The sequence below is a fragment of the Pistacia vera genome, unplaced genomic scaffold (genome assembly GCF_008641045.1).
Source record: "Pistacia vera cultivar Batoury unplaced genomic scaffold, PisVer_v2 Contig496, whole genome shotgun sequence".
Lineage (NCBI taxonomy): Eukaryota > Viridiplantae > Streptophyta > Magnoliopsida > Sapindales > Anacardiaceae > Pistacia > Pistacia vera.
This window is the reverse complement of record NW_022196330.1, coordinates 16792-87365: the sequence shown is the minus strand read 5'-3', so window position 1 is coordinate 87365 and position 70574 is coordinate 16792. Positions and strand designations below refer to the sequence as shown.

The 70574-nt window shown below is 34.2% G+C and overlaps 7 protein-coding genes and 1 pseudogene across 9 annotated transcripts; 3 read left to right on the top strand and 5 right to left on the bottom strand.

The window, feature by feature from the left end:
• Window positions 1–1605: 1605 nt before the first annotated feature.
• On the bottom strand, window positions 1606–5005 carry LOC116105290 (cysteine-rich receptor-like protein kinase 10). The gene is made up of 7 exons (XM_031391735.1): window positions 4118–5005; window positions 3878–4018; window positions 3625–3737; window positions 3334–3544; window positions 2948–3185; window positions 2669–2819; window positions 1606–2586 (listed from the first exon to the last, which is right to left on the bottom strand). The coding sequence occupies exons 1-7, from the start codon at window positions 4914–4916 to the stop codon at window positions 2287–2289; spliced, it is 1953 nt and encodes a 650-aa protein (XP_031247595.1). The 5' UTR covers window positions 4917–5005; the 3' UTR covers window positions 1606–2286.
• A 16777-nt stretch (window positions 5006–21782) lies between these two features.
• Window positions 21783–34377, bottom strand: LOC116105272 (probable LRR receptor-like serine/threonine-protein kinase At1g56140). The gene is given in 26 exon segments (XM_031391719.1): window positions 21783–22331; window positions 22524–22674; window positions 22773–23051; window positions 23082–23311; window positions 23611–23729; window positions 24260–24418; window positions 24517–24691; window positions 24865–25202; window positions 27162–27226; window positions 27373–27417; window positions 27568–27633; window positions 27978–28043; window positions 28129–28200; window positions 28321–28390; window positions 28475–28554; window positions 28649–28720; window positions 28856–28927; window positions 29090–29161; window positions 29435–29506; window positions 29632–29703; window positions 29787–29858; window positions 30021–30092; window positions 30230–30366; window positions 30369–30400; window positions 30497–30607; window positions 34173–34377. Coding segments are annotated over 26 exon segments (3264 nt in total). The 3' UTR covers window positions 21783–21971.
• Window positions 34378–36427: 2050 nt separating this feature from the next.
• Window positions 36428–37099, top strand: LOC116105231 (annotated as a pseudogene).
• A 456-nt stretch (window positions 37100–37555) lies between these two features.
• On the top strand, window positions 37556–41096 carry LOC116105246 (acyl carrier protein 2, mitochondrial-like). The gene is made up of 2 exons (XM_031391683.1): window positions 37556–37872; window positions 40690–41096. The coding sequence occupies exons 1-2, from the start codon at window positions 37654–37656 to the stop codon at window positions 40864–40866; spliced, it is 396 nt and encodes a 131-aa protein (XP_031247543.1). The 5' UTR covers window positions 37556–37653; the 3' UTR covers window positions 40867–41096.
• Window positions 41097–43740: 2644 nt separating this feature from the next.
• Window positions 43741–46475, bottom strand: LOC116105233 (pentatricopeptide repeat-containing protein At1g62680, mitochondrial-like). The gene is made up of 3 exons (XM_031391665.1): window positions 46104–46475; window positions 45067–45555; window positions 43741–43890 (listed from the first exon to the last, which is right to left on the bottom strand). Exons 1-3 carry the CDS (start codon window positions 46473–46475, stop codon window positions 43741–43743), a joined length of 1011 nt encoding a protein of 336 aa, XP_031247525.1.
• A 3737-nt stretch (window positions 46476–50212) lies between these two features.
• Window positions 50213–57711, bottom strand: LOC116105288 (non-lysosomal glucosylceramidase). 2 transcript variants are annotated; one of them, XM_031391731.1, is made up of 20 exons: window positions 57621–57711; window positions 56165–56242; window positions 55931–56035; window positions 55613–55669; window positions 55422–55492; window positions 54825–54924; window positions 54412–54482; window positions 54139–54242; window positions 53945–54048; window positions 53808–53861; window positions 53615–53670; window positions 53473–53511; window positions 53212–53356; window positions 52927–53108; window positions 52786–52853; window positions 52523–52595; window positions 52388–52449; window positions 51383–52310; window positions 50900–51190; window positions 50213–50667 (listed from the first exon to the last, which is right to left on the bottom strand). In XM_031391731.1, exons 2-20 carry the CDS (start codon window positions 56210–56212, stop codon window positions 50391–50393), a joined length of 2835 nt encoding a protein of 944 aa, XP_031247591.1. In that variant the 5' UTR covers window positions 56213–56242; window positions 57621–57711; the 3' UTR covers window positions 50213–50390. The 2 variants fall into 2 exon arrangements, with proteins under 2 accessions (XP_031247591.1, XP_031247592.1); XM_031391732.1 differs by lacking the exons at window positions 55613–55669; window positions 55931–56035; window positions 56165–56242; window positions 57621–57711 and having other exon boundaries at window positions 54420–54482; window positions 55422–55442.
• A 3904-nt stretch (window positions 57712–61615) lies between these two features.
• Window positions 61616–65442, top strand: LOC116105264 (hemolysin A). Of its 2 annotated transcripts, none has more exons than XM_031391712.1 (9): window positions 61616–61773; window positions 61871–61952; window positions 62052–62131; window positions 62708–62810; window positions 62923–63079; window positions 63584–63712; window positions 63989–64075; window positions 64580–64624; window positions 65327–65442. In XM_031391712.1, exons 1-9 carry the CDS (start codon window positions 61671–61673, stop codon window positions 65411–65413), a joined length of 873 nt encoding a protein of 290 aa, XP_031247572.1. In that variant the 5' UTR covers window positions 61616–61670; the 3' UTR covers window positions 65414–65442. The 2 variants fall into 2 exon arrangements, with proteins under 2 accessions (XP_031247572.1, XP_031247571.1); XM_031391711.1 differs by lacking the exon at window positions 65327–65442 and adding an exon at window positions 64839–65286.
• On the bottom strand, window positions 65363–68771 carry LOC116105265 (ubiquitin-like-conjugating enzyme ATG10). The gene is made up of 7 exons (XM_031391713.1): window positions 68587–68771; window positions 68256–68423; window positions 68120–68170; window positions 67945–68028; window positions 67734–67833; window positions 66713–66810; window positions 65363–65649 (listed from the first exon to the last, which is right to left on the bottom strand). Exons 2-7 carry the CDS (start codon window positions 68406–68408, stop codon window positions 65443–65445), a joined length of 693 nt encoding a protein of 230 aa, XP_031247573.1. The 5' UTR covers window positions 68409–68423; window positions 68587–68771; the 3' UTR covers window positions 65363–65442.
• Between the last annotated feature and the right edge of the window lie 1803 nt (window positions 68772–70574).

Genomic DNA, 70574 nt, shown 5'->3' with positions numbered 1-70574 from the left:
TAGGGAATGAGAAATTACCGGAAGTCTAGTCGGGGACCGTGACTACGGCGAATAAGTGAAACTCTCAAGTAAAGAGTCTCGGGTATGAAGGGGTAATGTTGATGTCCCCTGTGAGAGGGCTGGCCTCTGCTTATATAGTGATTGTCTGGTCTCCCAATCCTGGTAGAAGTAGGAGTCCTAGTGTGACTCTGATGTCAACCTTAGAAGAATCAGGGCCATAACCAGCTGTCTTATCAGCGTCCGGATAGGAAGTTAACTTTGATTAGGAGGATAACTCCGAACAGGAAATTGATCAGGAATGGGAGGTGAGTTCGTGGGTTCTATACTCGCCCATAGACTTGAGAAATGGGCTGGGATTAGGAGACTCGTGCCCACGTGGTTCGGCCCGGCTACACATTATACCGAATGGGCTTAACGCGGTAGGGTCATCAGGATTGGGCTTCGCTGCTTCTTTAGTGTCACGCCTATATTCCTATTTGGGCCAAGGATGATTTTTGGCCCTAACACATCTAATCAGTTCTTCACGAGAATAAGAATTTGACAGAGTTGAATCCAAGAATTGCAATGGTATTCCATCTCTCCAATGTTTCCAAGCCTGCAATAATAATCAAGTACGTAAAGATATCGACTCTTAACAGAGTGAAATAGTAATACAGTATATTTATTTTGCTTACACAGCTCAAGAGATTCTCAGCACCATCTGTTTTTATAGAAAATAAAAAAAGGTTCTTTTTTTTCCTGGTCAAAACTGAAAAATAGTTGTAAGCTATAAAACAACGTGCTAAATGCTTGACATATAAAATTAACATAAATTTCTCTTTTCCTTCTCATGCTTGCAGATAATGATCAAAACGTTTGAATTTTTCACGTAATAAATCCATATGTTTATTTATAATTTAAATCCATAATTTTTCATCACTGTGTCAAATAGTCTCGCCATTATCATAATTAGTTGGTGAGATTGTCCTTTTCTAAATTATATATGTAAGATAATAAAGATCATCTAATAAAATAAGAGTAAACGACTTTTTCCCACCCAATGGTTGTTTTAATGGCACATTCTCACCCAAAAAGTTTCAAAACACCATTTTTTTTATCCAAAATTTATATTTTATTAATACCTAAAATACATTTAACTCTCTCAATTGACATTCTACGAGTTATCATAAACCAAGGTAAGAGGGGGTTTTGTAGAGTGGAGGCCTGTGGATCGAATGGTGGTGATCGATTGAATATTCACCATTTGAATCATCTAAGACAAGGAAACCCTACCTTTGCAATGGCCGAAAATCGGTAAAAAATCAGATGTTGGAGTGAGAGGAGTATTGTATATAAGAGATCGAATGGTCAAATGGTCATGGTGGAGAGAATTTTTGTGGCCGGAATCGGCTTTGGGTTATAACGAATTTTTAACTTTGGATGAGAGAGTAGTATTTTGAAACTTTTTGGGTAGAAATGTGCAATTAAGGCAAACCTTGAGTGGGGAAAAGTCGTTTATTCAAAAAAATAATGTTATATATTCTTGTACATGTGCTAAATTTTTTATTTCATTCCACCGTCAATTACATTTTATCATTCATCCCGCCAACTATTATTTTAAATCACTCTTTTACCATCGCATATACATTATAACCTCAAAAAAGTGAGACAAATTTTACCATCTCCTAAATGTATTTCTCACTTATCAGAGCTCTTCCTCCAACTTTTGTAGTTTGCAATTCTGCAATGGAGTGGTGAAGACATCGATTACAATCAAAACTGGAAAGGTCCTGCGTGCACTGGACTAGAGAGTACAGTGATTACGAGGCTGTGAAATTTCCCCTTTGATGCCATCAACTTGTCGGGAGAATTTGCAGCCTGCGTTGCACTTTCGTTCATCGTACTCTTCGCCGGCTTGTCAAACCGGACTGCTTCTGTAGCGTTCCTTGTATTAAACATCGAAACGTTGTAATCATCGTTCACGGTACAAAAGAAAGGCTGAAGTGAACAAAAGATTGCTGCCGCTATTGGAGAGGAAAAGTTTGACGTTGGACTGATAGATATCGGTCGAGGTGGGCAAAACACGACAACGTTCAAACTGATAAGAAATCATAGAAGATAGACAAACGGAAAGAATTCAAGGAAAGGCATTTTGATTCTTTTGTAACAGGGAACTATGGAAATCTTCTGCACTTTTATCATGCATCTTAGATCTTTTCTTTTTTATTGTTTGTTAGCGTACATGCGAGTTAACCATATTATACAAAATCTTGATTCTTGAAGCACAAGCTCAGCAGTCATCCCCCATTATCGAGGATATAATTCAGTAATGGATTCTTCATACACAGAGCAGGGCTTGTTTGGTGGCATGGTCACCTCCCTTCTAGTGCCGAGGTAAAACGCCGGCTGCTGAGGTGATGGAAGAGTAACAGAGTAACTATTAAGCATGAGATCGATTGTTGCCATTGTTGGTCTCTCAGTTGGATCTTCCTGGACACATAACAACCCCACATGGACGCATCTGATCACTTCGTCTCTTGAATAAGAATTTGACAGAGTAGAATCCAACAATTGCAAAGGTGTTCCATCTCTCCAGTGTTTCCAAGCCTGCAATAATGAATCAAGTATGTAAAGATACTGACTCTCAACAAAGGGAAAAAGTAAATAGAATATCTTTCTTTTTGCTTACGTAGCTCATGAGATTCTCAGCACCATCTGTTTGATAGAATTTGTTGCTCTTCTTGCCAGTAATGATCTCTAAAACTAGAACTCCGAAGCTATACACATCGGATTTCACTGAACACTGCCCATGTATAGCATATTCTGGTGAAATGTAACCACTGTAAAGTAGACACAATGCAACTTTGTATTCTCAAATTTTAATTAGAAATGTGTAAATACTTATCAACAGTCAGGATGCCGTATAAATCCAGAATATGCAGAGCAAGTTGCGGGAGTGAAAACTTACTATGTCCCAACCACTTTGTTTGTATGTACTTGGGATGAATCAACTCCAACTATTTTCGCCAAGCCGAAATCGGAAATTTTGGAGTTCATATTCTCGTCTAACAATACATTGCTAGCTTTGAGATCACGATGAATAATTTTAAGCTGAGAATCCTCGTGAAGATAATACAACCCTCGAACAATGCCTCTAATTATCTTGTAGCGTGTTGACCAATCCAATTGTCCTTGCTTTTTAGGATCTGCATATATCAAAATAAAGTTTACAAATTGATTTCTAAGGACCAGATTCAAATGTGTACTGAATGATCAACTCCATAGGCATGCATCTAGGGAGGACAAATAAAATAAAATAAAAATACACCAAGTCTAATGTGATATCATTCAGACCATATAAAAAATAGTCAAGACTTTTGTTGGGAACAAATTCATATATAAGAATCTTTTCTTCTCCCTCCAAGCAAAATCCCATCAGCCTAACCAAATTTCTGTGTTGGAGCTTGGCTACCAATACGATTTCATTCTTGAATTCTGCAGAACCTTGGCAGGATCTTCTCGAAAGCCTCTTTACGGCTATGGCTCGTCCATTAGGAAGTATGCCCTGAGAATGTTCATTAATCAATCACTAGATCATGAATTCCTATGAAACTTCTGAGAAAATGCAACACAATATTGTTATACCTTATAAACCTCACCAAATCCACCTTCACCCAGCTTATTATCAGTTGAAAAATTGTTTGTGGCTACTTTAATTGCCCCAAAATCAAATTGCAAGGCCTTTGTAATGTCATTCCCTGATGCACAGAGTGTAAACTATAAGTAATACTATACATTCCACGAATTTAATTAAAAAAGTTGGTGTATAAACTTGAAAAGATTGCAAAAATGGGACATGAAAGATTAATAATATTGTAACTATTTAAAGTAATTTTACCAAAATCATCTTCCTGTATATCACTATTCTTCTTTATTGCTCTCCTACTTATGAGACGATATATCGCAATGGAAAGCACCACAGCGACAGCAATTGAAGCAATGATGGCAATGATTATTGAAGTTGAGATTCGGCTTCTTCCTGCAAGAAACAGGAAAATGTTTCATTAGATATACGAGAAGTTCATTGAGTATTTTGGTAACAGTTTTAATTTCTAATTCAAAGTGCGTCCTAGTTTACCTTCAGGTCTTGTCACAGAAGCATGAGGCGGAGGAGATTGAGGCACTGCTGGAGACGCAGTCACGTTTTGAGTATAAAACGGGTAAAGTTCATACCGGCTATAACAACTCGGATACAGCATTCTTCCTCCTTGCTGCGTCGTCCGCAACTGTGAAATAGATTGTTGAAGACATGTCTTACAGTCAAAACTTGAAAGGTCCTGTGTGCACTGTGCAAGACAGTACAGTGATTGGGAGGATGTGAAATTTCCCCTTTTCGTCATGAACCTTTTCGGAGAATTTGCAGCCCGAGTTACCGTCTCGTTCATCATTCTCTTCACCAGCTCACTAAACCGGACTGCTTCTGAAACGCTGTCTACATTAGTCATCATAACACCCCCGTCATCATCCACTGTAGAGAAGAAAGGCCCATTTGAATAACGTAAAAGGCACTCTTCATAGCCTATTATTGCTCCTTTCTGAACAGGGCAATGTCTAGTTACATCCAAAGTGGCAAAATTGATACAATCTTGGCAGGTTGTGGAATTGAGATCACCCCGGCAAAGAAAGAGGCCGTAGACCTTGTTGGGGTCGTCGCCTGCGGTGGCCTTGAAGAAACCGTTACGATTGACATGGGAAGAAAGCGAAGTGAACAAAAGATTCCGGTTGGTTTGATAAGTGTTGTTCCTAGTGAAAGTAGAAGTGTTTGGGCAAATGTGATAAAGGTAAAATGGATCGGTTGCATTTATCAAATTGATCAGAGAGCACAGAAGACAGACAAACTGAAAAAAAACAAAGAATTTACTGCAAGGCATGTTCATTCTTTTGTAGCAGAGAACTCTGGAATTTTTCTAGAAATCAATTATCATGAAGCTAGTATATAGTTATAACGTATTTTATGAGATTTATAATGAGAACATAAATGGAGAAGATGACTAATTAGGAAAGACTCATTTGTTATAGAAGTCAATAAAAGTGGAAAAGTGGCCCGACCCAGCCCGACCCACGGTGGGCCAGGCCAAACCCAGCCCGCCAACAAGTTTGGGTCAGGTTAGGCCCGTCACTTTTTTAAAAGGGCATAGCAGGTCCCATTAACCCTAGCCTGGCGGGTTTTTGTGCAAGCCAGGCCACCAAAAAAATTATTTTTTAATATTTTTGTCTTTTCTGTAATTTGCTTTAGTTAACTTTTCAAATATCAATTCAATTCAATTGTTATTTTTTAGTTAACATTTCAAATACTAATTCAATTTTAATACAATTAAATTGTAATATAAGAAAAATTAGATTTATTCATTTATCAAAAAATAAAATAAGAAATAAGAAATTACAATAATTATTGTCTCATTAAAAACCTTACCAATTTGGTGGCACAACCTGGTCCAAATGATCCAACATTTGGTTCATCATTTGGAGAGCATTATCAAACTTTTTTAGGTAACCGATCAAAGCAGGATCTGCCTGGGAAGTCGAGGGAATGCTTTTCTTTGTAACAGTTTGGGAAGGAGTTACTACTTTGGGTGGAACAGTCTCCTAATTGTAGGGAATTTCCTCGTTATTGGTGCTAAAGCGCTCGACTTCAAAACCACGAGCCATGAGTTTTGTGGTTAGCCTTTGAAGGTGAAACTGACTGATCAGTTGAGAATACCGGATAGAGAGCTGATGTGAATCTATGCCCCCCTTCTAGTAGGGCTGGAAAAAAAAAACCAAAAATCGAACAGAATCGAAAAACCAGACCAAAACCGAACCGAAAAATCGGTTTTTCAAATTAATCAGTTCGATTTCGGTTTTTAAAAATAATTAAACCGAATTTTCAGTTCGGTTAACGGTTTAAGGATAATATTAAACCGGTTAACCGAAACCGGTTTTTAAAAATCCCATATTTTTTCCCCCTTTTTCCTGGTATTGGCTACGCAGACCTATAGTCTGCTACTCTGCTCCTCTACGCATTTTCTTGGGTTTGGTTCTCAACGCAAATACTTTTTTTTCTTTCACTTTTTTCTCTTTTTCTTCTTCTTTCTCCTTTCACTGATTTCTCTTTCTTTTTTCAGTTTTTCTACACATTTTCGTCTTCTTCTCTTCCTCTCCTTCACCAACTTTTTTATCTTTCACTATTTTCTCTTTCTTCGTCTTCTTTCTCTTTCTTTTTTCAGTTTTTCTTCATATTTTTGTCTTCTTCTCTTCCTCTCCTTCACCAATTTCTCTTTCTTTTTCGTCTTCTTCTCTTCGTCTCCTTCTCCACTTTTCTGTTTCTTTTTCGTCTTCTTCTCCTTTCACTTTTATGTTTTTTTTTTTCTTTTTCGTCTTCTCCATTTCTTCTCTTTCACTGCTTTTCTGATTAGATTTGGATAATAAGCGAGAAGAGAACACCACTTCAGCCTTCTTCTTCTTCATCATTTGGTAAAGCATAATTTTAATTCAAGTAAAAAAAAAAAAAAATTGGAAAAAAAATGGGCCGAAAAAAGCAGCCCATAATTCATAATTGGGCTAAAAAATGCAGCCCAATATATAACCGGTCAGCCGAACCGAATTTTTAGTTCGGTTAATAACTGGTTTTTAACCGAAACTGGTTAGGTTTCGGTTCAATTATTTTTTTGAATTGAAAACTGATTCGGTTCAAGTTTTCGGTTAACCGGTTTTTTCCACCCCTACCTTCTAGCGTCAAACTGTTGATACGTGATTTTGACATCAATGATCTCGCATGTGCAAAGTGCATAGAAGGTCTTAAAAGTTACACGTGATTAATTATGAGAATTGATTAGAAGATGCTATTATCACAATAACATGCAAAGACTTAAAGTAAATACGGCGATGAGAATTTTATAGTGGTTCGAATGCTTAAAGCGAATCCTACATCAATTGTTTTATTTTATTTGAGTGTTAATGATGATTAACCAAGTTTACAATAGGTCATGAATTGCGAACTGAATTACAAGTGCTTGGTATTCTGAGAGAATATTAAGCCAGTCTATTTCTCGTGGGATGTCTTTGCTATTTTATTTATTGAATTCAGAATGTCTGATCCCAATTTTGTGAGGGAGAGCTGCCTATTTATACATGTTAAGTTCAAGGTGATGATTACAAGTCTGCAAGTGGGTAGGTGCCATGCAAATCCTTCCTTGCGTCCCATTAGTTGATAACTTAGGAAATATTATTAAATTAAATGGAGCTTAGAAAGGTGTGTGAACCAAATTCATTCATAGACAAAACTTAAGCTAGCTAGGTTGTTGACAACTATATGCTTTTTGTCTTGGGTCGACGTGGTAGACTCTGGACGACGCAAAGCCTTCTTGAACTTTGATTGGTGCTCACTGACATAAGCTTACGTCAGCCTTGATTTTTTAGGCATAACAACTAGGGGTGTTCAAAAGCGGTTGACCGAACCGGTTAACCACTTTCTTGAACCAAACTGGTTTTTTGGTTTAGGAAAATTCCTAAACTAAAATCGAACCGGTTTAGAGAAAACTGATTTTGAACCAGTTCCTTAAATTGGATTAAACTTTTTTTTTTAATTTTTCCTAAATTAAATTGTAAACCTCAACAATACATAACCAAATAAAAATTAAACATTCATAAATATCCACTGACCACAACTAACAATATTGTTGATACAGAAATATGCACCAAACAAAGAATTCTGATTGACCTTGCCGGAATCGGAATGGATTTGCGCATGATTTAATGAAAATAAGCAATGAACAAAAAGGAAAGAGTCATAAATAAGAACACAAGACAATTTTTAAAGTGGTTCGGCAAGTTAGAACTTGAGCCTATGTCCATTGTTTCTCTTATTGAATGAGAATTACAAATGATGAATCTTTTCCTAGAACAATTGCCTAGCCCCCGAAAACAAGTTCTGATGGGTTTATATAGCACTCATTTACATGATAGAGTTGAGGTAAGATTCAAATACGTAGGATTAGAAAGTTGCACGATCTTCAGTTATCTTAGTTGGAATCTAAGTCAATCTGAATATCTTTCTTTCAAATTGAGTCAATCTAAATATATTCTCTCCTAATAAGGAATTATCCTCTTTGGATTTCTCGCACAACAATAGCCCCCCAGTTTTTGGAGTGCGTAATCGTGCTTCAAAAACTCATGTTTTTTATCTAGATGGTTGTCACACTATAAGCTACAGTCTCGAACTGAAGAGCTTGAATCATGCCTAGCACAATCTAAGAGATCTGAGAGATCTTGAACACGTGATCTCAAGCGAATGAGCGAGCTTATGAGCTCAATCAGAGAGCATAAAGAGCTCGATTTGAGAGCGCAAGGAGTTCGATTGGAAGGCTCGGAGAGCTTGATCTGAAAGCATAGCTTGATCAGAAAGCACGGAGAGCTTCATCTGAGAGCATAGCTTGATCAGAAAGCATAGAGAGCTTTATCTGAGAGCATAGCTTGATCAGAAAGCATATAGAGCTTCATCTGAGAGCATAGCTTGATCAGAAAGCATGAAGAGCTTCATCTGAGAGCATAGCTCAATCAGAAAACATGAAGAGCTTGATCTAAGAGCATTGGGTTATCGATCTGAGCATTCAAAATCACAATTTGTATGCTCAGCAACACGATCTGGCCACTCGAAAGCACGATCTGAATGATCTTGAAAGCGTGATCTCAATGATCTTGAACGAGTGATCTCAATGATCTTAAATGCGTGATCTCAACGATCTTCAACGCATGACCTCAATGACTTTGAACACGTGATCTCAACGATTTTGAATTCATGATCTGGGCGCTAGATAGCTTGAGAGCTTGATAGCTTGGGAGCTTGAGAGCTAGAAAGCTAGCTTGAGAGTTCGATAGCTTGGGAACTAGAGAGCTTGAGAGCTAGAGAGCTAGCTTGAGAGCTCGATAGCTTGGGAGCTCAAGACCTAGAGAGCTAGAGAGCTAGCAAGCTCTTTCTAATATGAGAGATCTAAGTGTGCGATCTAAGCGATCTAGCCATGCGATCTAAGAACTCTGATTTGAAACAGACTTTAGTATTTTGATGATAACTTGAGCTATAGACCTTGGATTTGGATGATTCCTAGACTGTCAGAAAGCTAACTCGAAGGGCTACAATTCTTGTGTTTATCACTTAGCCAGATTTAGAATTTATCCTACTTAGATTTTCACATTTGATAGCATGATTCTAGAAAAAGAAGTTGGGATTTGTTGAAGAAGTTTAGACTTGCTAGAAAAATATAGAGAGCTGATGTGAATCAGACCCTCCTTCTAGTGTCAAAATGTTGATACAGAAATCTGCATCAAGTAGATAATTCTGATTGACCCTGCTAGAACTGGAATGGATGTGCACGTGATTTAATGAAAATCAGCAATAAACAAAAAAGAAAGAGTCATAAATAGAAACACAAGATAATTTTTAAAGTGGTTCGGCAAGTTAGAACTTGAGCCTATGTCCACTGTTTTTGTTATTGAATGAGAATTACAAATTATGAATATTTTCCTAGAACAATTGCCTAGCCCCTGAAAACAAGTGTTGACGGGTTTATATAGCACCCATTTACATAACAGAGTTGAGGTAAAATTCAAATATGTAGGATTAGGAAGTTGCACAATCTTTGGCTACCTTAGTTTGAATCTAAGTCAATATGAATATTTTTCTTCCAAATCGAGCCAATTTAAATATCTTCTCTCCTAATAAGGAATTATTCTCTCCGAATTTTCTGCACAACAAATACATTTAAAATTGATACAAATAAATTTAATTTTTATTTTATTTTAATGTATAATATCTATTAAGATTATTTTTTTATTTTAATTTAATATAATATGTATATATATTAGTAAAACCGGTTTCAATTAATCGGTTTGTATTTTCACCCAAACTAGAAATCAAACCTAAAATCCAGTTTTTTTGAATTCTTTGAACCATAACCGAACCAGTTTTTACTGGTTCGGTTCAGTTTTTGTATTTTTTTAACATCTTTTGTTGAATACAACAATTGCAATGGTGTTCCATCTGTTGGAATATGAACACTTTTTGGTAATTTATGAAGAAAAGGCAATCAAGAAGGAAAGGCAAGTAAGAAGAAAAGGCAAACAAGAAGAAAAGGAATTTAAGTTTTGGGCAAATTTCTAGTTTAGGAATTTGTAATTGAAGAATATTTGTTTTCCTTTTACTTTGAGTTTTACTAGGAAAGAAGAATTAGTTTAGGACTTTATTTAAGTTAAAATAAGAGAATGATTTAAATTATAAGAGTTCTATTAGGAATAGGAATATGAATCCTAGTAGAATAAGAATGTCTTATTTTACCTATAAAAAAGGGAGTTAGAACCAATTCAAGGTAATGAGAGAGGAATAAGAGAAAGAAAGAATGTGAGGATACAAGGGGTTTTGAGGTAAGGGTACTACAGGTATCGAGTAAATACCAAAGGGTATTAAACACCATAGGAACAGGATGTCCGCCTAATAAAGGTAATAGGTTGATGGTGTGATAAAACACTTGTATCGTATTCATATTATTATAGTGAAAACCCTCTCATCCGTGGATGTAGGCGAGTTATGCCGAACCACGTAAAATATCGTGTGCCTATTTTATGTTGTTATTATTGTTCCTTATTTTTATGTTTTACTCCTCCGAATTTCAACGTAGTATCAGAGCAGATTCAGATTCTTAACATGGTATCAGAGCAGATTCAGATTCTTAACATGGTATCAGAGCTTATTTTCTTAAGGGACCTACGGGAGAAGGGGCCTAAGGAAGATGAAGCAAAAATTGCAGGGTGATGGTCTGCAAGAATGTTAGCGACAGGATTGACGAGAGAAAGCCATCGAGACTCCAACCAAAGGTGGAGATGAAACTTGGGGCCTATCAGAACCAAACTATCTTCGACCCGAATCATGCCAAGCGCCTCAAGGGAGAGGTAGGCAGGATGACCATGACGACAAAGGTGTCATCGAATTTGGGTGGGAGAGAGTGTCACACCGAGCGCCCGAAGTAGAAGAAGGTAGGCAGGGTGGTCAACTCAAAAATTCTCACATCGGGCAGGAATGAGGTTCTTGAGAAGATGAACCTGAGGAAGAAAAGGAGAGACTCTAACACGGGTTAGAGAAAAGAAGCTAGCACTAAGGGTGGTAGGCTGAAGAAGAAGAAGCCAACACTAAGGGTGGAAGGCTAAAGTTGTAGAAGAAAGGAGGAGTAAAAGAATGAAGAACAAGCTGAGAAGATGAATTACCAAAAAGGTTCAAGGAGGAGTGTTGGAATATGAACACTTTTTAGTAATTGATGAAGAAAAGACAATCAAGAAGGAAAGGCAAGTAAGAAGAAAAGGCAAACAAGAAGAAAAGGAATTTAAGTTTTGGGCAAATTTTTAGTTTAGGAATTTGTAATTGAAGAATATTTGTTTTCCTTTTACTTTGAGTTTTACTAGGAAAGAAGAATTGGTTTAGGACTTTATTTAAGTTAAAATAGGAGAATGATTTAAATTATAAGAGTTCTATTAGGAATAGGAATATGAATCCTAGTAGAATAAGAATGTCTTATTTTACCTATAAATAAGGGAGTTAGAACCAATTCAAGATAATGAGAGAGGAATAAGAGAAAGAGAGAATGTGAGGATACAAGGGGTTTTGAGGTAAGGGTACTACAGGTATCGAATAAATACCAAAGGGTATTAAACACCATAGGAACAGGATGTCCGCCTAAGTAAAGGTACTAGGTTAATGGTGTGATAAAACACTTGTATCGTATTCATATTATTATAGTGAAAACCCTCTCATCCGTGGATGTAGGCGAGTTATGCCGAACCACGTAAAATATCGTATGCCTTTTTTATATTGTTATTACTGTTCTTTATTTTTATATTTTACTCCTCCGATTTTTAACATGGTATTAGAGCAATTGGTTGTATTGCTGTCTGATTCTTAACACCTGTCTCTACAATGTTTCCAAGCCTGCAATAATAATCAAGTACGTAAAGATATGGACAGTTAGCATAGTGAAAAAGTAAATACAAAGTACTTACTTTGCTTACATAGCTCATGAAATTCTCAGCACCATCTGTTTTATAGATTCTTTTTTTTTTTTCCTGGTCAAAACTAAAAAATAATTGTAAGCTATAAAACAACGTGCCAAATGTTTGACATATAAAATTAACATAAATTTCTCGTTTTACTTCTCATGCTTGCAGATAATGATCAAAACGTTTGAATTTTTCACGTAAAGAATCCATATGTTTATCTATAATTTAATTCCATAATTTTTCATCACTGTGTCAAATAGTCTCGCCATTATTATAATTAGTTGGTGAGATTGTCCTTTTCTAAATTATATATATAAGATGATAAAGATCACCTAATAAAATAAGAGTAAACGACATTTTCCCACCCAAGGTTTGTCTTAAGATCCTTTTCCACCCAAAAAGTTTTACAATACCACTTTTTCACCCAAAATTTATATTCTGTTAATACTTAAAATACACTTTACTCTTTGAGTTAGCATTCGACGAGTTATCAGGAGACAGGATAAGAGGGGTTTTGTAGAGTAGAGGCCCGTGGATCGAATGGTGGTAATCGATTGAATATTCATAATCAGAATCATCTAAGAAAATGAAACTTTAACTTTGCGGTGGTCGACAATTGATGAAAAATCAGGTACCGAAGTGAGAGAGATTTTGTATGTAAAGGACTGAAGGTTCAAATGATCATGATGGAGAGAATTTTGGTGGTCAAAATCGGCTTTAGGTTGTAATAAAATATTAACTTTGAGTTAGAAAATTGTATTTTGAAACTTTTTAAATGGAGAAATGTGAGGAAGGCAATCCTTGGGTGGGGAACGGTCGTTTACTCAATAAAATAATGTTATATATTGTTGTACACGTGCTAAATTTTTTATTTCATTCGACCGTCAATTACATTTTATCATTCATCAAGCCACCTATTATTTTAAATCACTCTTTTACCGTCGCATATATTTGCCATCCCCTAAACATATTTCTCACTTATCAAATGCTAGAGCTTTATAGCAACTACACATGATTATAATTTCGAATTCAAACAAACCACACAGTGCGTTCTACTTTACCTTTAGGCCTTGTCACAGAAACAAGAGGTGGAGAAAAGTGAGGCACAAGTGTCGGTGCCATTGCCGCACTCATGTTTTCATTATGAAACGGGTTCAGTTCATACCGACCATAACAGCTTGGATTCAGAGCTCTTCCTCCGACTTTTGTAGTTTGCAATTCTGCAATAGAGTGGTGAAGACATCTATTACACTCAAAACTTGAAAGGTCCTGCGTGCACTGGACTGGACAGTAGAGTGATTAGGAGGCTGTGAAATTTTCCCTTTTTGTCATGAACTTTTCGGGAGAATTTGCAGTCTGAGTTGCACTTTCGTTCCTCGTACTCTTCATCAGCTTGTCAAACCGGACTGCTTCTGTAGCGTTCCTTTTATTAAACATCGAAACGTTGTAATCATCGTTCACGGTAGAAAAGAAAGGCTTATTTGAGTAACGTAATACGCACTCATCGTACCATATTACGGTTTTTTTCTGAATAGGACAACGTTTAGTTACATCCGAAGTGGCAAATTTGACGCAATCTTGGCAGTTTCTGTATTTGACATCACCACGGCAAAGAAAGAGGTCGTAGACCTTGTTAGGGTCGTCGCCGGCAGTGTCGGTTGACGTTGGAAACAAGTGAGATGAACAAAAGATTGCTGCTGGTGTTGGAGAGGAAAAGTTTGACGTTGGAATGATAGGTGTGTTGTTGGAGGTGGGCAAAACACAACAATGTTCTTATCATTTTGCTCTTATGATGTGAACATGAGTGGTGAAGAAGCAATCGTCTGACTATTCATTGCTTCATATCCTAATCACTCCCTCAACCAAAAGAACGCACTCCCCACTCCTTAAAGTTTGGAGAAAATGAAACAAGTCCTTAAAAGATAACTCTTGTAAATACTATATTATGAATATAGCAAAAATACATCAAATATATATCCAGATTGATAATATATAAATTATAAAACACAAACCATACAAAACATTTTATAATTTGATATGATTCGAAGTAAAATCTACCTTGAGAAAGATTAATTTTAAGATGTGAAAATAGAAATTATATTTTCAAAGTACAAAATGCAAATTAACAACAAAATTTATCGACTCAGTACTGCAGGTAAAATTTTTTACTTCCCACTTTCTTCTTAATTCTAGTATATCACCTTCACCTTTCATTTTGAAAAGATATATATGTATATAAGTTAACCATATTATACAAAATCTTGATTCTTGAAGCACTGACAAACAGAACAATAGTGGAGCACTTTTTTTCACATATTCATCTCTTTGAGGCAAAGAAAAATATATAGATATAGAAACACTAATTTAGGAAAATAGAGAACCTAATTGATCTAATTACCATAATTACAGAGAAACACTAATTACAATATCAATTAGGAAATTCTACCAATCTTTGCTATAATTAACATAATCATATGATACACTAAAATCTCCTATAATTAAGCACAAGTCATGCTAACAAGCACAAGCTTAGCAGTCATCCCCCATTATCGAGGATATAATTCAGTAATGGATTCTTCATACAACGAGCATGCCGTTGTCTTGTTTGTAGTTTGATCAAAGCCAAGCTATGGTGGCATGCTCACCTCCCTTCCAATGCCGAGGTAAAACGCTGGCTGTTGAGGTGATGGAAGAGTAACAGAGTAACTATTAAGCATGAGATCTATTGTTGCCATTGTTGGTCTCTCTGTTGGATCTTCCTGGACACATAACAACCCCACATGGACGCATCTGATCACTTCATCTCTTGAATAAGAATTTGACAGAGTTGAATCCAACAATTGCAAGGGTGTTCGGTGTTCCATCTCTCCAATGTTTCCAAGCCTGCAATAATGAATCAAGTGTGTAAAGATATCGACACTTAACAAAGGGAAAAAGTAAATACAATATCTTTCTTTTGCTTACATAGCTCATGAGATTCTCAGGACCATCTGTTTGATAGAAATTGTTGTTCTTCTTGCCAGTAATAATCTCTAAAACTTAACCAAGGCACTATCAGCAACTCAATTCAATGCACTGAAGAATAAGCTGAATGTAGTAGCAGCTAGTGAAAAATGCACTGAACAAGCAACAGACCAATCTGAATGTAGCAGTAGCTAGTAATAAAAATTGATTGATGCTTGTTGTTTGATGTTTTCTGATTCCTATACTTGAAGCTGGATATGATATCAAGTTGTACTCGACTAAAGCTAGATCTAGAGTTGTTTACTATACTTGGAACTGAAGTTGGTGTTGAGTTGTATAGAAGATTGTTATTTGAAAAGTAAGAACTGCAACTGGTGTCGAGTTATATAGAAGATTGTAGGTATTCTATCTAGGCATTCATGCTCATACATTCACCAACAAATTGCTCTGGTGACTTTATCCTTGACAACACAACAATCAGAATTAAATTCTACTACAACATTATTATTTTTTGTAAACTTGGAAATGCTAAGAAGGTTTTACTTTATTCTAGGAATACAAAGAACATTTTTTTAGGTGTAGACATTTAGTTTAGGAATGCATGATCTAGTGATTGATTAATGAACATTCCCAGGGCATACTTCCTAATGGACGAGCAATAGCCATAAAGAGGCTTTCGAGAAGATCCTGCCAAGGTTCTATAGAATTCAAGAATGAAATCGTATTGGTAGCCAAGCTCCAACACATAAATTTTGTTAGGCTGTTGGGATTTTGCTTGGAGGGAGAGGAAAAGATTCTTATACATGAATTTGTTCCGAACAAAAGTCTTGACTATTTTTTGCATGGTCTGAACTGTCTCTATGAATCCAAAGAATCCTGAGTTCAATATTCTTTATTCACATATTAGATTGGACTGGTAAATTTTTTATTTTATTTTATTTGTCCTCCATAGATGCATGCCCATGGAGTTGATCATTCAGTATACATTTGAATCTGGTCCTTAGAAATCAATTTGCAAACTTTATTTTGATATATGCAAATCCTGAAAAGCAAGGACAATTGGATTGGTCAAGACGCTACAAGATAATTGGAGATATTGCTTAAGGGCTGTGTTATCTTCATGAGGATTCTCAGCTTAAAATTATTTATCATGATCTCAAAGCTAGCAATGTATTGTTAGACGAGAATATGAACTCCAAAGTTTCCTACTTTGGCAGGGCGAAAATAGTTGGAGTTGATTCATGCCAAGTACATATTAACAAAGTGGTTGGGACATAGTAAGTTTTCACTCCCACTACTTACTCTACATATTCTGGATTTATACTGCATCCTAATTGTTGATAATTATTTACACATTTCTAATTAAAATTTGACAACACGAAGTTGGATTGTGTCTACTTTATAGTGGTTACACATTTCACTAGAATATGCTCTACATACGCAGTGTTTAGTGAAATCCAATGTGTATTTGCTAGGTAATAATGTAAAACCTGTATGAGTGATATGCAAAAACTCACCACTGTCTACTTGAAGCTGACTTGATCTATCATAGTCCTGGCTTGTATGCACCTGAGTTAAATCAGATGTCACACGGTCAGTGGCTCCGGAGTCCATGTACCAGATAGGGTCATGTGATATGGAGGAGGAAGCTGTCAGGAATGTCCTATTAGGTCCTTTGTTTGCACTTGATGAATGTGATGAAGCTGCTAGAGATAAGTTGTTTACACATGGACTAGAACTATGCGTCTGACACGGAAATGGGACCGCTTTGCAGCAAAGTGAACTTGATTAATGTCACCAGAATGCTGAGGAAATTGTTGAGATGGTGGTGCTGATGAAAAACCAGAATTGTGAGATTGATTTGGGTAACTAAGGCTCTTATAATTTTGGGGTGCAGGATGTAGTAAATGAACAGATTCAACAGCGAAAAAACACAATAAAATCATAATATTTAAAGCCGAAACTGTCATTCCTCTAAAAAACAAAGATCCAGGCAACAATTATAACGTTTTGCATGTTAAAAACGTAACCAATGTAAAGTAACAAATCTATATAAAATCAAAAAACCAAATCCATACAAGGATTCAAAATAAATTACCAACGTTTGGAGGCTCCTTCAATATCTCTGATTTGATCTTGCTCTTGATTCAAAGTAGAATCACACTCACATCGTCCACACGAAGATCATCCATAGAACTATTAAGGGATTTGCTAGATTCGCTTGATGGCTTCAAGAATCCAAGAAGAGAAAAAGATTTTCTCTCCACTAATGTCAAAAACATGAGAGAGAGAGAGAGAGAGAGAGAGAGAGAGATTAAAAGAGTGGCTAGGGTTTTAATTGAATAATAAAGTATATTGTTTTAATTTTAAGTTGCACTTATATAGTGCAACAATTAAAACCCTATTCCAATAAGGAATAGCCATGGGCTCCAACCCTAATTCACCCTTGCAACCGAACACCTTTTAATTGATATTTTAAGTTTTAATTAATTATTATTATAATTAAAATCAATTAATATATATATAATAATATATAACATTTAATTAATAATAATAATCCATTTAAATATATGCGCACATATATTTAAATATAATCTCACTAATTTTAATTTTAATATTAAAATTAAATATAGGCAATAACCTCAGTAAATTTAATTGTATTGTGAGATTACCAAAAATACATTTTTGTCCTAAAAGATGAAAATACTCCTTTCACAAAACAATTCTTAAATTATTTTCTAAGTGTGTGACCCGTAGGCTCCTTATCATATCAATATGAGTAATATCGCGGTTAACACCAATTAATCATCTCATTACACACAGACCAAGATTGGTCCCTAGCAAGGCATCATGGCCACCCGATAGACTCGGATTCAGCGAAATAGCTATCTATCAACGATATGGTTTGACACAGATGAAAGCAAGAGTGGATCAGATATCGTTTTGATGCTAACGATAGCTTTGGAATCCACCAAAACTCCTTGAATCCACAAGGGAAAGAAAACTCTCAAAGAGATAAATTTTATATTTCCTCAGAAGTGCTTACAATGTTCATAGTAATCCTTTTTTATAGGATAAGAGCTTATAAACTGAAATAAGGAAAGGAATAAAATTATGCAAACTAGACTCCTTAAATTAAGACAATCAACAACCTAATTTAAGCCTGAAATGATGATAATGAGAAAGGCCAAACATAAGTCTAAAATAAGGGAAATTATGGAAATTGTAATAGCTTAAACGTAGCAATACTTTCTACACTGATTAAGGACAGAATCTAAAAGAGATCTTCAAAGATCCTACATCATGGTTACTGTGCAATCAAATCATTTCATCATCTGTTATATCATAGAGGCTAAGGTACAGAAATTGTGTCAACCTCAGTTATCCTCAATATCTTTGTATTCAACAACTAGACCAATGACCCAAATAATAAATTAGATTGAGCAACAACTCAATCCTACTACGGCTACAGCTTTAGTGTCATTGCTATTCACTGAACTGCGTCGTAAGATAACTTCTTCCGTACTCGGGAGTGATGAATCTTTTGTCGATCCACTATAGTCTTGATACACTCCTCGATACAGCCAATCACTATCGTATTGGTAGCTCCGAATAGAACTATATTGGGCCAGTGTTAAACTACACCAATCGGTGCACAAGGTGCTCCGGTGATCTCAAGTTTGAAGATCATATGCACCACCATTTGTTAGATGATTTATTCTATAGACACTTGGGTTACCATCCATATGGAATCCTCTAATGAGTTTGTTAGTGAACTTGCCTATAGCAAGCACCCACGTGTCGCACTAGGTTGTCGATAAATAACCTTAATAAATGAGATCAGTCACTATCTTTTGATAGGGTCGTTCAACACTATGATAGTCTTATCGTATTATTTGTGTCCTTGGCCAGAACAATATTGTGGCTATGGGCATTTTTAGAATGTCCATCATATGTGATCATAGGGTTTTCACTATCAAGATTTGAAATATTTGATACCCTCATCACGGTTCTACCATCCTATGGACATATATCAATACACACAATTATGATTTACATGATATAGAAGAAAATTGCCTTTTATTGATTAATAAAAATTATTACAGAGAGTCAATTCTACAATAATTAATTGGCTCTAGGGCACCTACTCTAACACAAGAGGCAAGTTAGGTCCTTGATAGCCTTGATAGCTAGGCAAATGAAAACTATTTGATCCTTGATAAGAACTTTGATAACTTGGACCATGAAAACCATCATAGTGTTGTTGAGCTGAACATTGAAAACTCCATATTGACTTTGTTGTCCAGGTATTGAAAAACCACAATCGTCATTGGAATTAAAACGATGATAACAGTGGATAACAATGGATAACAATGTGACCTATCTTATTGTAGACTTGATAGACAGGTTTTCCTTTACCATTTCTTCTACCACGATCTCTTCCAAAAGGATTGTAAGTAGCAAGTCTATTAACTCCTAAGTTGTATCCATACCGTTGCTAAGTTGTATCCATACTGTTGAATGAAGGGAGGCTGTGAGTGAACATATTCACCAAATTGATTAGGAAAGGAACCTTGTCTAGATTGGGAACCAAGTATAAGATAGGTATCACTTATTTTGTGATGGCTAGTTGTATCAAGGGAATGACTAGCAACTTGAGACACATTATAGGTACTATGAGAAGGCAGAGAAACAGTGTTTGATGTTGTTAAATCTTTAGTGTCAACTGTTGCTATAGAGTGTGCCGAACTATTGTGAAAATCAACCAAATTAAACTTGTCCAATCGAATTTCATATTTTTGAAGCAGAATTTGTGCTTCTTGTAATGACGTAGAATCATTTGGTTACTCAATTCTTGATGTAAGATTAACCACTATAGCATCATATTCTGGACCTAATCCATCCAAGATATGCTACAATAAATCATCTTCCGAAATAATTTGGCCACCTGTAGAAAGACTGTCTGTGATTCCTTTCATTTTTCTAATGTAATCATTGATACTAAGATTTTCTTTGTTTGTGTTCTAAAGTAAGTTTTTCAAATGCAACGCCCTAGCCTTTGAATAGTAATAAATTCTTTCTCAAGAGAGAACCAGTTTCTAAGGCAAATTGACATTTCGAAATAGACCTAAACATTTCTTCTAAAATTAAGGCAAGCAACCAATTAACTAAGAACTTGTCAGTTTTTTTCCATAAAGAGTAAGCTGGATTTATTGTTTTAGTTACCAAACAATCATCAATTTGATCAACATTTCTATTTTTTGAGCTATATATTTTACAAGTAATAAGAGGAGATGGATATGGAACTAGACCTGTTAGATGTTCCTGAAGATCATGAGCTCCTATAGCAAACAAGATTTGTGAGCACCGGAACCTGTAATTGTCTCTGGTGAGCTTTGGATTGATGACCTAAAGGCTTGAAAAGATAGTTTAGGTCATTGAGATAGGTGAGCTAGATGAATTAGGGATGACATTTTCAAGATTGTCAGATGGAGAGGTTACAATATCTTCTGCCATGTTCGACATTAGTTAATGGTGCTCTAATACCATGTGAGATTAGGTCTTGAGAGAGAAAAACATAGAAGAATTAAGCTGAAAATTTGGAAACTTTGTGGATTTTTCTTAACTGAATAGTGAGTACAAAGGACTGACTTTTAACCACTCAACTTACATAAGCAAACGACACCATATATGCATCTACACTAACTCAAGTGAGAAACGACATCGTTGAACATCTCTTTATATCTAACACCCACTGACATGGCCCTTCACTTAGATTACAGATGCTCAGATGGAGAATCAAACTTGAGATCGTGCCTATCCACACTATTCCCAATTTGTTCTAACCATCTAGACTACTTACAGATGGGTCATATCATATATATATATATATATATATATATATATAATTTGTGTTTTGATGCATTTTTTTAAGGGTCAAAACATAAAAGTGAAATTACAACAAAAGTTATAATATTTTACTATAAAAGCTAGATAAATCTTTGAATATTTTATTAATAAAAATTTTATTGTAGGTTAATTTAGAGGTGTTTTAATTTTTGTTGGCTAAATAATTTGTTTATTAGTAAATTTTTTTGGTCTTGTTTTACACTCGTTAAAATATTATAAATTTATTTCATGTCATCAAACACACCCATAAATATATTAATTATAAAGAACATTATGAGTTATGTCCCTGACTAACATCAAATTTTCTCAGTAGCCAAACAGCAGTAGCAGTTATTACTGAGTTGCATTTTAATTTCTCCATTAATTTTTGTTGACTTTCAGTTCCCCTATACATAGACCACCTTCAACAACAACGATACATCATTTTAAGTGGACTATATAATAATTAGTGAGTAGAAAATGTAACACCTTTGAAATTTGAAGTTTAAATTTGATTTAGGAGGTGAACTTGACCTTTTTTTTTTTTAAATAAAGTGAATTGAATTTAAGTGGATGTTTAATTAATATTCTGGACTTGTTTTAAAAGACGCAATCTATTTGAGTGAATGGACTATCATGGCAGTCGGTTGCAGAAACACAGTGGATTGTAACAACCCAATTGCGTCCCACATTACTAAGTTAAAGCTTATAGAATAGTTTGGCACCTTTCCTTTCAAATCAAAGTATATACATAAAAGAAGCTTCAATAACTCATACTTCGATAAAGCGAAAAATATTAATTTGTTATCTACCTTTTCCAATAATGTCATGGAGAAGTCCTTTATTTCAATCTCCTAGTGAAGCTTTAGCCTCTGTGCTTGTTCAAGAAGAAGTAATTCAAAATCAATTTCCACTTCTTGGTGAAGATTCAGCCGTGTGCTTCTTGAACAAGTAGTAGTACAAAATCTATTCCGTATGTTTTTTTACTAGAGTTTAACATTATGAATAATAATTGTATTGAACTAACTTGAAATAAAACTGGAATCTAAAGTAAAAGCCAATCAAGGGAACGGGGCTTCATTAGCACTTATTTTTGGAGTTTTATCCATTGTACATAACCTTGTTGAGGAGATGTAATGGCTGGTATCTTCACATTCTTCATTAATATCACCACTATCAAAGGTGGTCACATCATCAAATGCCCATTCAGTCAAGTATCTAGGCTTAGAATTGACTGTAATTACTTCCATATCTCCACAAAGCATAGCAATCACACGGGACATTGATGGCCTTGACGAGGGCAATGTCTGAGTACACAAAAGCGCTACTCCTATTAGGCTTTTTACTTCTTCTTCATTGAATTCTGACAATTTTGAGTCCACTAGCTCGAGTTGGCGGTTGTTCTCGTATAGGTGCCAAACCTGGGAATTATGCAAGAAAGATATAAGTTGTGATATCTGAGTGATTGGATCAGGAGGGGAAGTAGAAAATAAAAGCGAAGAGTGTATATATATATATATATATATATATATATGGCCTTGTTTGGTTATTTCAAATTTGTTTAACAAGTATTAGAAAATAGTAAAAATATGGTACTACAATGTCATTTATACCCAATCCAGAAGATACATCGTCTCTTCTTCCAAGCTCGAATCCGAGTTTGGCCTCCCACTAACAACCTCTAGAATCACAACGCCAAAGGCAAACACATCAGTCTTCTCTGTAAGATATCCACGCATGGCATACTCTGGTGCAAGATATCCACTACATCAATACAATAGAAGCAAAATTCATTTCAGTAATCTAATGAATGTAAAAACATAATATTTTAATAAATTTCAGGTGTTAATTAAAAGTCTTACATTGTCCCTGCAACACGAGTGCTTATGTGAGTCTTCTTATCATCATAAAGTTTGGCCAAACCAAAATCTGATATTTTAGGTATGAGATTACTATCAAGCAGAATATTACTGGCTTTCACGTCTCTATGTATAATTCGAAGCCTTGATTCCTCGTGAAGATAAGCTAGACCTCTTGCTACTCCTAAACAAATATCATAACGCGTTGCCCAATCAAGGTCCAAACTTCCTTTTCCTCCTTCGCAACAAAAGTTTAAATTGTTATTGACATGACAAATAATGCTAGGACTCCAAAGCAAAACTTAGTACTACATATATTTTGTTTGCATACCAAATAATGCTTTATCAAGGCTGTTTTTTTCCATATATTCATAAACAAGAATTCGTTGTGCTCTCTCATAACAACATCCATGAAGTTTTACTAGGTTACGATGTTGCACGATAGATATAGTAGCAATTTCTGCAACAAACTGGCTTTTGCCTTGGTGGGATGCTACAGATAATTGCTTCACAGCAATTACTCTTCCATCACTGAGTGTTCCCTATTATGTAAAAAGTTCAGCTTGAAATGGTGAGAAAAATCAGTTAACAATTGATCAATTTTATATGCTTATTATTGACCAAATACCACATCATGTCTTTATTTAATGAACCATAGAGAACAAAACTCAGAGATGGCCAGACTATTTATTGATATAAAGCCAAAAAGATTATGTTTTCAAGTTAATCTAGGACAAAAAGTAACACTAAGACCTGTATTTAGTAGTAGAAAAAACAGTTAATCTTCAAGGATAAATGTGCTAATTGCTCACACTCATTTGAAACTAAAACAATGGCTTACCTTATAAACTGATCCATATCCTCCATCTCCAAGCTTATTTGCAAAATTGAAGCCTTCTGTAGCTGTCTTTAGTTCCACATAACTAAAAGTATATGGTCTAATAGTCACGCCGAGAAGCTCTGGAAATTCAACAACAAACGTAGCTTACTATCAGGAACTTGTTTGTCTATGCAAATATGTGAAATGCTAGAAATAACAAATGCAATTGTCTAATCATGGCTTTTTAACATAGTTTTGTGCTTGAAGGGTAAGCAATTTGGTAAAAAACTAATATGACCAAGAGTTCCATATATTTAAAAAAGATGGCATAGTTCTGTTCCTATTAATTAACCCAGAATCCAAGTTCTTATCTTGTAATTCACTTAAGAACTTACGAATAGAACTCTACTTCATGAATTGAACAAGCATTAGTAAAATACATTGTTCTTTTATATGTACAATAGCTTTCTTGTACATGAGCCATGGTTTACTTGATAAGTTATGTAACTCACCTTTATATTGAAACATTTTAAAGGGATTAAGTCAGCATGTGGCCGAGATGCTAACCTAGATAAAAGACTACAACCAGATGTAGACTAACAGTAGTATTTTCATAGCTAGTAAATATGATAGATAAGACGTCAGTGATAGCAACGATATTTTGATTTACCATCATCAACAATTTGTGGCTTTTTTCTTCTTCGGACAACGAAGAAAATTGCAAGTAACAAAAATACAACCCCAACAACAGCAACAATCCCCACAATTAGGCCTGTTCTATTCTTCTCAGTGGTTTGACTTGGTCCACTTGGAGGGCTTACTTCAAAATCTGTATCATGCTCAGTAGTTAACTCAATATATACTCTAATGCAAGGAAATCAACAAAAGAGGAAAAAGGAGAAAAATAGAAGTTACTATTTCATTAACCTGCAATAGCCCTGATGGCAGAAATTAAAGGTCCATCTCCCCCTTTCCCAGCCCAAAAGAAGTGGATTTCCATGTAGTTTTTAGATACCTGAACCGTGTATTCTCTTTGAACCGCTCTTTCAAGGACTCCACCTGCTACCCTTGTTATGTCAAAGTCTTTTTCAACAAGATTTTCCTGGAATAAACATATTTAAATGTTGAAACAAAAACCAATAACAATTGAAAGGAAAGATATTGGGAAACGTATTACATTTAAGGTCATTCATCATGCTTTAACCTCAACATAAACCTATGTGATATATAGGTGAGGCGAGTTTGGCTAAAATAATCTAAATATGTAATACATACCTGAAGATATATATTGAAAACACGCCTCCCCCATTCGGTAGTGAAATCAGCTAATTCTGCAAACCGGAGAGTCACAATGTACTTTCCATTTCGAAGGCCTAAACCATAGTATCTTAAAGATGAAGCAGAGATTCGAGCACTTCGGAAAAGGCTCGACTCTTGAGTAGTAGAATTAATCTTATACTGTAAATCATTGTTGTCTCCAACATTACTAACTCCCCATCTATTTGTGTCTATCAAATAGTATGTACCTGGACCAAGAGGCTCATTGTCACTCTCATACACAATACCGTGAGATGTAATTGTTGGACCGGCACAATTAATTGCAAAGTTCGAATCTGCAAGGTAACCTCTTATCAAGGTAAAACATTAAGAATATGTATGTCTAAAAGTTTGATTTATAATATCTAGCCACTTATTATTTTACTTTTATTTAATTAGTTGTGATTATATATTTTATATTAATCATTTTTCTTTTTCAACAATGAGAAAAAGGGTATTAGAATGGTATATTAACAAATAAATAAAATATCTTTGTTAGGAGTGAATTAAAAATTGAGTAAGGATGACTAAGGAAATAATGAAGATAGGTAATATATAGGAGGGGTTTAATTGCAAAGAAAATGAAAAATCTTGGTGCCTTATATCTTAGCCAAATAGAAAGGAAAAGAGAAGAAGATAATGTCAAAATTGAGAGGGCAAGAGAAGCAATTTGAAGAAAGCTAGAATAGTCTCGAGAGATATCTTTAGATATGAATTCAATTGTACTGTATTGAATTATTTTGAATTGTGAATACATCACCTATTTATACAAAAGTTTAGCGATAAAATTAATAAGGAAACAAAATAATGTAACTACACTCAATCAGGAGATTGATTGATTGAGTGATTTTGGGTTATTAGCGTAATCTTAGTGATTAGCCACAATCATGGTATTCATATTTCATCCCCCTCAAGCTTGTGGTCATAAACCAGAAGCTTGCATAAAAAAATGCAAATGTTGGTGATTATGTCAGAGTTTGAGCTTTGGTTGTTTACCATTTGAAAATCTAACCAAGTATTTGTTTGAATTGTAGGGACAAAAAGAGGGGCCAGCTGCGTATTGTGCTAACTGAGTATCTATTTGAATTGTAGGGACAAAAAAGAGAGGCTAGCTGAGTGGAAACTGATTCAACCTGGAAGGTCTGATACCATGTCAAAATTAAGAGGGCAAGAGAGACAATTGAAGAGAGCCAAAGTATATGCCTAAGAGATATATGCTTTGATACCATGTCAGAATTCAGAGGGCAAAGAGCCAATTTGAAGAAAGTCAGAGTGGGCCCAAGAGTTATCTTTAGATGAATTCAATTGTATTGTATTAAATTATTTTGAATTGTGAATACATCACCTATTTATACAAAAGTTTAGCTATACAGTAAGGAAACAAAATAATGTAATTACACTCAGTCAGGGAATTGATTGATTGATTGAGTGATTTTGGGTGATTGCCAATCACAATAATGTAATTACACTATCAAGGAATTGATTGATTGAGTGAGTGATTTTGGGTGATTGGTGTAATCTTAGTGATTAGCCACAATCATGGCATTCATATTTCATCAAATAAGCTTTCTCTCATTCTTATAAAGAGTTAGCGATAGGTGAGAAGAAAATAAGGAAAAGAAGAGAATGAGGAGAAGGAAAGAAAAAGAGAAATAGTAGAAAAATTGGGTTGGGTTAAAATAGAGAGTCACACAAGAATTTACTAGAGCTAGACAATATTTAATTAGCTAGATTTCAGACTGACAATTGATATCAAAGTCGGTTCGCGACTCAACAATGTAATTGACGACCTCAGGAGGATGTGAGGACCATAAGGTAAAGAGTTTGTTAATCCCACGTTGCTAGCAAATGAGTTTAGTATTAAATTTATAAGGCTTAGGTCCTTATAACTAAGTAGATGCATTTTGGGTGTTTGACGGTTGTGTGAAGCCCAAAAGCAAACGCATGCAAGCCTACATCCAAATGATTAAATCCAAAGGATAATATCTATTTAGTTGGACCCTATTCAAAGCCATGAGCATAGAGATATTATGAAAATATATAATCCTTTGAAGTTGTATGAATTGATGTATTTAATAAATATTGGTGTGGACGAAGATCACATGTTTGTTATGTATGTTGTGGGTTGATGAATGGCTAAAAGAAGTGTTTTTAATAGATTATTTAAATCTAGGATGGGTGTTGAAATAGGCGTTACTTTACCTAAATTGTAACCCTAAACTCTTGAAACCACGAAATGGAGAAGTTGTACTTACAAATTCCAACACCTCGATTGCAAGGAAAATTGCGTTGGAGACAGTTCAGCCTATGCTGGAGAAAACTGAACAAAGGGGAGGAACATGGAAATCATGTTAGACAGCGGGAACTAGCTACTAAAGAACCAATTTCCATAAGTTATCCATTATTATCCATTTTCAATATAGAGAGTCTCAAGCATTTTAACAAAACACAGAATAAGAGAATTACCTGCTGTTAGAACTTTCTAGGTTGAAGTTGTTGGCCACTAAGTTACTGCACATTGCACCAATAGCATTGTGAATGTTAGTTTCATCATTGTGTAAATACTAAACTGGAAAGTATACATTTACCTAAGAAAATGTGAAATGTATAGAAAAGATGTTAAATAAATTATATGTTCAAAAAAGTTAAGGACGTACGTACAGTTGTAAATTTTGTTGTTGAATCCAAGAAGGCAGGTTGCCAGATAGATTATTGTAAGATACATCTCTAGCAACATTAGGTGAGGAGAATGTTAACTACACAATGCAGCTGCTTACAAGTATAAAATTCAGGCATTATTCAGATCACACTGTTTTTACTCAACTTCCCAATTTTTTTCCCAGGAACCCCACAAATCTAAGTAATTTACATTAATCCAGGAGAAGCTATGCACTTGAAAGTCTAGATTAAGAATGCAAGTTTAGCCTTTTGCTAGAGTGACTTTGGCTAAAAACTAGGTTTCCAGGAAAAACTCGACCTGTAACTACACCTTTTCAGTTGGTACAATTAGTTGAGCATTCTATTTTGGGAATGCTATAATGAGTTGATGCAAATATGTCAGAAGTACTTACATATTGAGAAGTTCTGGACTTTTCTTTACAGGGAGGGTACCATTTAACTGATTATTTCCAAGAAACCTGAGTACAAAAGCAACTCATGTTTCACTATAATGAGTAAACTATGGGAAGTAAAAGCCACAACAAATTAGAATTGGTAAGTTACAGATACTCCAGCGAGCTCAAACTGAAAAGCGAGATAGGAATCTGTCCACTTATGTTGTTGAAACTTAGATCTCTGAAGAAAAATTATTATAATTTACAATTACAAGACCAAGAAACTTTCTAACAACCAAAAAGTAATTGAGGTTAAAAAAAAAAAAAAGGTTAAAATAGAAAAAGGGAATAAATAACTTACATATGTTTCAATTTCTGGTTGTCACTAATGAGAGATGGAATTGAATCAGAAATTTTGTTATTCTTTAGTACTCTACATCATAGGGAACCAACAGTCATGAACAAAAAAAAGAAGAGGAAGAAAAACACAAAAGACATATGTGACATAATTCAACATATGATATTACAACTTGGACAATGTTGCCTTACAAATGCCAACAACGATGAGCTCCCATTTGATAAATCGCTTATTCTCCTACATTTTTTATTTTTCATGGCATCAAGATTGTTAGCATTGATTATTGCAATAGTAAAACATGATCAATGAAATATTTCTGGTGAACACTCACAAATCCGTTAGATTCGTCAGCTTGGAAAAGGATGATGGTATTGGCCCTTCAAAAGAGTTCCCTTGAAACCTCCTACAATATAATTTATAACAAGAAAAAAAATGAAATTCTCATTTAAAAAGCTTTAACCTAAAATAACTAAAGTAACTTAAGAGTGATTTAGCAAAAAACAGAGAGAGAAAAAGTAAATTACAATAGTGTTCTCACAATTCTTTCATATTTGACCAGTTTCCTATGAAGTCAGGGATCCTTCCTGTAAGTTCAATGTCAAAAGCCCACCTGATCACAATAAAAAGAGTTTATTTAAGACCTGATGCCAGCCATTTTTAAATTAGCAATGGATTTACGTCACATTCTTCCCTTTAAGGTGAAAAATCTTCTGTTGAATTTAAGATTCGAAAATTTTCAATTTGAGGATTAACATAATCAAGAGGTCCTTACAGTAACTCTAGGTTCTTTAGATTAGCAAAACTTGACGGAATCTCACCACTTACTCCAGAATTGTCCATACATCTGCCAAGGCAAAGAATATTTATAAATTCCATCATAAATTCAGTATCTTGACAATAAAAGCCATCACCAAGTAAACGAATTATGTGACACATGATAGTATAATCTTGTGTGAAGTAATTGAGAATTTGGTTTATGTTAAAGCTACGATTGCCAGCTGGGGTTTTCACCCTTTGCATCCTTGTACAGAATATTAGAATATTATAGAGTAGGATATGCTCAATAAAAGAAAAATGCTGCATTGAAAATGAAACCGAAAAGTCTACAAAAACTTACAATGTCTTTAATTTCGCCAAATTACCGAGTTCATGTGGCAGAGGACCAGAGAAGTTGTTTGTTCTAATATTTCTACATCCCCAAGAAGTTAGCTCTTCAGTTATATAATTGTAATGCAATTACAAAAAAAAAAAAGAGTTCGTACAGTAAATTATCAGAAGTTATATAGTTAAGAAGGGGACAGAGTTTGAGCTTACAGGTATTCTAATTCAGAAAGCATCCCAAGCTCTTTTGGAAGCTGCCCAGATAATTTAGTATCGCGAAAATCACTGATCAAAATGAAAACTAATTAGCATAAAAAGAAGGAAAATAGTATGAGTTTCAAAATTAAAATTTTATATCAGCTGCTTACAGGAATTTTAATGCAGTTAGATTGCCGATGGATGGAGAAAGTGAACCTGACAAGCGGTTTTTATTCACTTCCCTATTAAAAACAGGACAACTAAGATTAAGAACACAAAGCTCAAATCATTTTATGATGTTGATACAGTAAAATATTTTAATAACCACTCATCCTCACTCTCATGCAATGGTCTAAAATTATACACAATTGAAATAAGCATATATGAAATATACAAAACCATACAGGGAGGTGAGGAATTTCAAACTCCATAGTTCCTCTGGGATCACACCATCAAGTTCCAGATCGGAAATCGTCCTGTAATGTAAGAAAATGTAAAAGTAAGCTAGCAGCCATGAAATTAAAGAAAGGTCCTTTTGTGTACGCTAAAGAAAGAAACTTGTAACGCCAAAAATATCGAGTTCGCAAAATTTTATCTTTTTCTAGTAACTTACATCTCGACAATGTGGCAAAGAGTGCCGTTGTTGTAAGAACAATTACAGTTGATGAGAGTGTAGAAACCCTCGCCGTCAGTGACTTCTTTACTACATGGGTCTCCACTTTTATTCCATCGACTTCGTTCTGAGATACCTGCCATTTATCAAATATTGCCTTCAATGCTGCCACTGTTATCAGAAGAGAAGTAACTCAAAAAATGAGAAGAATGAAGTGAGTTACAGAGTCTGAATCTTTCGGAATTAAAATAATAAAAAGAAGCAGACCTTCATTAGGAGCTGTAGTGGCTTGAGCTTGAGTTTGAGCTACATCAAGTACGAGAAGGTCCAAGAAAATGCAACTGACATACAAGCAAACAATTGCTGAAACTGAAGCGGCTGATTTCATCAACATTATCATTACATGTATAAACCAATATTACTCTTGTTTAATACTGTTTCTTCAAGAATAATAGATGTGTAATTACAACTTAATTAATAGCTCTAATAAGACTTGGTCTTTGTCCCTGTTGAGACTTCACTAGTCAACATACAAATATATTTGGATAGTTTTGATGTTATTTTTAGCAGAAATGCTCTAACCATACAATTAAGTTATAATAAGTGATACATAAATAAAGTTATAGACTCTTATATAAAATACTAGTTATATATATATATATATATATATTGTTAAATTTTGGAAGAATATGTCAAACGTTGAATCACATGGTTTGGTTATAGAATTAATTGTCTTTATCAAGTTGTTATTTAATTCTAAAGAAGGAAACTGTGGCCAAACTAATAAAGAAATATTTCGTTTTAATACGCAACACAATCCAATCCATGCATCCAAATGGCAGCTACTTGTTAGGTCATGGTCATGACCATGATCACATACAATTAGTTATTATATGTGACATCAATGAAATCACGGAGTTACATACGAGCTTGGGCGGCCATGATATTTCTTTATTAGTTTCATAGTTAGGCCACAGTTTCCTTCTTTAGAATTAAATAACAACTTGATAAAGACACAATTAATTCTATAACCAAACCATGTGATTCAACGTTTGACATATTCTTCCAAAATTTAACAACCCCATGGCCGGCCAAGCTTGGATACCTCGAGCCCCGCAAAATTTTGATTAATGCTATATGTACTAATCAATTTGTACTAATCCAAGTATTAATATTGAAAATTTAAATTTTTTCTTTTAAGGGAATTTCAAATTTTCAATGTTAGTACTTGGATTAGGACAAAATAGTTAGTGCACAAAATATTATTGCAAAAAATTTTAAGTCATGGAAATTTTTATTTAGTTCCTATAAATTTAGTATTTTACTTTTTTAACGTTTAAACCCTATGAAAGTAACTTTCTATCGCAATGTGGCTCCTATTTTCATATTTTGACCGCCCCAGAATAAATTTTTTGGTTACGCCCTGCAGTGATGATATGACAATGCTATATAAGATGGTACATCATTTAGTATGTATACTTTTTTTATATACCTTCAGATGGAGTAGTATTAGACTAAAAGTTTAAAGATGCTTCAAACTATTATAAAATTTCCGGAGAGAATTATTTTATTTATCACAATATTTTGCTTCTAAAAATTTATTGTAATACGAAGACCAATGAAAGGTTAAAAGAGACATACACTACAATATATTTACTATATAATATGCTCAGAGACTATTAGTTTTGTCACTATAGATATAATGGTACAATTTTATTGCGACAAATTTTGTAATAGTGATTTTTGTTTAAATCTTGAAGGATATAAGCATAAACAAAATTTGTTTTAATTAAATCTGCTATTGTGATTTTATTTTCATTAAATATATAAGCATTATTTCAAAGCATGCAAAAAATAATTTTTATACAAGCTATCAACCCTCAAATTGATCATTTAGAGTGTAATATATATATATATTGATTGATTGGGAGCCATCATTTATTCTTCTATATATATTGATTGATTGGGAGCCATCATTTATTCTTCTATGTTTTGTAGTTTTAGTATTATATTTTCATCAAATAACCAAATATTTAAAGTAAAACAAAATGTTTTAATGATTATGAAAATTTAGAATAAGGTTATGAAAATTTAGGGTTAGAGTTTTTTTGTTTTTTTTTTTTGGATAATTCTAAAAATTTTATAAAAGAAGAAAGAATAATCGGAACAGCCGGGGGGACAAAAAAACCCATACAAACTAAGTGAGCAACTTGGACAGGCCCAAGAGCTCAACAAAATAAAAGAAGCCCAGCCTAACCAGGCTAAGCAAAACCTATACAGCCCAGGCCTAGATCAAAAAACAACAAAAGAACAGGCCTTAGCCCGCCAATGATAAGTGAATTGTACAATCTATACAACTAATTGACAGCTCCGTAGCCTTATATCCGATTCTGTCACCCCTTGCTCCATCAACTTGTAGAATATTTTGCCAAACTTATGATTGTCTGTGTTCACAGCAGGTGTATGTGTACACAGGTTGTCAAACTTATGAGTTTGATTTATTTCGTGTTGAGTGTGTGCCTAACTTTTCTGTGGTGCATACTTCTTTCAGATATTTACAACTTGGCGAAAGTTGTATTTGTGTACGATCTACCTAGATATTTATTTCACACTTATTATGCAGGTTTTAGGATCACCTACAGGTGTTGTAAGATCCCATTGTGGTCCTAGGGAAAAAGTTTGCTTTTTCCCAATTTGGTTGTGGTCCAAACAAAAAGAAGGATTCTTTTTTTATTTGGACAAACATGGGCAAGCTCTTTGTCTATGGCAAGAATTGTTGGGCAAGAAACTTTTTCTTGCTATTTCTCTCTAACCTTTGTGACATTCTGCTTTTGCGTTTTTGAGTTCTGAAACTTTCAGAGAATTTTCTTTTCCTCAAAGGTTCACCAAGAGTACTTATTGCACCAAATCTCTTTTTCACTCATTCCTTTTGATGACTACAGGAACGTGGTTCAGTCATTGATGTTGGAGTGTGGCTTCGGTTGGTTAAGCTTGGGTGGAGCTCAAGTGATCTTTGGGTGTAATCCCGGTGTGAAGAAGTTCCCAAAGTAACAAGACATTAAAGAATCAGAGCGTGGTATTTAGTATAATTAGAACAGGGTGTTCTCTTTGCTGTAACTAAAATCTACTTTGATCATTTTCTTGTAATGTTTGTTTACTAGTGAATTTGCTTCAATCTGGACAAGGTCCCATAGATGTAGGGTAAATAAGGTTTTAGCTAAACCATGTTTATGCTTGAGTGTTTTACATTTTCAGTTCATTATTGTTGATTTGGTTTTTGTTGTTTGTGCTTTAGAATGGGTGCCTAACCTTAGATCTAGTGTTCACCAACACTAACAAAACTTCCCAAGCCCAATCCCAGCAATGAAACCCAAAATAAGAGGCAAAGTAAATTGGGACTTGCCAATGCTTGTTGGGCTGTACCTAAAACACAAGAGGAAGGAGGACCAGCAATCATCTTTATGATGACATCCAAGAACATTGTAATGTGATAACAAGAAGAAGCTAACATCCTTAGTCTGTTGCCACCAGTCCCAGTCATCCAATGTAACACATTCTGAGCCCGAATGCACTCAATACCAGGGCAAAGAAAAATAAATAAAAAGTCTTCCGGCTGTAATTACTAGCAGCAGACCAACACCAGTGGAGAATCCTACAACCCAAAAGGCAAGGCCAAGAACTTCTCAAGATGAAACACAACACCCAGTCAACCAACACAGGTAACAAAATGCAGACTGGATCCACAGGAATATATCATTTATGTAAAAATTAAAAAATATATATAATAACAATAATAAAGTATGAGTGTATTTAGAAATTAAAGAAATGAAGATGTTTCATAAAAAAGCCCAACGTAAAAGAAGGATATGCATGCTGTAATTTATAATCAATAACCACATTAAAATTTGAGGCTCTCCCAATCAATGGAGCACGGCTTTAGTACCACGTATTGGGGGGGTTTTATCCACTGTACTTAAACTTGCTAATGAGATGTAATGGCTAGTATTATCACAACTTTCTTTAGTCGTATCATCACGAACAAAGGTTGTCACTTCATCAAATTTCCAAACAGCTGTCAAGTATCCAGGCTTCGAAGTTACTGCACTGACTTCAGTATCTCCACAAAGCATAGCAACTACACGAGACATCGATGGCCTTGATGAGTGCAATGTTTGAGTACACAAAAGAGCTACACCTATCAGGCGTTTTACCTTTTTCTCATTGAATTTTGATAATTTGAAGTCCACCAGTTCAATTTGGACAATTCTTCAATGATATGAATGATTGGATCACAAGGTAAAAAAAAAAAAAAAGTATTGGCATGCACATCAATTTTTACCCATGTAATATCTTTTAAAGGTGAGAAACTTGACTCATTTTAACTGTCGGAATTATATCATGTCTTCCAAGGACTTTAGAATTCACAATTAACATATACAGTACCTTAGTTTTATGAGACTGGCAATAATAAAATGTTCACTGGTGCTATCATCATGATGATGCAACCCAAAACACAAGGCTATAAAGCATTAATTTTACAAATCACCAAGTTCAGATGACAGAGGGCCAGAGAAGCTGTTTGTTCCCATATATAGTTGCTCTGATTTTGACAATTTACCAAGCTCAGAGGGCACAGTACCGGAGAAGTTGTTTGTTCCAATCCTCTGCAGTCCTAGAATTTAGTTCTTCAGTTATAAAATTGCAATGCAAGTACAAAGCAGAACCCATTTAGATGAATAATTAGAAGTTAAGAAGGGGACAAACTTTATGCATACAATACTACTCAGGAAGCATGCCAAGCTCGTTTGGAAGCTGCCCAGATAATGCATTAATGAAATTGAGCTAACAGACAGAAGGGTAAAAAGGGTACAAAATCTACTCCGAAATCGAGGATTTTCTTCTTCGCTGAATCGGGAGTCTAGAATAAGTGCTCGATCACATGCCTCCATTGTCATCTGGAGGACCTTTTTCTGGAAGTGGCTTACCACTTGTGGTTGAAGCTTAAACTTGGGTAGAACTCACCTTCAAAAGTTAGCTCTAGAGAGGAGGGAGTCCAACACACATATATACATCATAACAATCCACAATTGAGTAATGTGGGATAAATACAGCTTCTAAATGATAAAGTGCCCTTGGGTAGAATTATTGTATGCGTTTGGTTTAATATTTTTATCCCTATTCTGGATCCTATTTTTCAAATCGCGTTTGGTACAATATTCTCAAAATATTACCCTATTTTTTTTAATTACATTTTAACCCCATAAGGTTATTAATTTCACTAAATACCCCCTGAAAAAAAAGTTTAAAATTAACAAAAACACCCCCATCAACCCAACTTGTCAGATTCCGGCAACCACCGTCGGTGATAGCCGGAATCTGTACAACGGCCAAACTTCCGACCAGAAATGGCCGGAAGTTCACCGCTGTGGCCTTTTCCGGCCAGATCCACAACGGATCTGGCCGGAAAAGGCCAGATCTGGCCGTCAGCGACGGCCAAAGAAATGGCCGTCGTTGACGGTCAACGACGGCCAAATCTTGGCCGTCGTCGATCGAAAACGACGGCCACATCTTTGGCCGTCGCTGACGGCCAAAGATGGCCGTCGTTTGGCCTTTTCCGGCCGTCGACGGCCAAAACAAACCATAGATCTGGCCTTTTCCGGCCAGATCTACCATGGATCTAGCCGGAAAAGGCCATAACGATGTGTTACGGCACAGATCCGACAAGTCTGTGCCGTAACGAAATTTTCCGGTCAGATTCCGGCGGTGGTGGCCGGAATCTGACACTGCAGTGGTGGGGGTGTTTTTGTCATTTTACATGTTAGGGTCTTTAGTTAAATTAGTAAACCTAAGGGCTTTTTTATAAATTTTTAAAATTTACCTCGTAATACTCCCATATCCAATAACCCAATACTACCCTTAAAATCCTATCCAAAATACTAAACCAAACGCACCCATTATTATTATTATTTTTGTCATATAGAACACAATAGAGTAATTTCATTTGCCAGAGGAATTTTAATATTCATTGCCAACTCAACCTGCCTGGCACTTTTTTAAAACAACAACTTCCTATTTTATTCTTCCACTCCTGAATTCATATTCTTTGCTTCATTCATTGGAAGGTCCATTTCAAAGAGCTACCGACCAAACCAACCTCTCTGACGTTGGACTTCCCCATCATTCATTGGCTTATCCAGCATGGCAGATGGATCACACCATCCTTCGGTATTTTTGAAAATTCAAGGATAGTCCTACTTCATTTCCAAGCTGTCCCCCAATTTGCACACCCGTAATTATAATAAGACTGGTTATGTTGATGGAGGTTTGCAGAATTCTTTGCAGCCAGCAAGACAGGGCAATGGCTTGGCACTTGCATCTCTTTCTCCCATACGTTCACAACTTTACAAGCTCCATCAGAGAAAGGTGCCTATGGTTTTCTGGTGAATTTTCTTATGGGAGGAGTTTCTACTGCTGTTTCCAAGACCGCAGCTGCTCCCATTGAGCGTGTTAAGCTTTTGATTCAGAATCAGGATGAAGTGATTAAGGCTGGTAGACTGTCTGAACCATACAAGGGAATTTCTGATTGCTTTGCCAGAATTAGGAAGGATGACGGTGTCATTTCTCTTTGGAGAGGAAACACAGCTAATGTTATCAAATACTTCCCCACCCAGGCCCTGAACTTTGCGTTCAAGGATTACTTCAAGAGACTGTTTAACTTCAAGAAAGACTGAGATGGCTACTGGAAATGGTTTGCTGGGAACTTGGCATCTGGTGGGGCTGCTGGTGCTTCATCACTAAAAATTTGGAACCATTTATTATTTATCATTTGTGTAGCGAAGTGAATTCATGCCCTTTATGATTGTTTAATTTTATCAATGTAAAAACCATTCTTGATGCAATTAGATGGCAGACCGCAGATGTTTAAGAGATTATTAATGAATTATTAGGTGGAAATAAACCCTGAATTAAGNTTTTTTAAAAAAGAAGGAAAAGTAATTAAACCCTTGAAGTCAATCATTTATCTACTTGTATCATAGTATTACCGTAAATTATTATCAAAAATAAATATAGGAGTTACTAAAATCCCAAATTTTAGTAGATATCCTTTGCACAATTGGAATTCAAACGAAGATAACCAAGTTTGGGGAGTAAATTGAAAGTTTCGTTATTATATAACCAAACTGTAACGAGTTAAAAATTATGGTTAAGTATTTTAACTCCCCAATCTTTAAGATTTTTACTATGTCCCCCAAGAAATTCCCAAAACCAAGTACCAACAGTATAAGGTGACGTCGTTTTGGCTTCATACAAACTGTATATCATCCATCTCTCTCAGTCGCTCGTGGGAGCTAGCGTAAAAGCCTAAACCCCTGTTTCTCAAACAGAGCACGAGAAGGTTCTTCTTCGTCTTAACAAGAATCGAAATGGCGGCGAGAGGTGCCTTGCTGAAGTACCTGAGAGTGAACGTAAACACAGTACCTGGAAACCCTAGCACCACCGCCACCAACCTCTTCTCCCTCTCCTTCAATGCCATACGCCGCCGTTTCTCCGAGGAGGTCCGAGGCACCTTCTTAGACAAATCCGAAGTCACCGATCGCGTCCTCTCCGTTGTTAAAAACTTCCAGAAAGTTGATCCTTCCAAGGTAACAAAAATAAATAAAAAAAAAATTATTAAAAAAAAATAGAATTTGCTTATCAAGTTGTGAAATTGATACTTCCAAGTGAAGTGGTAGCATTGTTGGATTACTTAAAAGGTAAAATGTAGATTTTCAAATGGTAGTACTATTGCTTATAAAGTTTTCGAAATTGATACTTCTAAGTGAATTTTTTTACTGTCAAGATTTCAATATTTATTATTTATAAGCAGAGTGGTAGCATTATTGGATTAGTTACAAGGTAAAATGTAGATTTTTTGAAATACGATTACTGCTGTTTAATTGCATTTGCTTATGAAGTCGGGAAATTGATACTTCAAAGGTGAAATTTTTGTTAGTTGGAAGGTTTTCGATATCGACATTTTTGTGTTGAGTGTGTGGTTATGTTTCTTTATGCCATACACGTGTTGTTTGTTTTGTGGGGGTGCTGTTATGTCACAGGATTTGCTGGATTTTTAATCTGTGTATTGTTGTGAGAATAGCATTCTTTTGAACTTATGTTAGCACGATTTGGTTCTGTTAATGTTATCCATATTTAGCATACCAGTAATGTTTTTGTATTTGTACTGAGAAAATGAAAGGATATGAACTGCAATATTGATGCTATTAAGGTGATTTTGAGCTTTTGCTTCTTCTGCAGTTCACTTGTTCCGAGTTTAGAACTAATGGGGTGGTTGGTTTGGTCACTTAAGACTTAAATTGTTAGGTGAATTTTGATTTTGTGGAGTTTAGTGTTCTGTTACTAGGATATTTGAGAGAAAAAGTTTGAATCTTTTGTAATAAATTTCTTTCTTTCAAGAAAATATGTTGATTTTTTTAAGCTTGTTGTACTTTAAACGTTCTTATTGTGACCCTTTTCTGTGGCTGGTAAATAGAGGATGAGAAATTAGAGCTTGAATACTTGTAATTTGTATTTTAGAAAAAAAATAGTATGTGAGGGATAATGTTTTTTCTTAATTGATTCAATTATTTTGATGGAAATGATTTTAAAATGCTGACTCATTGAGGTAGCTTAGATCAATTTTTCAAGTAATTCACTGTGTTAAGACATGATGTGGACACTCCACTTCTCAAAATCCTGGGAGCATGTTGTACTTTTAATGCTTTTAAAACCTTGTTAAGGATATTGATGGGGTTTGAGGTTGCAACTTCCTTGTGAGTATCCCAGTGCCTCTTTGGTAGAGAAGAAAGATAATCACCTGAGGCTTGCATGACCTTCTGAACCTCATTGTTTATTTTCTTTTGATGTTTCATTACTCTATGGTTGTTTTCATAAACCCTCTTGTACTGTCAGAACTGAATTTGCTATTATGTGTAAGTGGAGAGTGTGAAACAGATCGTTTGGTTTTGGTTTGGAGAAATAAGATCTTTGGTTGTTTTATTATAAGCATAGAAGTTTATTCAGTTGACCGAACATATGGAAATGGTTGGGTAGGTAGGGAAATCGCTTGACTCTTGGGGAAGCTGCCCTCTTTTGTTGCCAAAGAATCATATTATTTGCAAGGGAGGGACAAAAGACATGCTATCTAACATTAATTTAAAGTTTTACATTAGACAGGTTGTCAGCTCTGGGAGGAAGCCTCTGTGAAACCTGAATCCTGTGAAAGGAAAATGCACCCAGTTTGTCATGAAGAATACATAAATGCATAATTTCTTGTCTGACTGGAATAATAGCAGATAATGTTGAGCGTTGAAATCTTTTTTGCATATTCCATTAAACGCTGAAGTTTTATATCAAATTTTATTTGTTTTAGATCTTTTGTGACATTAGGAGTCTTTCGAGTATTTTGTAACAGTTCCATGGAAGGGATGATGCATATTCATAATGTCTTCAGCTCAATCAATTGTTATAAGCTTTGCTAAACCTACAATCAGTAGTCATCTGGACCAAGTGAGTCTGCAAGCAGGTCTGTAACATAGTTTAAACCATATTTCCCAATATCCTTGATCAATAAGCTTACAATTCCTTGAGTTGCTCATTTGCAACACATGGATGTATGTTTTCTAATCATCGATGCTCATTTGCTTGCATAGGTGGCTCTAGCTTGTATGTTTTAGTGCAAGCACTTGTCAATTGCTTCCGTGTCATGTTAATTGACTTGATTCCCAACTTAAGTGGTGCTTTTGATGTTTGGAATAAAAAATGTAACTGCCCTGAAAGCTATTGTTTCATATCGTTGGTGTGTTTGATTTTGAAGTTCAAAATTTGGAACCATTTATGATTAGAAGATCTTGAAAATTATTGCTGAATGAATTTGGTGAGGAGTATTTTAGTTTCATGCCTTCATGTTTTACTAATGTTAATGATTATACCCCAATATGATAGCATATAGCATCAATTATTCAATGGATGTGACATACAACATTTTTAATTTTAATGCTTCATATCCATCTTATGTTATTTTTAGTATGTGGATATCACTGTTTGTTATATGTAATACGAAAATTTGCTTCATGATTTGTTTTGTATTGAACTAATTTCTTCAAATTTTGTTAACAGTGGGCTCCAATATGGTTGTCCAGTTTGATTATGAGAAAGTATGCTTGATGAATTGTGGCCCGCCAAATAGAGGGCTTAATGTCCACTGTCTTATTCCCTTTGTTTGTTCGATTATAACTCTTTTGGTTTCTGGTCACGTACTTCGGGGTTTTGACATGTGGTGCTCATGATACTTTTCCGTTTCTTTTTCTCCTTGGCCAGAAAAGCCTTGAACTTCCTTATGAAACAGCTGTTTTCTCTTCCATGAATTGTACATGCCGCTTGTTTGAGAAATCATAGTGGATTCTGGTGTTTCTCTTTTGCAGGTTACACCAAGTGCCCATTTCCAGAACGATCTTGGATTAGACAGTTTGGATACTGTGGAGGTCGTGATGGCACTCGAAGAAGAATTTGGATTCGAGATCCCAGATAACGAAGCAGACAAGATCAGTAGCATCAACCTGGCCGTTGATTTTATTGCTTCTCACCCTCAAGCCAAGTAGGGAGGAAGTTGACTCCTTGGTATTTTTGTTTTCATCATTAGAATCTTAGTATTTTCTTATGTTTCTTACAGAAATGGTATCTCCATTTTAATCTGTTTGAAAAGAATTGTTTGGAGAGTTTGCTGTGTCGGCGATGCTCACCTTTCAATTAATGGAAGGAAATTAATGGTTGAATGCCCTGAACTGAAATTGGTGACACTAGTCTTTCATTCTAATAAAAATTCATTTAGGACAATCAATTTCTGCCTTTATTGGCATGTCATTTTTGACACTCCATGACCAAACTCTAAAGGGTTATTATCCAACTCTCTAAGTGATGGTTTAATTTTATTGATACCCACTATCTTCAGAAAGTATTACATATCTTCTTATTTAAAAGGTTTTTTTTTTTTTTTTAATAATCTGGACGGGTTTGTAATACTTTCTGAAAACAATGAATGTGGATAAATTTCGGAAAATGGGTCTTGCCTGCTTGTATGCGTCTTGTTTATCTATTTGTGAATTAACCAATAATGAATTGTTACATTAGGAGTTGTGAGATTGAGTTGTGGATCTAGCATTACTCTAAAATTAAAGGAGCACTTAAAAGATTTGATGATGTTTATTGAAACTTTGAATGAATGAATCCCTTGTGAAATTTAAAGTTGGAGAGGAAATATCTTGATTTATGTATGTATATGGATCAGTTTAGGGATGTCGAAACCCAGGCCGGTTTTTGTCTGGGTCCAGACCTGGCCTGGATGTGTGAAGAATGGACCCGGACCTAGTGTAGACCCGAAGTTTGATACTCCAGTCCGGGTTGGGTTCTGGGTATGTAGACCTGATTTATTAAAATTAAATGGAAATAGATTGAATTATTGAAAAGAGCATTGCGTTCCTTAATCATTTAAATGCAATTCATATAATACGTGTATGAAAATCAAGCAAATATATAATCGAAAAAAGAAAGAAAGCAGAGATAATGAAGCCATTTAGTTTCCAGAAAATATTCTTCAATTCCCATAAGAATTATATTAAACTAGACAAGTAAATTGCAAGCAAAATGAAAAGCTATCAGTAGAAATACAAAGTAGCAAACATGATAGTAAAACATTTTTAGTGTTTACCCATAAATTTAAGAGAACACTTAGGGACTATTTGATTAATTTATTTAAGTTTTTTTTTTTATATTTTAAAATTTAATGTTTAATGTAACAACAAATCTGAACAAAATATTTAAGTTAAAATCTGATTTAAAAGAAGCAAGACCAAGAAATTAGTTAAAAAAAAAAAAAAAAAAAAACGTGATATTGATTTTGCATGGCGGTGACTGAGAATCACATGGTGGCTGCTGGGGTGATGAAGATAGTCTATGCCGTTTACTGCTTTTCGGAGGGCTGGTGATGTTAGATATTGTTTTTTACTTTTTAGAATTTATGTGAATGGTGTTACATTATGATTTGAAGGGCCAACCATTCTAACAACTCTAGGCATGGCAATGGTCCTGACCTGCTCCGTACGGGGCGGGGATTCCCCGGTATTTATGGGAAATAGGGATAGACAGTTCTAATTCCCGTCCTCGAAGAGGGGAAGCGCCCTTCCCCTGTCCGTTATATATATATAACTTAATTACACAATACATCAATATCTGAGACTGAATACTACATATATCATAAGTTAAAACGGGTTACAAAAGTAATAAATTAACTTGGGATGTAAAATTGATGTTAATGTAGAATTAATAGGGCGGGGATGGGGCTGGGAAAGGGTCCCGACCCTCGCCTCACCCGTTGCCATGCCTAAACAACGCTAGATTTTATTGATTTGAACCAGTTGACAAACTCAGTCTGTCCCTCAAGTTTTTCAAAATTACAAACTCTTCCATATGTCAAACTCTGAAGTTTCGAAAATCTATCAATTAGTACCCTTTAACTTATATTTTCATTCCCATACGCATCAAAAGTTGCAAAGAATGTAAATTTTTCATATGATATTAACATGTCAGATTATCAAACCAATTATAATGTTGAATAATTATAAAATAATTTTATTTTACTTACTAGTTTTGCATCATATATTTACTATTGTTATGTGTAATTTTTCCATAAGCTCGGAGAAGTTAGAGTCCCACAAGGATATAGTTCAACCCAAAATCAGTTCAGCTCAACACTTGTTCGACCCAGTACAAGCTCGTCGAGCTATAGCTCAACCCAGCATAAGCTAGTCGTGACCAAATCTGACAATTGTTCGACAAATCACAGATAAGTTCAGATCCCGGATATTTCAGAAGAGATTAGATCAACAACAGTGACAGTGCGATCTTAGCGCGCAATCACAAGAATCTCAGAATTGTAATTCAAATGTGATTGCAATCCCGATAATTTCTCTCTTTCTTTGTTTACAAACTTGTATATAAACTCTCTCCAACGATGAGAGAAGGACTAGCAAATTGTTCTAAGCATTTTATTCTTATTCTTGTATGCTCTTTAAAGTTTAAAGCAATAAGAAAAACAAATGACCGTAAGCTTAAATTTTAACTTGCTGAACCACTTTAAAAATGATTATGTTCTTTACATTTACACATTTTTTATATATAATTGCTAATTATCTTTAATCCAACATACATCGGCTTTGATTCCACCAAGATCAATTGAATCACTCTGATTGGTGTAAATCTTGCATCAACAACTATTATAGTACTACATATTAATTTATTATAGTTTTTTTTTTTTTTTTTTTTAAACCGGAATTAGGAGGGATAAATGAGCACTAGGCTGTGCATATGGTGCACATTATAATTTGTGATATGCACATATCAAGTGATTAGACGGCGGTATACATCCCATTGAAAATCAATTTTTTTTTGAAAAAAAAGAAAAAGAAAAATGTGTGGGTTTAAATAAACAGGTGGCTTCTAATTTCTACAAGCAAATTTCTAATACATGCGTATACTGCATTCTCTGCTCCTGGAATTCCATTGAAACTGATTCCAAACAGCCCAGTGATGATAGTAAGAACAAGGCCATTGCTCCCAGATTCCAGAACCTGCATAATGTGCTTCCACAAACGTTAAATTTGCAAACGATTGTATCCATCAATGGTAAATTTTGAAAAGTGTCACAACACTGGAACCACAAATCATTCTTTAGTAACCATGGCGAACGCCATATACTATTTCTCACTTTTTCCCTTTCTTCAAAATGGTAAAGAACAACAACACCAGAACTTCTAAAAATTATTAGCATATTTTTTAACTACAGCGGACTGCATGAATGAAGTTTTGCAGTAAAACTTTTAATAGCTCAACAACCTTACCGATTTTTCAGAGTCTACAATCAGTCCAGGCCAATAAATTGCTGAAGCAGTTCCACCAAGAATTCACCGGGCCAGAAGACATCATGAGCAAAATATTTCAAACAGACAAAAAGGTTTATACTAAACCTTTTTCTTATCATAACCAAAACGGAGCATTTGAAAAGCTGAATGAACTTTTGCAGTTTTATATTCAAATGCTGTCAAATAAAGGTCTCCTGATAAGGACACAGCTCTGTATAATTTTTTTTTCATGAAAACTTCAAAGTGGCTTTTGGATTGGAAATTGAGGAAGTTGGTTCAAATATTCACAATAATTTCCATCCTTCAGCAGTAACTGCATAACTAAGGACACTGTACATTCAGTCGGCTTCACATTTCTCTCCGCCATCTTATGAAGGAGTTCAAGAACTTTTGGCTGTGTTTGGTTGGATATTTTTATTCATATTTTCAGCCCGATTTTGGAGATAACTTTTGGTTGAATATTTGTGTAATAGAATCTTGAGAATATTATTCCGACACTTCCTGACCCTTTTATGACCGTTTGAAGATAGTTGCAGGCCTAAAGTTATTTGTGAGTTGACTTTTCTTCTTTCACTGCTTCTTCCACTTTTCTTCTTCCACTTTTTCTACTTTCTTCTTTCACTTCTTCTTCACGTCACCTGTTCACTTATATTATATTAATAAATTATTTATAAAAAAATATATTAATCAAATATTCAACACAAATATCAAGGGCAAAATACTCTACCAAACACATATTCTGCAAATCATATTCTCGTAATTATAATCCTATCCAACTATCAAAAACTATCCCTAAAATCCTATCCAAAATAATGAACCAAACGCACCATTTGGTATCTCATTATTCTTGAGGAAACCAAACATGAGCGTAGTAAATGTGAATACATTTGGAGCACAACCTTTTTCCTCCATATGTGACAACAACTCATTTGCCTTTTCTAGTTGTTCATTTTTACAAAGCCCATTGATCAAGATGCTATATGTTTCAACGTCTAGCAGTAGGTTTTCACGAAGAGAGAATTTTTTAAATTGCTCCCAAGCAATTTCGAATCTCCCTGTTTTACATAATCCATCAATGAGGGAATTCAAGCTTTCAAGGCTAAATGCAGACTTATTATTTACTAGAGTATTAAACATTGCCACTGCTTCCAAAATACATCCATTCTTGCAAAGTCCATCAAGGAAAATGCTATGTGTCAAAGAATTAGGCACAACACCATTAAGTTGCATCTCATCAACTAATTTCCATGCATATTTTATCTTGGCTTTTCCAAAAATACCAGTTAACAAGGTGTTATATGTAATCACATCAGGCCTAATTCCTTTTGAAATCATCTTCCGATAAAGACTAAGAGCTTCTTTGACTTCTTTATTCTTGCAATACCAATTGATTAAAGTATTGTAGCAAACAACATTAGGTCTATATCCCTTTATAGTTATAGAATCAAACAACGACCTTGCATCACCAATTCTATCTGCCAATCAATAACCATTCATTAAAATGGTGTAAATATAAACGTCGGGATCCACACCTCTTTAAATCATCAATTCCAACAACCTATTTGCTTCGTCCAATTTCCCTTTCTCGCAAAGTTCATCTATGACCATAGTAAAAGTCACCACACAAGGCTACAGACCTTGATCCATCATCAATATAAATAAACTTTTACCCTTCTCCCAATCACCCACACAACACAAACCATGAATTAGAGTGTTATAAGTGACTGCGTTTGGACTAATTCCCGAACCCTTCATTTCCAAACACAATCATCTAGCCTTCTCAATTAATCCGTCCTTACAAAGACCATTAATTATAGTATTATAGGTAACAACATTTGGCCGAAAAATAAGACCAGATGCTTTATTCCCATTAACCATCTCTTCATGCAACTTAAGGGCAACACTTATCTTCCCTGTTTTACACAATCCATCAAAGTGTTGCAATTGATCACATCAGGCCTACAACCAACAGCAACCATTTTCTTAAACAACTCTCTTGACTCCATAATCTTTTTCTCTATACACAGACCTTTAATCAAACACGTAAGAGTCACAGTATCTGGGCTAAAACCCTTTTTCAAAATTTTCCCCAAAACCGCAAAACCATCAGAAACCCTTTTAATATTGCACAAGCAATTCATCAAAATTTTCAAACACATATAATTTGGAGACAACCCAATTGAATTCAACCTCTTATATAGCGAAATCACTTCATAATAATGCTTCTTCTTAGCAAGTGCACCAAACAATATGACGAATGATGAAATTGGAGAAATTGGTAACAAATTAATCATGTTATCAAAAAATTAGAGAGCATCATTCAGAGTAAAGTTACCTGATCGACAATTTTCTTTAAGGAATTTAGCAAGTGAGATTTGTTGAGGGGTTTTTCTGAAAGAAGATAAAAGTTCATTTTTGGAGCTTGAAGTTGTGAGGTTCTGCAAGGGAGTTAATAAATATGAAACATTACCTTTCAGAGATGGGGTTTGAGAGAATGAAGACGAACGAAATGGGGCTCTCAAAGCCATGAATTGAAGAGGGTGTTTTTGTGGGTTTTGTTAAAGGTTCTTTAAGGTAAGGAAAATGCAAAATGCCATTGCAAATACTTAAAGGGACGAATGTTTTGATAAATATAAATAACCCTTAAGTTTTGTAGTATCTTGGTTTAGTTTAATTCTATTCTAACCTCACAATTTTGAAAATTATCACTTAACACCCCTTTAAAATTTTAATCAACGGCGTAGAAGTTAAAAATGAAAATTTACATAATATTTGAGGGTTAAATTTACATTTAATTGAAAGATAGTACAGTAAAACCTTATTATAGTCATAATGGTGAGATGAACTAATTTTATTACTATAAGGAAGTTATAACTTAATGGAGGTGTAGTTACAAAAATTATTGTTTTGATTTCTTATTTTATAATTCATGTTTTAGTATTACAATATTAGGATTTCAATTTATATTTTAGTAGTATTAAGATTTCAATTCGGCGCTTTAATTGTTTACTTTTGAAACGAATAGAAGATCGTGTCTTAGAACTAGCAAAAATAAGTGTCATTGATGGAATTATAAATGTAGTTGATGCATGGACAATTGTATGTGAAGCCACATACCATTGTCAATGATTTTAAGCACTGCAAAATTAGGATCTCCGATGTCGATGAATTGCAAGTTACAAATGAAGTGGATGAGGAGAACAAAAAAGTCATTGCAGAATTGAGTGATTAGATTTGACAACTTCATTGCACTAATCGAATGGATATTAATGTCTTCCTCGATCATCCAAATGAGTAACAAATCATGTATGTTTTAACTAAAGAAAAAATCATTGCTACAATTTAATAAGAAGAGAAAGGAAATAATTTTAAGAATGATAGTATGGAAATACAAAAAAATTTGTGCTATGAAACTCTAAACATGCTTGAGAAGTTAAGGCTCTCTTTGGTTCCCTTTTGGGAATACTACTATTAGTATTCCCAATAAAGTTAAACAGTAAAATTGCAAAAACTCACAATATTATTCAACTTTTTTTAAACCCCTTAAATTTGTTAATTTAATTAAATACCCCTAAATATCTTTTTTAGAAATTGCAAAAATACCCCAACAACCACATTTACCAGATTCCGGCCACCACTGCCGGAAGATGGCCGAAATCTGATAAAACGACGCACTACCTGCTGAATTTGGCCGGTAGTGCACCGATCTAGCCTTTTTCGACCAGATCCACGTTGGATCTAGCCGAAAAAGGCAGATCTTTGGCCGTAGCTAGTCGTCAACAACGGCCAACATATGGTCGTCGTTGACCATCAACAACGACCATATGTTAGCCGTCGTTGACAAGCAAATGCGGCCAGATCTGGCCGTTAATGGCCAGATGCACGACCTGCAAGATCCAGTCGGTCATGAGTCGATGCGGCCATCCTCCGGCAGTGGTGGCAGGCTGTCAGATTTTTTGGGTGGGTTGGGAGTGTTTTTGTTAACTTTTAATGTTTTATTATAAGGGTGTTTAGTAAATAAATAAATATAGGGGGTATTTTATTAATTTCCAAATTCTACATTGTAATACCTGCCCAATTCAACTTTTTTTAACTTTTTTCACAAAACTTTTCTAAAAAGTGTAAAAAAGTGAACCAAACGAAGCCTAAAAATATCTTGACTTTAACAAGAAGATGTTCATGCTAACAAGTTATTACGTACTCACAAATTAAAAGATGTGGTAACAACTCTAAAACATAAATCATTATCTCAAACAATATTAGATAAATATTTTATTTCATCTTAAACATTTAATGTAACATAAAATATATATTTTTGTAATATACAGATAATTATTACATTGTAAAGTCGACTTTCTTTAAGGTGGGAATTAAAAAAATTATAACTTATTACAATGTAAAGTTTATTCTTATTTATAACTATCTCAAATTGGGACTATAATTTTTTATGACTATGTAGAGTTTATTCCTATATAGAGTATCACTATAGAGATGTTTTACAGTATTTGGTTCATTCGTCAAGTATCGATTGTTGCTTTAACCCTTTTTTTTTTTTTGGATAAATATTATAGGATTTAAAAAATCCTCACTAATGAATTAGGAATCAATTGATAATGATTTTGAAGATATCTTATATGTGTTCTTGCAATGCCTTTGTTATCTATCAACGTGTGTTTGGTTTAGGATGTGTTTGGTTCAACAAATGTTGTAATACTGAGAATGTTATATTAATGAGGAGATAAATTACCTTAAAATTACTGAGAATGTTATATTAAAAGTGTTTGATTAGATTGAAATAAATTGGTGAGTATGTTTTATTGATATGTGATTAAGAATAATAAATTTGTAGGTACATTATATAGACTACTGAATTGTCTTTTTTTTTTTTTAATAATAATATTGTTGTTGTTATTATTATTTATTTTAACCTCTTATATTTGAGATTTTGCTAAAACATCATAGTCACAATAAAATTTAAAATTTAACAAAATCACCCCCATCACCAAAGTCACAGCCAGCCACCGACCACCACAGCCAACCACCGACCACCACGGCCGGTTGTGGCATTAACAACGGTTAGATCTTTGACTGTCGTTAATGGCCAAATAGATCTGGCCGTCATTAACAACGATGGATTTGGCCAAAAACAGCTAGATCGGCGCATGGCCGGTGGATTGGCGACTGCCAATGGTGATGGCTGACGACTGGTGGTGGCCAATTCTGACTGTGGTCTTGGGTAATTTGATTGAAGTACAAAGGTAATAATGTCTTAAAAATCTTGTATATAAGGCTAAAATTATCCAAGAAAATTCTTATAAATTGTTTAGATAACAAGGGCATTACTGTCCTAAAATTTTATTAATAAGAGGTAAAACTGTAACAAAAATAAGATTATCAAGGAATCTTAGAATACCTAAGAAAATGGTGATATTCAGATTATCATCTATATAACCAACAATAATTACTTTGGTATTGGAGGATTATTAGAATCTTATATTACTTAACAACCAAACACAGTAATGTCGGTATTATAAGATGACATTACTAGAGTAATGAGAGATAACCCCTAACCAAAGAGCCTCTGGTACTCTTCTTACCCTCTCTCACCTAAGGAGAAAAATAATAATAAAAAATATAATCTATTAGACATTATAATTGCCAGAGTTCTGTCCAACAAATTTTAATTAATTTACAAAACAAATGCCGCAATTAAATCTAAACAGGTTTGAAACTGATTTAGATATGAAAAACTACGACTCATAGCTTATTTAAAAACCTATTAACTAAAATAAAAGATAGTATCCTTTTACAATATAAAAGGGATGTTATTCAGTTCCATTTACAGAACATACTGCTTCATATAGTAAATTTATATATTAACTAATGTGGTGAAAATCATGAAAATACTCATATTATCAACTCATGTTAAGATGTATGTTAAGAGAGTGATTAAACAGTCGTACATACATTTGTTCCATTAAGGAATTTCTATTATGACAATTGCAAAGGAAACAATGATATTCACTAAAGGTAAATTTTGAAAAGAGTCACAAGAATTGGAAAACTAATGGTAGAACAATATAATTTACATAAAAATTTCATATAGTTAGCGCATTATAGTATGCCCCAATATTTCTTTTCTTTCTGTGATGAATTTTCTTATTGTACACAAAAATGGATGACAGTAATAAGTTACAGGAACCAATCGATTATGAAAACATCCTCTTGCAAGTGTAATCAAAGAGTGATTGTAAAAGACTTTTACGCACTTTCTCATCTGGTACCTTTAGAAGGCGAGCAACTTTACAGAATCCGGCATGATACCTATACAAAGATTCTTCATTTACTTCTGGTTTCATCTCATTGTTAGAAGGTTTTGGCCTTGTTAGAGCCCATTGCATTGCCCATATGGCCAATGGACGCATGTAACATAGCGCTCTGAATCCACCATCGGTGGTCCAAGCTTCTGGAGTTTGGAAAGAATAGCTATGAACAAAATAGCCGTTTGTCAGTGGTTTTGGAATAAATAGTACTAGAGCTGATAATTATTAATGTAAACTATGCAGAAGTTTAAATAGTACTAGAGCTGATAATTATTTCTTCTACTGATGGTTCAACAGCACATCCACAGACTTAGGTAAATAATAAATTTTAATCAACAAACATGCTTTCAATTTCAAAAGGTAACAATGTTTTTATAAGATAAAGGGGATCTTACCCAAGTCCATTTTCAGACCATGTTGCTTCATAGATTCCACTGGCAGTTTGAAATCCCATATCGACCAAATCTTCATGGATCATCGTTGCAGCAACAGCATATGTGACACCGGACCATATTTCTCTTGACTGCAATGTTGTCATGTCAACTGTTCCATCAGGTAGCATCCCATTAACCGCCCCCCGCTTTCCATCCATAATCTTCAAGACATTATAGTTAAAAACCTTTTCTAATGCACTTCTCGCTTTGTCTTCATCAACAATCGGTGAAAGACCACATGCTCGGGCATACCTACAACAGAGACACATATATATACACCACATAATTGTATTAAGTAGCTATAAGGAAATGGTCATAAATCTTCAGTGAAAATGCAATCAGATCAATTACTTTTTATATTGACGTTTAAAAAATTTTCATAAGTTTTCGGAGTATTTGATAATTAAATATCAATGAATAAAAGTTATATCAGTTGCAACATACCATTGTCCAGCCAATTGATCAGCTTGAATAGATGAACTTGAGCGGCTACCACTATTGTCATAATTGAAGTAAGAACCATTCCACAATTTCTCATATACAACTTTCGCTTTTTGAAATTTGCACCAGAAATAATCCTCAGAACCCTTGTCACCAACTTCATGTGCCAATGCTGACGCAGCCTGCAATGCTGCCACCCATAGGCCTCCACTGTATGCACTCACACCAGAGACAGACCATGTATCGTATGTCTGATCTGGGAAGCCATCATTCTCAACCATCCCATCACCATCCCTATCAAATTGGTCCATATATGCCATCGCAACATAAATTGAGGGCCAAACAGCTTGTGCAAACTTCTTGTCCCCTGTGGCAACCACATCCCGGTAAACTTGGAGAACAAATTTTGGATTCAAGTCTTTCCATCGACACGTGTCATAAAGACAGTAGCCATTTACTTCAAACCAGGGGTCATCAATTCCAATATCATGGGGAACAGCTCCAAGAACTTTTCTGAGGACCCACTGTCCATCATGTATAAGTTTCATCTTACTGGGATCATGCATCATTACTGCTGCTGCAAAGTCTCTTTGGACACTGAGTTGAAGTTTAGGAAATAGCATGACTAATGAAAAAGATGAGTAGAAGTGAACATCATAGGTGTTCCACATGGGATATTCAATTCCTTCAAGATAAAGGAATTGGCCAATGTTTTCTTCACCTTCTTCAAGTAAATTTGTTCCGAAAGCAGAACTGAGTGCGACTGGAGTGTGTAATTGCTCAAAAATTGAAGTCATCTTCTCAAGAATGTTTACGGCAGTATCATTATGATTGGGTACGTCAACATTTTTCTTCAAATCTGATTGTGACCTATCTAGGGAAAACTTCCTATCACCAATGTGCATTAAACTATGAACAGGAGGTGAGCCATCTGCAAAAAGAAAAAATGTACAGTGAATACATATTCATTAAGATGAGCCAACATGCAATATAGTAGACTCCAAATACCGGTCCAAATGGTGCCCCCTGAATTTAGGTAATAGAGCTCATTAAATAAAGTGATAGGGTACCTGCAAAGAACATTCAGAAAAAACTTTAGAATCTTATAGTATGATAAAAGACAAATAACACATCCTAGCTTACCATTCAGGAAGCCTCTTGTCTTCAAGAATAGGTCTTTGCCATGCTTCTATCTGTGATTCCCAATTTCCATGCTCTATGTTTAAGAAAAATGAGTTAAAGGTTCTTAACAATTGAAAATGTTTTTGTGTGCCTGCTAAGTACCAAAATGGGAGCATGACAGCAAACTTAGAACTAATGTGTTACATGATATGCAATCTCGCTTCCTAGCATACTTAAAAGTAAGAAGAAACTGCTAATTGGCAAAATGTAAATTGAAACATTACCAAGAATAGCATCATGGGCTATACTTGCAGCTGCATCTCCATAAGTACCATAGAATTTCGTGTAACGCCTGCAGATAAAGACTTGTCAGAAGGTGGATAATATTAAATTTTGATATTTTTCAAGAATATCCACTAACTTACCGATAATATGTCTTTCCACTAAAAAATTTCACTTCTGGGCAATCCCATGCCAATGAAAATGTAACAGTGCGCACTGCACCCGGTGGGACTTTCACAGAAGCTGCAATAGCTGCCCCAATAGATGATCCCTGTTCTGAAGGCTTTGATGTTTCAGTAGAATTAAGGCGATCGAAGGATCCATGCTATTACAATAGAAGAATATATGTTATTCGATAAGGATATCAGTTATCAGCAAAATTCTTCCACTATGATGCACTTGTAAATTATAGGAATAAGTCTCCCTACCTCTTTTATTTCATGCCACATATCTTTTGCTGTTAAACCCTGGGAGTTTCCAGATATCACAAAACAAAGGCACTCTGAGACATGGACATCATCAGTCTCTTGTGCTGCAATTGCGAAAGTTAATGGGGAGTGGCCATCTGCACTCCTGTATTTGTAGATAACATATGTTATTTAAAGGAAACAAGAATACATAGCGACTAAGATTTATCAAACTAAGTCTTGAATTCTTTTTTCTGTTTATATCAAGGAAAAGAGCCTTACGTGTGATGTAGAACGACTCCACGCACGCCATCCTCCATCCTATCAGGATCGATGATCTTGTCAGTTCATATAAACCATAGGCATGACACAGCACATATATGTAGTTTGAAAATCTTAGAGAAATAAAGTTAAAGATTCATACTTTATTTTTGAGTTGTAGTGTTGACCTGTAAATTCGGAAGCTCCTCCAACAGAATTCTGCATACAAATACAAGTCAAACTCTTGCCGAAAATCCATATAATATAATCTCACTTGCACATGCAAAGACAAGTCTCACAATAGAGATGCAACATAAAATTGATCAAGGGATGAATACACCAAACAAAAGACTTACTGTCCATGTGAAAAGCAAGGTGACGTCTGCAGAAGTCTTTCCGGAATTATTTAGCTGAATAAATGCAGAATCAACAGGTTACTAAGGAAATCTGTATCATATGTCCAACAAACAAAATTTTAACAGAGTACTACTACCGTGAAGGTAAAAACTGATACAGGGAAGCTGCTCTCTTTGTAATTATGGGGTATAATAGGAGAAATTTGGCGAGAAACAATTGTAAGTTCAGGGTCAGGTTCACCTGCATTTACAGATAATAGGATGGTTTCAACTTTCAATGTCATGATGGCCTTAACAATTCAGAAATATCTATTTCTCAATGTTAGATTACCCTCATATACAGTCCAAGCCCTTGGATACAAAGCGTGATATGTCGAATTATTCCCCTTCAGATTCCAGTCCCAAGATCCAATCCCCGAAGCCGTTGTTGTATCCCTGTTCATGCACATGACATCAGTTTAGTCTTTTTTTTTTTTTTTTTCATATAGCTTCTTTTCTGTCAAATTGTTGCATGGAGAAAAAACTGTCCCCTGGAATATTAAAAAAAAAAAAAAAATTATTTTATTGAGAACAAAAAAAACTAGGCAGTGAAATGCTGGCTTACTTGAGCACCTCTGAGGTCCTTTCGCACAGTACAGTAGAATGTTTTTCACCATTTGAGCGTGAAACAAAAACCTGCAAGTGGTGTTCGCATTCATGGTAAAAAAGTATAAGATTATTTCACAACAAGCCATCAACAAAAGAATTGTGCCTAAAAAGTGAGGGTTGTCCACCCAAATTCAGTAACTTTCATGCAAGGAAACAATAAGGTAAAGTTGTGAGTCAGAATATAGGCCATGAAAGGAGGGATAAAATAAGGAGGAAGTGAAAAGAAACTTCAAGAATCCAATTAAGGCCGTCCAGAGTCTCGTGGGAACTTTATCAGTGGCTGACACTTACAAGTAAGTGAAATTTTGAAAACAACTTTTATAAGCCAATGACTAAGTTTTCATCTTCATTCTCTTGCTACAGACTTACAGAAAATTGATTTGCTGGAATCTGTTTATCTTCACAAATTCGAGGGAACATTTGAAAGCGCTGAAATCCACCTCTGTAACTAGTTCCAATGCTGCCTCCACTGAAAGTTTGTTTCATTTCTCAAAACAGAAAAAGAAAGAAAAGGAATATTAGAGGAGGAACAAAATAAACAAGATAAGTTCAACAACTGATACAAAACAAACAAGCTACAGCTCTGAAATCACTTTATGTTATTTTACACACAGCATGTTGCAGTTATAAAGCTAAGAACTAACATTACAAGTAAAAATAATATCGTTTGATTTATAATTTATAGCTCTAAGTATAATATATAGGTATACAGTAACCATGCTGCAATTATTCAACAATGAAAATATACATGTAATGTAACTACCTAAAATAAAATAAAGAATTATGTTCTAATGCTATGCAATGTGGTAAAAGATATGATATAGAGATGCAGAAAGGATATTCATTATAATAGGATATTCATTATAATTATCTACTTAATAACCTAACATAAATAGTTGATTTCTTATGCTATGAAATGCCCTTATAAAAACTGTAAATGGAGGAGATTTGAGGAGAAAAAATTACCCAATTCCACCAAGGGGAATGCCTTGAGAAGATGTTAGTAAGCGCTTAATAAATGGATTGAGGAAAACCCGCTGCATATAAATCGTAAAAAAGCACATGCCACAAAAAGGTTTAGAAATTATGATCAGATAAGATTCTTCAAAGCAGTGATACACATGGTAAAGTCTACTTTAAAGATATAAGAAAGTTACCCTTCCTTTGGCATACTCTTCTCGAATATGCTGCAGAATCCGAATACCTATGGGGGCCTATCCAAACAAAACAAACAGTATTGAAGACATTAAGAACTAAGTAAGGGAGACAAAGATTTGTCATTATTTATATCTTATCAATTGACTTAAGTTCCCAACTGTCTGCATTAATCAATAATATTGAAAAGCCAGCTTGTGACTAATTCATTTGTGCATGGTGCAAAGAGAGAAAACAAAGCATGTGGATCATGAGTTCTAATTAAGCAATACATACTATAATCTCCATCATTAAAAGCTTCTAATATCTCAACAACATACCAGGTGAATTATCTCCTTCCAAGTCATTGAAAACGACGAAAGGGTGATATCATCACTATTTAGTTTTCTCTTCCAGGTAAGAGATGGAAGTTTCGCTGGGTTGACCTGAATGCAGACACAGAACAGGAAATTGGACATACAGCATACTTGATAAAGCGATTGAGAAGATCTTATCTCTCTTTCATTAGAAATAAAGAGCAAAGAAATATGGTTTTTCTATGCTAAAGTAATTACCTTATCAAATGATGAATCTGATTGCTCTCTCTCCTCCATAAAAGCCATTTTCCACAATCTTTTCCTCAAACATATGTCCTGTTAAACAAATAAAGATAAATCAGAAGTACAAAAACAGAATATAACTAACTGAATCCCGACTTCGCAAACAAGAAACCAGCACTTTACACAAAGATCTAAACTTCTGCAGCAGAGTAGTCCAATAAGAAGAACATTAACTCTTACATCCTATAGACATTCAAAGTTTCGATTCCGAAGTCTCTACCAAATCAAACAATAAAAAGCACTCCGATCAAAACCTCCCCTTCCCTCAAATCCTCCGAATTCCATGAAACTCAACTTAACCATCCTCAATTACATTAAACGGGGTCAATTCCAACACAATTTTTCAATAAAACTGAACTGAAAACTCTACAGATGCAAACGAAACAAAAAATGTACACAAATCATCACCTCTTCAAACCCAAAAAAAATTTAAACAAAAATAAAAATTCCACACTTTCATTTCATAGCACTAATGTCACAAAACTCACTCATTTTTCATCAACCAAACACACATACATAAAATGGGGTCAATTTCAATATAGTTGTTCAACAAAACTGAACTCAACATTCAACATATGCCAATAAAACGAAAACAAAAGATCAACACCACTTCAAAACCAAGAAAATCTAAAAATTCCAAAGATCTAATCTTCTGCTGTAGAGTAGTCCAATAACCAGAACATTAACTCGTAAATCCTACTAAATCAAACAATAAAAAGGTATTGAGATCAAAACCTCCCCTTCCCTCATATTCTCCGAATTCCATGAAACTCAACTTAACCATCCTTGATTACATTATAATGAGGTCAACTCCAATCCACTTGTTAAAAAATGAACTTAAAAAAACTCTACACAAATCATCACCACTTCAAACCGAAAAAAAATAAAATCAAAATTCCACACTTTCACAGCACTAATATCACAATACTCACTCATTTCTCATAAACCAAACACACATACATGAAATGGGGTCAATTTCAATACAATTGTTCAACAAAACTGAACTCAACATTCCACGGATGCCAATAAAACAAAACAAAGACAAAAAATCACTACCACTTCAAAACCAAGAAAATCAAAAACAAAATGAAAACTTTCACAGAACTAATACCACAAACCTCACTCATTTCTTATCAACAAAACACACATGAATGCATGCATGAACAAGCACACGTACATGCAAAATGTACAAAGCCGTTAAGAGCTTCAAACTCGGATTCATTTTCGACCCATTTGAGGAATTCATGAGAAAATCTCAAAAACAACTCGAACTTGAAGAAAAACTCATTGCATTCACATGAGGTTTCAATCCGTTGACCAAAAATAAATTAAAGGGACGAGTGGAATAAATCAAAATCTGTCAAAAGCATCAGAAACAGAAAGAAAATGAAGCAACCGTAGAAACACTAACCTGAGAAGAAGAACTGGAAGATTTACAGTTATGTTTGAAAGCAAAAATGGTGGAGAGTGTGTAGCGAGAAAAACTTGTGTTCTGTCGGAAATATTACAGTTACGGATCTTTATATAATTATAACGACCAGGAAAAACAACAAAAATAAAAATAATTTTTATAAATAAAATAATGTACTATTACTCGATGCTTGATTGGATAGAATGAGATGTGGTAAATTTTATATAGACCCTAATGTTTGTTTTGATGTTTTGGCCCCACCAAATTTCTTAAGAGACCTCATTTTAATGACTTTTTCTAAAATTATAATATTATTTAAACATGATATTGCACTCACAAATTTGAGTTATAAATTTTTTTTTAATTGTTTTGCTCTTTTTAATCATCATGAGTTGTGAAAGAATTTCATATAAATATTATTAAATACATACTTTTAAGTATAAATTTATTTTGAATTTTAAATTGGAATGAAATCCGGTATATTTAAAGATTTCAAGCTTTTTATGGGATTTATTTATAAGTGGGGTTTAAAAAAAACGTGAAGGTTAAATAGCATTAATTTCATAAGAAATATATGTATTTTTATAAAAAGGGAGATGAAATGAAATTTACTTGTCAGAATGTTTATTATAGGCAAAATTAGAATCAGGACAACAAAAAAAATTAAATAAAACTAATATAAATATGAAAAACAAGAAGCCAGACAATTTCAAAATTTTAATTCATTGTGTGATTTGTTTTCTTCTTTTTAAAAGTAATTATATTATCGTATTCTTCAAAACCATAGTTGAGGGATATTCTCATTGTCGTTAAGTGTAAATGGCAATTCATCATTAAATGTCCTTAAAATTGAATAATTGGAAATATTTTGCCTTAATTAATAAATTCCAAAAATAATATCGAAATTGTACCATATAATAAGCAAGTTTTTCTTATGTATTATTCTTAAATTACACTATTCAATAAATCATAAATTTATTCTTCGAAGTACGTAAAGCTTAATTTTAATGGTTGATTTTTTGGTGTAGAGTTTTGACAACAACTATTGACCATTGACCCATGAAATCCGATAAACTAAATCATAGGGGTGTAAGTGCTACTTTTAAAACTAAATGGGATAATTAAAACTTAAGAACCTCAGGAGGGGTAAAAGATTTTCTATGTTAAAAGAATAAAAGGGGACAATTTTCTTGGGTTTTACAGGATGAAGATGTAATGTAATAGTTTTGAAAAAGACTTTTATCAGCTTTTTAATTAATTAATTAATTATTTAGCATCATCCAATACTTCAAGTTATGTATTTTTATAATGAAATTTCATTTTCTAATTATTACTTTTAAGATATGGTTTGCCCTTTATAAAGTAAAGAATAAAACTGACTAAAAACAAGACCAAAAAAAGAAACAAAATTCTAAAATTTTAAAAGTAAATACTATTTATTTATTTATTTTATTATTATTTTTTGGAATCTATTTTCATGAAGAGCTGCTGGAAAGTGGTTTTGCCGAAAGGGCTAGTAGTGATTATATGCCCAACTTAGATATTTTATTTGTTATCATACAAATAGAGAAAAAATTATTTATTAATATAAAAAAATAAGTTAAATTATTAAAATAAGACTTCTGATGTCAAAATAGGATCAAATACGAGGACAAACGTACTTCATAAAATATTGATAAAACTATTAAATTATTGAATAATTTAATAATAATAAAAAAATTTATATATTTATAAAATGGGTATGGACATATTACAATACAAGAAATTTTGAAGATGAAGATGCTACAACATTAGATTCTATAAAACTTGACTACTAAAATTATTATTAATTATAATTTTTCTAATTTTATATTACAACTTCACTATCATTGTTGATGGGAAGTTATAAATAATTAAATATCAAACATTAATTGATTGGGCCAAAAAGCCCAATGGATTGGGGCAGGGTTAAAAAAATAAAACCCATTATCAGTGATGGATTTAGAATTATCAAGTCATTTGATGTTTTAACCCTATCATATTCCTTATATCTTGGATTTGAAAAGGACTTATTTGTCTTAAAAGATTTTGTGAAATAAAGGCTTTCCCAATTACTTGAAATTAGGGGTGGTAAAAAAAAACCCGAAAATCGGATCGAACCGAAAAACCGGTCGAAAAATTCGATTTTTTTTGGGTTTCGGTTTACCATATTTTGTAAACCGAATATTCAGTTTGGTTTCGGTTTTTTGAAATAACAAAAATGGTTAACTAAACTGGATTTTTAAACCGGTTTAATGAATGAAAAAATAATTTTACATTTTTCAAAATTTAAAAAATTTATCCCTAGGTCTTCACTAATGCGCATTTTCCAAAATTCAATTTAAAAAATAATTTTATATTTTTTGCGTTTTTTAAAAATTTATCCCTAGGTCTTCACTAATGTAATTTTAAATTATTAATACTTTATGTACATTAAAATTATATGAATTCAAATTATTCAATTACAATAAATATAACTTTAATTCAAGTTAAAAGAAAACCTAGAAAAAAAAAGGGCAAAAATGGAGGGTTTGACCGAATTGGCCCGAACAAATGCAGCCTATCATAATTAACCGGTTTAACCGAACCGAATTTTTGGTTCGGTTTTAAACTGGTTTATAACTGAAATTGGACCGGTTTCGGTTCAATTTTTTTTTAAAACCGAAATCCAATTTAGTTTAAGATACCTGTTAACCGGTTTTCGATCCATGGAAAGTGAAACTGTAATGAGTGGGTGTATATGACAGGTGAAATTATCACCAAGAAACTTCAAGGAATCATCTTTTTGTACAAAAAGAAACGAAAAGATGCGTGGGTGTATATGACAGGTGAAATTCCATCATATATTTTGAGAGCTTTTTGAACAAAAACCAACTCCCATCTCATCTCACTATTAAGCACCACACCCATCACAACAATTATCCTTCATTTACATCGCCAACCAATTCCTAAACACCTCTTAGCCATGTCCATACTCCATACACCATAGCTTACCTAACAGGGGGTTAATTGGGTTTTTAAAAACTAATTCCAAATTTTATATAAGATTAATTAATTTTTTGGGTAGAAGACAATTTCCCACCAAAGGTTTGGCGAAACGACACTTTCTCTTTGGTCAAGTTTCAAAACAAAACGACACTTTCCCATCTACCATTATATTCTGTTAGGAAAATCCATTACTATTTAACTATAAAGACGAAAATACTCTTTATTATTTGACTATTGAGATACTAGGTGGGATTTTCCGAAAATGATGCAGAAATCATTAGGCAACCACATGACGATGCATCAGTGGTTATTTTATTGGTGGGAAATAGTAATGTGGTTAGAATTTTGGTTGATACATAGAGTTTTGTGGATGTTTTGTATAAAAAGGAGTTTGATAAAATAGGCTTGGAAGTCTCCCGATCGGAGGGTTCCACAATTCACTCGAAGGATTTTCACGATACATCTATGGGATCGATCAAGTTACTAATAACAATCCCAAGGGGTTGGGTTAACGGTCAAGAAAGTTTGCTCCCTTCATTGACTTTTTAGGTTTGAACTACTTTGAAGTCACCTACCACATTTGTAACTTACCTTAAAATATTGAGTTTATAGGATGTTCAATATACTCTAGAGAATATTTGAGATATACCCAAACTAACGCAGACACCCCTAGTCATTTAAAAAAAAAAAAAGTTACCAATGACTATGGGAATGGAATCAGATAAAATCGTTAAATCACTTGGTCAACTTAGTGGTAAATTGGCCATGAATGAAAACATGCGATTTTGTCAACCAATAAGAATTTTCTAAAGATTAACCAATAATATAATGACACCCAAAAAGCTATTTTTAAATAACCAAGGGGAAATCACAAATTATAACAAAAATCGAGAATAAAAAAATATAAAAACTTCACTTAACGACATGTCGTTTTGCTTATCATCAAAACGTTGAGCATCGACTAACAAAAAAAAAAAAAAACCCCCCTTTTATCAGCTTCTGAAACTGTTTCACTGCACTCTCAAAGAAGACTTCATCAAATTAATGGCACTGCAAACTCTGAAGCTCCCCACAATCTCTCGCAGTTGCAACACTTCAAGCTTGTTGTTCTTCTCCAACTCCAACTCCATCTCTCATACTCTTCTTGGTACCCGCCTCTCTCTTCTTCTCTTTTTTATTTATACATATATAAAAGTATTCGTTATCTAAAAGCTGTTCTTCTTGTTGATGCTATTATCATTCAGGAAGATGGCTGAAAGGCCAAAGACAAAACCCCATCAGAAGGTTTGCTGTTGCTAAGTCACAAAAGATTCAAATACCCAAAAAGTATGCTTCTTGTTACATAAATGTTGTGATTTCACATACGGGTTGCTAATTTTTTTCTTTTTTTTAAATTTACTTACACTTTTCATTGATATTTTTTAGGAAAAGGAGGCTTGATGAGGTTTGTCTTGAAAGGTTTCAGCAATATAGTCGAACTTACATACAGTCTTGGATTTTACAAGGTAAAGTCCAGTTCTTGAATTGCATCCAATGTATTTTACTATTTTACTTAGCTTTATATTTGATGTCAGCATGTGAGTACAGAAAGTGTACGAAGATATGTTTAAAACTTGATTTTGTTCTTAAGTATTTTTCTTGGATAAGATTTGGGCATGCTTTAAATCTAATGCAAGTATTACTGATGAGATTTGCTATGGTACTGGCCCTGGTAACGTTAAAAAGCTCATGTTTTCAATAGTTACGGCAAACAATTTTTCAGTCATCAGGATATTTACTTTGCTTACTGAGGTTACTAAAGCATTGTTACTTGGAATCAAAACATTGTTATTTGTAACCAAAATTAGCCCAGTAACACTACTGGCCAGTACCGTAATATGACCCATTATTGACTCTTGTTCGATACTGAGTGTTTAGTTACACTATTTTTAAACCGCTTCAGGTATGAAAAAGGACTTGTTTTGTGAACTCCTTTTCATTTCCTTTGTTGTGAAAGGAAGTGTAAAGAATTATCGGTTGACTTTTGTTGTTTGATTACTTGATTAAGCCATTGTCCGTTCTCTTACATGTTGCTGGTGTAGGTAAAGTTTTTGTAGATGGAAAAGTGGTGAACAAAGCTGGAACACCAATCTCTGATAAGGCAATTGTACAAATAAATGCTGAAGTGCCAAAATACGTATGTAGGTGATTATTCCCCGAGGCAACCTTTCTTTTGATTTTATAGATTAAAATTTTATTCGAGTGCAATGGGTTTGTCATGTAACGTTGATTTTTACTCTTTTGTTCGTTGGTCCAGAGCAGGACATAAGTTGGAAGCTGCCATTGAGCAGCTGGATGTTGATGTCAATGGAAAAGTAGCACTTGATTCAGGACTGTCCACTGGAGGATTCACTGACTGTCTACTTCAGTATGGTGCATCATTTGTTTATGGAGTTGATGTAGGTTATGGACAGGTAAAAATGACTTTATTGTTACATTTACTTTTTGCTTACTTTTTGTAACATCAAGGCTCCCAATGACCTGATATTAAGTTAAGGGAAGCTCAATGGAAAAGTTTTGGCATGTCTATTGTTGACCTATAGATGTTTTGCTATGACTCAATTCTAATTGCGGGGATGAGAAAAAGAAAGAATAACCCAGAAGTTATAAGGTTAGGAGTAGTAAAAAAAATCATTTTGTTTTTAAACAATTTACTAAAGATTTGATCTTGGGAGGGTGGAATGGATGAAGAGTATTCACTTAACTGTAAAACTAGTTGTGCTTGCCTTTGTTGAGTTCTTTTATTTTTGAATTGTTGCTTGGAATTGCCTTTGTTGAGTTCTTTGTTGAGTATTACTAAAGATCTTTTTTCTTGGCTTAATCAGATTTTTTTTCTGCCTATGTTTCTTGCCATCTACTTCTGTGCTCTTGTATATCACTTATAGTCTTGACTGATTACGGTTGTTGATTTTTAATAGGTAGCTGACAAAATTCGCCGAAATGAACATGTTTGTGTAATAGAACGAACAAACTTAAGATACCTCTCTACACTCCCACAAAGAGTTAATTTGGTGACTTTGGACCTTTCATTCATTTCTATTCTCACGGTAAGCTTTCAGTGCTGGAAAACCACTGTATTGCTAAGTTTACCAACGCTGTTATTGGTTTTTGCATTTTCCAACTATTTTTGGATTTTCCTTATTCATATTACCCATTGCTTACTTGGGATGCACACTTCCTGATAATCATCAGCCACTGATAGAAGGGTAGAGAACTGATTGAGATAATGTTGTGTTTATAATTCATTGTGAAGAAATTGTTATAAATCTAATGCTTAATGACCAGTATACCTATAGATGGAATGATCTTTATTGTTTAAGCAGGTCATGCCAGCGGTGGTAAATTTGATGACAGAAGAGGCAACTTTGGTTACCTTGGTCAAACCTCAATTTGAAGCTCGCAGATCACAAGTAATAGCCCTCATTCCTTGTCTTTTCATTTTTTTTCACAATATCTTAATATGTTTTAGCTCTTGCTTTGGTTGGATTCGTAATCACTGCTTTGTAAAGGTGACCGTGACTGTGTCTGTACCAATATTTCCAGAACTTTTTCCGTAATACTCCTGAAACTTTATTTTTTAAAGGGTGATCAAGTAAAAATGTTCCTTCCTCACTTCTCAGAATTCCTAGAGCATTGGAATTCCCTGCAGTAGGGCACCATTAGTCTACTGAAAACTATATGAGGTCTGAAAGAGCATGCTTTCTCCTTACACCAGACCCCCTTGAAAATGTAAAGTATTATGGGGCTTTGAGTAAAGATTTATTTATTCTCAACATGCTTAATCAAACTAACTTTATGTAGGCCTGTAGATTGTCCATTTTACACCTTTTTTTTTTTCTTCTTATTTGTTTGTGGTTAAGCAATTTTAATTGTCATTTTTGTGATTGAGTTCAACATTTGTTTTGAGTTTGCAGGTAGGAGGTGGTGGGATTGTGAGAGATCCTTTAGTCCATCAGGAGGTATGGAATTTTCTGTATTATTGCTGACTGATTTTCTGTATTATTGCTGACTGATTTTATGTCTATTTTAGTCACATGTTTAAGGGACCTCTCTGTTTAACTTCTCTTTCCCTAGTTTCTTCAATTTCATTTTCCAGTCTTTGTGAACCAGAGCTTGGTCGCAAAATGACCTAAAATCATGAAATGGTGATTCATTTATTTGGTTCATCTGTAGGTTCTTGAAAAGATCATAAAGGGGGTAGAGAATTTTGGATTTCTAAGTAAAGGGTGGATTGAGTCTCCTCTAAAAGGTGCAGAGGGTAATACAGAATTTCTAGTTTGCTTTAGACGGATCACTAAGAAACAGGCAGAGGAATAAACCATTTAAGAAATGAGCTTGGGTGCCGGGCTATGAACCCCTTGATTAGGGATATATCAAAATTCAAGATTCTATATGCAGTGCAATTGCATTCAATCAGGAGAAAGTTTTTGTTGCATATGAATATGATTTGTATATTGCTCCTATGTATAAGTGAGCCATTGTGATTTTTTTCTCCCAAAGTTCAGAAGAAAACAAATAGTTAATACCACAGAATTACTTGGGAGAAGTAGCCGCTAATATTCTGTTTGTTTCATTTGTCTCCATGTTTTTGACATTTCCAGCATACTTAATCTGAATTATTCTCTTGAGCATTTTCACTGTAAAGCCTTCAGTTTTATTAGATTTCCATTTTCCAGATGAAAAACAACACAGAGATATATTTTCTTCAACTTTCTCTACTGAAGACTGATTTCATTAACAAGAGTTAAACTCTGTCTGTACAACACGCATCTCAATGCTACGGCTGATTACTATCGTTCAACATTTCAAATGGGATCCTAAGACCAACTACCTGCCCAACAACTGAGAACCAAGAGACCAGATATTTATCAACCGCTACTCCCTGTTTATCTGGAGCAGCATTGCCGAGGAAAAGCAACAGCATCCATTCGCTAGTTCCACATGGATGCAATTTGTACCATGGCCTGTTCAAGTATGGATGCTCCTACAATCAACAGAATATTTACATTAATATTCCCAGGAGCTAAACATCATATTCAACATTTCATGAAATCTTTACAAGTAATAAACAGAACTCCATCCAAATCTACCATATGCTTGTAAAAGATGAACAAAGAAGAGAACGGACATGCAAAGTTCAACATAGAACAAAAATGAGGTAATAAGAAATGTGGAAGATGGGTCCAACAATCAGTTTTGAGAAAAAAAATGAAAATGCAACATAAATTTGGAGAGGAAAAAGGTGATAACCTAATTTTAGGTCTCACTTCTGACTTCTAAAAAGAAAAAGCAGCATTACCTCCACCAAATAAGCTTTCATGATACATGTAATAACAACAGTAAATGTATGAAGTTTCTGCAAACCAGAAATCTGATCTCAAAAGTGATAGGTTCTACTTGGAAAAAAAAATCTATCAACCAAATAAAGTCATGGACAGAAACAGTGAAATCCTGCCAATATTAGATATCTTGATAGGCTGAGCGGCTGATGCTCAACAATAATTCGATTGTGCTGCTTCATTAACTTTACATGCAGTTAACACAAAAAGGGCATTCCTCTTTTATCTGTTCTTGTGATCCCCGAAATGTGAAATACCAACCAATTTCTATTTTGGTATTTGGATACAGGCACATCCGTACTTTGGTGACCAATATCATAATCTTTTTCAATTATTCCCTCACAGTTGGTGCCAGACGTATAGTCATGGTTAAACATTAGCATGCAAACAACTCATGCTACTAGTAAACATGTTTATAGCATATTTCTTGTGATGGAACCAAAAATCATTGAACTAAACAGAACTTTTTGCTTCAATTATAACCAAAAACAGAATCACAATTATTTTATGGAATTAAAATTTAAAAAGTTAGAAAGTTAAGCTAAGATGGTTTAATGTGTTCTATTGTTTAGCACAAGGAGGACCCAACCTGTCAATGTGGTTATACATGCCAAGATATAAATGGAAAAAGAATATATATCATTTTTATATGCATAGTAAACAAGCATATCCATTCCAGTCACTTATGCATAGATAAGAGAGAATAACCTCCTGAGTTATGAACGTCCATTTTGATTCCAACAAAACCTTTGCTGAACAGGCAGGAAGATCTTTTTCAATTTCATCCAAAACCAAAGGCTGTCCATCTGCATGAAGCAAAAGCCACCACATTAGTAGTCTCCAAACAATTTTTGGTGTATGCATAGAAAAGGCAAAATTTTCCAATTCCTAGAATTGTTGAACATTGAGCCATTCATGTGAAGGATTCTAAGAAGGCAAGAAATCAAAAATCACAATTTCTCCAAGCACCCTGATTCTAGAGATTATCAGAGTTCCACAACTCAAGGAAATGACAAAATTCAAGTAAAGGATTAAGTGCTAGAACAATCTCAGGGTCCCTATTCACTTCAGTGAATATAAGACCAATATTAACCTATACACCAATATAATCCCGGCCTAATGCACGAGGCCAGTATAGGTAACCTAAACACCAATAACGCTTGAAAATCATTTAGGCAAATAACTGATAAAATTTGGCAATAAGAAAAATGAATTCTACTCCCATGTGTGAAGGTGAGGACTGCCCTATCCAGAAATACATTCATTTCCAGAAACTCCAAAATTGACTTATACTTTCATAGTAGAGTTCTACAGTATATCATCAATGCTCCATCATTGAAGCACATTGCAACTCATCAATATCACCATCTTTTAGGGATCCACAGTAAGTGTTCAGTAATTCACAGAAAACATTAACATTTAATCTAACACATCATGAGAAACAACCAAAAATATTCCCCACCCTCACCTCTAACTCATCCCTTCCAAATAAAAAAATTCATTGTATACATATTTGTTTGTTTGTAGAATGACTAAGCAGAACAGTTGTCACTAAAGTAATATTAGACATGGATATACATAAGGCATTACCAAAACTTCACGTTTCATCATATTAATATTATAAATACATTCACAATTATTTTGGTTGAAATATATATATAAGTTTACCATAATGCAAAATTACCACATTCTACTCTGTTAATAATTGATCACATAGAGAATAGCATACCACTAAAAAATGCACGGAAATAGAGCACTGGAACCCTATATGAAGCACTGTACACTATATGAAAGTCGTAGTAATGTACTTCACGATCAAAACTCTCAACCTTCAAATTAGAACAAGATGATGATCAACAAAACAAAAAGAAACAAGAACCAAAAGTACTAAATCAGAAAGAGTCCTACCCAAGCAATTAAATTAGTTCATATATACATACTAAAGTAGCAGAATCAATGGGCTCCTCTTCCTTAGAACAGCTAATTTCTTCTTCCCCTATTTGACTTTCATCACCATGATCTTCCTATTAAAACAATAACAGTCTTTGTAACATCAATTCTGCCATTAAAGAACTAATTTCAATATAGCATCAAGAACTAACAAAAAGGCCAAACCTCACGTAAACTGAGAAGGGAAATGTTCTCCAGTGACAAATATTTCTCAACCTATAAAAGAGTAAAAATTATGTAAAAGATTTAGACCCAGAAATAAACACAGCAAAAGGTGACAGAATAGTTAATTAAAATGAACCTCATGAGAAGCAACGCAAGATTTTTTTTTGCAAGTAACCCATGACCATGGAGGATAAGTGGGGTTGAATTTTTTCCATTTCTCAATGAAATCGTGAGCAGCAATAGAAAATTCACTTGACGAAAGGGCTCCATCCCAAGATAATATATCCATGAGTTTCAACTTCGACTACAATAACCCAGTTATTTAAAATGGTGAAAACAGTTAGAAATTCGTGAAGGACGCAATAGTTATTCAAAAACAACCAAACCCAGGACAAGAAATTCGCATCTAAACACTGAAAATTTTAATGATCTTGAGACGAAAGATTATTATAATAGAACTATCTCACCTCGTTTAATGTCTTGGGTCGTTGATCTCGCTCCTTGAAGCAAATTGGCTTTCCCTCGCTAACAGCTTGGTTTTAGAAATTTTGGAGACGTAGTTTGATTACACTAGGGTAGGTCTGGTTTAGGGAATTTTGCATCAATTGGAATGTAACAGGGAGATAAATTGCCTTAAAAAATTTATGATATATTAAACGATGTTGGGTTAGATTGAAATAAATTATTGAGTATATTATATTTATATATTTAGTTAAAATAATTAAATTAATGATATATTATATAGATTATTGAATTATTCTTTTATTTTAATAGTATTATTTAGATTATTTTTGAACTCTTTATATTTAAGAATTTAGCTAAAATACTCTCGTAATAAAAGTTTAACAATTAACAAAAAGACCTCAATCACCCAAGCCACTACCGGCCGTCAGTCACCATTGTCGGTTGCTCATGATCGTGGTTGGAACAGCATATGACCAGTAGGATCTAGTCGACTACACCTGACCTAGCCGTTAACGATCATATTAACGAATTTGACTAGAAACGACAAAAATAGATTCGACTATTTTCAGCCAAATTGGTGCACGGTCGGTTAGATCCGGCGAGTTGTGCGCCATTCTGGTGCTAATGGTCAGCAACCAGCGGTGGTGGCTAGATTCGACCACCCGTCTTGGGTAATTATTTTTAAGTTCAAGAGTATTTATATCCTAAAAATTTTGTATATAAGGATAAAATAGTATATGAATATTTCTGTAAATTGTTTTCAAAACAAGGACATTATTGTCCAAAATTTTTAATATTTAGGGGTAAAATTATAAGAAAATTAAGATTATCAAGTAATCTTAAAATAAATAGAAAAATTGTAGTATTCAAATTACCAACTATATAACCAACAATAATGACTATTGGTTTTGAAAGATTATAAGAATATTATATTACTTGACAACCAAACATGGTAATGTAAGTAATAAAAGATGACATTACCCAGTAACCCGATATTAACTTCAACCAAATGCCCCCTATATAGATGACCTTTCTTTATATATTTAAATAATAATTTTAAAAAATATAGCGGGAGGTTTTTTGGGCCAGCTTTGAACACCTTATAAGTTCAATGGGCTAGGTTTTTTTTTTAATAATCCAGTGTGTTGGTCAGTTTGCACATATTTCAACTAATCTTTAAAGTCCATTGAATACTTTGTGAGATTCGAATACAAGATTTCTAAGTAACCTACCCAGATGGCTTAAGTCTTACCGTCCGGTAAATTAAGTTATTTTTATATAATACATCAAATTAAATGACTAAATTACCCTTGAACCAATTGAATTTAATCATTTAAATATATTTACAGTTTAAAATTAAATTGTTTAAATTTATTGCAACTCCAAATTCCCATGTTTTTTTTTTTATGATTTCTTGTAAAAATACCATAAATTTGAGTATTAACTAAACCTTAGGGATAGTTTTATGAAAATCTGTAAATATTTATTATTATTATTATTATTATATGCATATGATTATGAGTTTATAAATTGAGATTTCTTTCGGCCGAAAATATGAATCGAGATATTATGCCAATCCAAAAGAAAATAATGAAATTCAGTCTTATATATTATTATTATTATTTTTCTTTATAACTTTAGTTTTATAACAATTACAAGATTTTTTTTATTTATGTTAGTCAATTTCACTGTTAATTGTTTCTAATAAATTCATAGGTGATACTTTATAGAGTTAACGTCTTTTTTCCACCTAACTAATGACTTAATAACACTTTCTCATCTGCAACCTTTTAAAATATTATTTTATAATCCAAATTTATATTTCAACGGACAGAGAGCAAATTCGGTCCAAACTATTGAAGTTTTTTAAGAGGAGAGGTCGATGAGTCTTTTAATGTTAGAAAGTTGGATTTTAGTAGTTGAGATTGATAGAAATTTGACTTGAGAGGAGCGATTATACAAACCCTAATTACTCGATCGATGGGGTCGA

What these genes read in the sequence shown, in the direction of transcription:
- LOC116105290 (XM_031391735.1), bottom strand. Translation starts at nt 4,916, where the DNA reads ATGAACATGCCTTGCAGTAAATTCTTTGTTTTTTTTCAGTTTGTCTGT. An exon ending in TCTTGACTATTTTTTATATG is followed by an intron (nt 3,186 to 3,333) that starts GTCTGAATGATA and finishes TGATATATGCAG; the next exon opens with ATCCTAAAAAGCAAGGACAA. An exon ending in CTGAGAATCTCATGAGCTAC is followed by an intron (nt 2,587 to 2,668) that starts GTAAGCAAAAAG and finishes TCATTATTGCAG; the next exon opens with GCTTGGAAACACTGGAGAGA.
- LOC116105246 (XM_031391683.1), top strand. Translation starts at nt 37,654, where the DNA reads ATGGCGGCGAGAGGTGCCTTGCTGAAGTACCTGAGAGTGAACGTAAAC. An exon ending in AGAAAGTTGATCCTTCCAAG is followed by an intron (nt 37,873 to 40,689) that starts GTAACAAAAATA and finishes TCTCTTTTGCAG; the next exon opens with GTTACACCAAGTGCCCATTT.
- LOC116105233 (XM_031391665.1), bottom strand. Translation starts at nt 46,475, where the DNA reads ATGATTAATTTGTTACCAATTTCTCCAATTTCATCATTCGTCATATTG. An exon ending in GCAACACTTTGATGGATTGT is followed by an intron (nt 45,556 to 46,103) that starts GTAAAACAGGGA and finishes TGGTATTGCAAG; the next exon opens with AATAAAGAAGTCAAAGAAGC. An exon ending in AAAAAGGTTGTGCTCCAAAT is followed by an intron (nt 43,891 to 45,066) that starts GTATTCACATTT and finishes CACATTATGCAG; the next exon opens with GTTCTGGAATCTGGGAGCAA.
- LOC116105288 (XM_031391731.1), bottom strand. Translation starts at nt 56,212, where the DNA reads ATGGCTTTTATGGAGGAGAGAGAGCAATCAGATTCATCATTTGATAAG. An exon ending in TTCCAGCAAATCAATTTTCT is followed by an intron (nt 54,483 to 54,824) that starts GTAAGTCTGTAG and finishes CACCACTTGCAG; the next exon opens with GTTTTTGTTTCACGCTCAAA. An exon ending in AGGGGGCACCATTTGGACCG is followed by an intron (nt 52,311 to 52,387) that starts GTATTTGGAGTC and finishes TTCTTTTTGCAG; the next exon opens with ATGGCTCACCTCCTGTTCAT.
- LOC116105264 (XM_031391711.1), top strand. Translation starts at nt 61,671, where the DNA reads ATGGCACTGCAAACTCTGAAGCTCCCCACAATCTCTCGCAGTTGCAAC. An exon ending in CATCTCTCATACTCTTCTTG is followed by an intron (nt 61,774 to 61,870) that starts GTACCCGCCTCT and finishes ATTATCATTCAG; the next exon opens with GAAGATGGCTGAAAGGCCAA. An exon ending in ACAGTCTTGGATTTTACAAG is followed by an intron (nt 62,132 to 62,707) that starts GTAAAGTCCAGT and finishes TTGCTGGTGTAG; the next exon opens with GTAAAGTTTTTGTAGATGGA.
- LOC116105265 (XM_031391713.1), bottom strand. Translation starts at nt 68,408, where the DNA reads ATGGATATATTATCTTGGGATGGAGCCCTTTCGTCAAGTGAATTTTCT. An exon ending in CCATTGATTCTGCTACTTTA is followed by an intron (nt 67,834 to 67,944) that starts GTATGTATATAT and finishes TCTAATTTGAAG; the next exon opens with GTTGAGAGTTTTGATCGTGA. An exon ending in GGACGTTCATAACTCAGGAG is followed by an intron (nt 65,650 to 66,712) that starts GTTATTCTCTCT and finishes TGTTGATTGTAG; the next exon opens with GAGCATCCATACTTGAACAG.